Raw genomic sequence first — 72,089 nt, 5'->3', positions numbered from 1 at the left:
GATCGAATATCATATCACCCTCTCCGGTGTTGTTTAGAAATTCGGAGCCGTCAAAATCTTCTTCATTCTGATCATCATCTGGCCCGCGTATGATATCGAACATGGTCTGTTCTCTCTCTCTGTCGGTATTGTCCGCCATAGCTTTTATTTAACTATGCCAAAAGAAATATAAAACAATTTAGTATAATCTCGAATAATAGATATAATCTCGAATACATCGTCTCGAATAATAGATATAATCTCGAATACATCATCTCGAATAATAGATATAATATTGAATACATCACTAGCTAGCTAGCTAGCAAGCTAATAAAGATCGAATACTACAGAGTAATCTAGGCCACTCGCGGTTCCTGAGGTGCGGGCGGTGGACACCCAAAGAGAAGGAACCATCACTGGATCATAGCTCGGGTGATCTCCCCAAAGAACCTGCCAGGTATTGGAGAACCTGACGTCCATAGCAGCCATGTAGCGATGGACGTGCTCGTCCTCCTCCCTGACACGGCGACGTACCACCTCCGGCGGGGCCGGCTCCCTCCGCACCGAAAGTGGCCCACGCGAATGCCACCAAAGGAGATGAGGGTCGACGACGGGACCCGGGGCCGGGTTCCTCACCAAGCGTCGCGCCCCTGAAGGTAGCACCTCCCAGTGCCAGCCCGGCGGAGCCCAGTCCCGGACATGGGTCCTCTGAAGCAGGACGTCGTCGCGGACGTGTCGACGGCGAGGATGCGGGCCGGGCATCGTCGACAACAAAATACTATATGCCGCAAAAGTAAAGTAACATTTTTTAAATGATGGATTGTGATGATTTCATATATGCAAATTCTAAATTTTATAACTAAAAATATAAGAAACTAAAAAAACATCGATCATCGTCTAACAATTTGAAATAAATCTAATTCATCCAGCTAGCTAAAACTAACATTTCCAAAATTTCTAACATTTCTATATAACTAACATTTCTATAACATTTGACATTATATATATTATAACTAACATTTCTACATACTATTTGACATTAATCTAATCTAATTAATTAATTCATCTAAAACTTTGTATGAAAAACAGAAAAACAGAAAAAACTAAAAGCTAAAAACAGAAAAATTGTGTGTGTGCGCGTCTAGTGTGTGTGTGTAGTGTGTGTGTGTGTGTGTGCATGTAGTGTGTGTGTGTGTGCGCGCGCGTGTGTGTGCGCTACGGTCGGCGCCGACGCCGGCGCCGGTGTGAGCTACGATCGATTGGAGGGAGGAGGGGGGCCGGGGGAGGGGCTCACAGCGCGCGCGGGCAAGGTCGAGGCGACGGCGAGGGCGAGGGCGAGGGCGAGGTCGATCCAAAGGCGACGGCGACGGCGAAGCGAGGGGATCGGCGACCGGGACGGCGACGGGGGTGCCGCGGAGTCGACGGGGACACCGCGACGAGGACGGGGGCGTCGCGGAGTCGACGGGGACGGCGCGACGGGGGCGGCGACGGCGCGGGTTGGGGCGGCAGCAGAGAGAAGTGGGAGATGAGAAACTGAAAATTTTCGAAGTGTTTCTTATATAGGAGACACCTTTAGTACCGGTTGGAGCCACCAACCGGTACTAAAGGCCTGTTTTGGCCAGGCCAAGCGGGGGGAAGCACCCCCCTTTAGTACCGGTTCCTGGCTCCAACCGGTACTAAAGGCCCCCCCTTTAGTACCGGTTGGTGCCATGACCCGGTACTAAAGGGGGTGCGCTGCCAGGCGAGGGGCGCAGAAGTTTAGTCCCACCTCGCTAGCCGAAGGGCGCTCACACCTGCTTATAAGCCCCGCCGCCGCTGTTGTCTCGAGCTCCTCTCTAAAGCAGGCCTTCTGGGCCTACCTCTGCTACTCTGCCCTGTGGGGCCTATTGGGTTTGCGGGCCTGCATCCTGGCCCAACAACAGGTTGGGTTTCTAGTCGTATGTAGGCCGCTGAGGCCCGGTAGGTGGGCTTTTTTTTCATTTAGTTTTTTCTTTTCTGCTTTATTTATTTTTAGTTGTTTTTTGCTGTATTTAGAGTTTCTTTGTGAATATTTTTGATAGTTTTTAGAAACTTTCAGTTAGTGCTGGTAGTTTTTGAATTTGAATAGTTTAAATTTTGAATTATTTGAAATTTGTGTGAATCACTAGTTTGTGAATAACTTAACTTTAAAAATACATTTTCCAGTGATTCTTTTTTCTTATGTTTAATATTAGTGTGTTTTATCATTATATTCAATTTGGTAATGCTTAAGTTATTTAAAAATGAAATGCCTTTGTAACGGATGAGTTTTCGTCCGAAACCCTGATACTTCAAAACAGATTGTCCATTTTGTACACGAAGTGCATCCAGTTTTTGCGGTAACCCTCTCTACTTTTTTGCACATGCTATGTGGGTGAAATTATGATACCATGCCAACTTTCATCCTTTTCTGAGTTCATTTGAAATGCTTTTCAATTTCAGGGTCATTTAGCTGAAAAAAATCAATAAATGCATGAAAGAATTTGCTTGCACATAAAATTTCTTCGCATTTCAAATGCCAAAACACATACCTAGCTACCCTAACTATTACAGAGATTCCCTCCTGGGTGTGAAACATAGAAGAAAGTGATGATAGTTAAGCCGATCACATCCCAGATCTTTGGGTGTGAAACTTTTTCTTCGCGTGTGTCCCTTTGCGTCGTAGCCATCGAAAATCTTCATCATTTAACGGGATGCTCGGGTCAATATTCACTGTGAATGGAGCAATTTCATTAAACTTTTCATAATCTTCTGACTTGTCTGTCTTGTCATCCACTCCCACGATGTTTCTCTTCCCAGAAAGAACTATGTGCCGCTTTGACTCATCGTACGATGCATTCGCTTCCTTATCTTTTCTTTTTCTTGGCTTGGTAGACATGTCCTTCACATAGAAAACCTGTGCCACATCATTGGCTAGGACGAATGGTTCTTCTGCATACGCAAGATTGTTGAGATCCACTGTTGTCATTCCGTACTGCGGGTCTTCCGTTACCCCGCCTCGTGTCATATTGACCCATTTTCACCAAAACAAAGGGACCTTCAAACCACGTCGATAGTCAAGTTCCCATATGTCCTGTATATAACCATAATATGTTTCCTTTCCCGTCTTGGTTTCTGCATCAAAGCGGACACCACTGTTTTGGTTGGTGCTCTTCTTATCTTGGGCGATCGTGTAAAATGTATTACCATTTATCTCGTACCCTTTGAAAGTCATTATATTCGAAGATGGTAACTAGGACAGCAAGTACAGGTCATCTTCAATAGAGGTGTCATGCATGGTACGTGCTTGCAACCAGCTGGCGAAACTCCTGGTTTGTTCACGTGTAATCCAGTCATCAGACCGCTCCGGGTGTTTGGAGCGTAGCAAATTCTTGTGTTCATCCATATACGGAGCCACCAAGGCGGAATTCTGTAGAACTGTGTAGTGTGCTTCAGTGAGAGAATGTCTGTCCATACATATTATTTGTTCCCCTCCTAGCGTGCCTTTTCCATCCAGTCTGCCCTTATGCCGCGATTCAGGAACACCAATCGGCTTAAGGTCAGGAATAAAGTCAATACAAAACTCAATGACCTCCTCATTTTGACGGCCCTTGGAGATGCTTCCTTCTGGCCTAGCACGGTTATGAACATATTTCTTTAAGACTCCCATGAACCTCTCAAAGGGGAACATATTGTGTAGAAATACAGGACCCAAAACGTTAATCTCTTCGCATAGGTGAACTAGGACGTGCGCCATGATGTTGAAGAAGGATGGTGGGAACACCAACTCGAAACTGACAAGACATTGCACCAAATCATTCTGTAACCTTGGTATGATTTCTGGATCGATTACCTTCTGAGAGATTGCATTGAGAAATGCACATAGCTTCACAATGGCTAATCGAACGTTTTCCGGTAGAAGCCCCCTCAATGCAACCGGAAGCAGTTGCGTCATAATCACGTGGCAGTCATGAGACTTTAGGTTCTGGAACTTTTTCTCTGCCATGTTTATTATTCCCTTTATATTCGACGAGAAGCCAGACGGTACCTTAATACTGAGCAGGCATTCAAAGAAGATTTCCTTCTCTTCTTTGATAAGAGCGTAGCTTGCATGACCCTGATGTATGCCGTCTTTTCCGTGCATACGTTGCTGGTCCTCCCGTGCCTCAGGTGTATCTTTTGTCTTCCCATACACGCCCAAGAAGCCAAGCAGGGTCACACAAAGATTCTTCGTCACGTGCATCACGTCGATTGCGGAGCGGACCTCGAGGTCTTTCCAATAGGGCAGGTCCCAAAATATAGATTTCTTCTTCCACATGGGTGCGCGTCCGTCAGCGTCATTCGGAACAGGTTGTCCACCAGGACCCTTTCCAAAGACCACCTTCAAATCCTTGACCATATCATGTACATCAGCACCAGTACGGTGGCGAGGCTTCGTCCGGTGATCCGCCTCACCTTTGAAATGCTTGCCTTTCTTTCTTACAGGATGCCTGCTCGGAAGAAATCGACGATGTCCCAGGTACACATTCTTATTAGCCAAATATATACTATCGGTATCGTCCAAACAGTGCATGCATGCGCGGTATCCCTTGTTTGTCTGTCCTGAAAGGTTACTGAGAGCAGGCCAATCATTGATGGTCACGAACAGCAACGCCTTTAGGTCAAATTCTTCCCCCATGTGCTCATCCCACGCACGTACACCTGTTCCATTCCACAGTTGTAAGAGTTCTTCAACTAATGGCCTTAGGTACACATCAATGTCGTTGCCGGGTTGCTTAGGGCCTTGGATGAGCACTGGCATCATAATGAACTTCCGCTTCATGCACAACCAAGGAGGAAGGTTATACAAACATAGAGTCACAGGCCAGGTGCTATGGTTGCTGCTCTGCTCCCCAAAAGGATTAATGCCATCTGCGCTTAGACCAAACCATACGCTCCTTGGGTCATCTGCAAACTCCTTCCCGTACTTTCTTTCGATTTTTCTCCACTGCGACCCGTCAGCGGGTACTCTCAACTTTCCGTATTTCTTACGGTCTTCTCTGTGCCATCGCATCGCCTTGGCATGCTCTTTGTTTTGGAACAAACGTTTCAACCGTGGTATTATAGGAGCATACCACATCACCTTGGCAGGAATCTTCTTCCTGGGGCGCCGGCCCTCGACATCACCAGGGTCATCGCGGCTGATCTTATAGCGCAATGCACCACATACCGGGCAAGCGTTCAAATCCTCGTACTCACCGCGGTAGAGGATGCAATCATTAGGGCATGCATGTATCTTCTGCACCTCTAACCCTAGAGGGCAGACAGCCTTCTTTGCTTCGTACGTACTCTCAGGCAATTCGTTGTCCTTTGGAAGCATATCCTTTATCATTACCAGCAACTTTCCAAATCCCTTGTCAGATACACCATTCCCTGCCTTCCATTGCAGCAATTCCAGTGTGGTGCCCATCTTTTTCTTGTCACCTACGCAATTCGGGTACAACAATTTTTTGTGATCCTCTAACATGCGCTGCAACTTCTTCTTCTCCAAATCACTTGCGCAGTTTCTCTTTGCATCGGCAATGGCCCGACCTAGATCATCAACGGGCTCATCTGATGCCTCTTCTTCAGCTTCTTCCCGCATTGCCGGCTCAGCTTCTTCCCGCATTACCGGCTCAGCTTCTTCCCCCATTGTTGTATCATCGTATTCAGGGAACCCATGGCCAGGATAGCTGTCGTCATCCTCTTCTTCTTCATTGTCTTCCATCATAACCCCTCTTTCTCCGTGCTTGGTCCAAACATTATAATGGGGCATGAAACCGGTCTTAAACAGGTGGACGTGAATGGTTCTTGACGTAGAGTAATTGTGACCATTCTTACATCGAGCACATGGACAAGGCATAAAACCATACGCCCGCTTGTTTGCCTCAGCCGCAAGCAGAAAAGTACGCACGCCCTCAACGAACTGGGGAGAGCATCGGTCATCGTACATCCATTGCCGGCTCATCTTCATTACACAACACCGAATAGACAAAATTAATACAAGTTCATACATAAAGTTCATACAACACTTAAATGCAACAAACAAATAACTCTCTAGCTAAAGCATTTAAATGCAACAACAAATACGATCAAGATCGCAACTAAGGTAACAATGGATCCAACAGCATAATGATACCAAGCCTCAGTATCGATGGCATATTTTCTAATCTTTCTAATCTTCAAGCGCATTTTCTCCATCTTGATCTTGTGATCATCGACGGCATCGGCAACATGCAACTCCAATTCCATCTTCTCCCCCTCAATTCTTTTCATTTTTTCTTTCAAGTACTCGTTTTCTCTTTCAACTAAATTTAACCTCTCGGCAATAGGGTCGGTTGGAATTTCCGGTTCAGATACCTCCTAGAAAAAATTTCTATGTCAACTTGATGGGCATAATTTGTCATAAACACGAAATGCAACTAGTTTTAAAAGAGAATATACATACCACATCCGAATCATAACAAGGACTAGGGCCGACGGGGACGGATATCAAAACCATGGCACTATATGTATAACAAACAACGTACGGGTAAGATAATTATACGAGTAACTATATATCCAAATCACACAAACATGAATTTTTATATAAAATTTCATGAACAAGAGGCTCACCACAAGGTGGTGCCGGCGACGGGACGGTGCGGGCGATCGACGGTGGCTACGATGGAGATTTAGAAGGCACTAAGTAAACCACACCTACATATGCAAACTAAGTGTTATTTTTGACCTCAAATTGCATATAAATCAAATACTAGCACATATATATATATATATATATATCCTCCCAAATTACTAAACTCACAAATTAATCACTATATAAACCAATGCAAGAGCTAATCTAGCAATGAGAGATGAAAGGACAAAGTTGCTAACCTTTGTGATCATTTGAATGGATGAGGGCCTTCAAATCTTGACAAATTTTGGGCAAATTTTGTGATGAACTCGAGAGGAAGAAGGGAAGAACATAGGAGAGGGCCGGAGAGGGGAAAGGGGGAAGAACAGAGTGCTGGTGGACGAAGGGTTTATATAGGACGACCTTTAGTACCGGTTCATGGCACGAACCGGTACTAAAGGTGCTGGAGGGGCCCCACTCTGACAACATCCTGCCACCACTCTCATTAGTACCGGTTCGTGGCACGAACCGGTGCTAAAGGTTCGCCACGAACCGGTACTAATGAAAGCGGCCCGGCTAGCTGTTGGAACCGGCACTAATGTATACATTAGTGCCGGCTCAAATACAAATCGGCACTAATGTGCTTCACGTTTGACCCTTTTTCTACTAGTGAGTAGGCAACGACAACAAGCGACAAACCCATTCCTTCTCAATTCTTGTGCTCGTCTTTTCAACTACAGCATGCGGTTACTTTTGGTTTGCTCTGTCAAACTGTACTTGTTCATTCCCCTCAAAAAACACTATACCTATTCATATACTTACAAAATTGGGACAACCCAGCTCGCTGAAACCATTTCTTAAATGATGCAACCATAAGAATGTACAACCGAAATGTTCAACTATTCTTTTTTAGTAAGGTTAGAGCCCAAGATGATGTGTGGTCAAAATGTAAGAATCTTGCCAAAAATATCAACACAAAGTAGATCCAGACGATACATTGTTCACATGTCAAATATTCCTATTGCTATAATTCGGAATGTGTGGAGAACATATATGAATGTCATATTATCGTGAAATGTGTTGTCGATAGATTAGATGAAGTGGCAGATACGGAATTTTGATACCATGAAGGCCTAGGTTAGCAAGAAAATGTTTAAGTAGCACAGAAAATATGTTCATGACATTTATTAGAAATTGTTTATCAAATGTAAAATTTTATTCACATAACGATATCAAAAATATTTTATTCAAAATTTTTTGGTGAAATTTAGAAAATGTCCACACATTTGAAAAATGTTCCTCTCATTTATTAAAAAACAGGAAATGTAAAAAATTCTGAGCGTAATATTTGAATAAGTTCCTACCATTAAAAATCATTATATTTAAAAATAGTGAAAATTTAAATAAATATTTCATGAAGTTAGTATGATGGCCACCTTCTGATAGAGGTTGGTTTGTTTGTGGATTTAGTTCCTTTTTATGGACATATTTTCTCTAACAAGTTGACTGGGTATTCTTCTCCATGGGAGGCTTTGCAGTTGTAGACTTCTGTGTTTTTGTTATTTTTATTTCTTTAAGGACCTTAGGCCAATGATTTCCTCTTAGGTTTTTTTATCTGCTTTTCTTGTGAAGCCAGTGCCTTCATGATAACCATCATCATTATTAGTAGTATGTGGATTACCATATAGATTCTCAAATAGGATAGGGGTAACATCTCTTGTCCCCAACTCAATGGATGAATTCATCTTAGATGACATATAAAAACTTGAGAAACATAGATTGTTGTCATGATTTTCTTACTCGACCATCTTTGTAAAGCAACCTTTCCTTTATCCTGGTAGTAAATTCTATAATCCCTTTTTCCCTTCACTGAGTTTATGCGTGGAGGCTTCTCTGTTCTTTTTTCACAACTGCTGGATGTGGAAGATGCTTTTTTATTGGACCATCTTTGTAACGCAACTTTTCCTCTTATCCTGGCCGTAAATTATATGATCGAACAATTCAATTAATATTGATTATGTGGATTAATGAGACAATAGGAAAGGTGCCTCCAATTAGTAAATATATATAAAATATAAGATTGCAGTTTTAAGTGTGAACTTAGGCGGCCTATCCAAAATTATAAAAACAAGATGGGTGGTGCTGGGAAAAATGTATATTCACTTTATTGTACAAATGTAATGGACCAGCATTTCCATCGTTAGAGCAGAAAAAATATCACTTCGTGAAGAGGTACCAGTACATAAGACCACCTCATAAGCATATCTTTTATGTCACATAGCATATCTTGATTACCAATGTTGACCATACAAATGTATCATTGCTAAAGAGAGATTTCCCGAGTAGTCAAAGTCCAAGTATAGTATGTCGGTAATAGTAAGGATTTGTACTACTAATTGGATTGTACAGTAAGTGTCATATGGTGCCTGCTAAAAATGGATGGGTACACGTAGCAAAAAGGGTGTTTTGTACTAATGCCTTATCTAACATAGAGCTTACCAATATATATTTTTAAATTATTTCTTATTTTTTTCATGATATTTCAAAAATGTCCACAAGTTTACATTGTGTTCCATGCACTTTTTAACAAAACATGAAATGTAAAAAATTAGTTTGCATAATATTTCATGAAATTCCTACTATTAAAAAATGTTATTCGCATAATTATACAAAAACTATATAATTCAAAAAATATATAAAATATTTAAAATGTCCACACCTTCAAAAACATTCTTCCCATTTTTTAAGAAAACATGAATTAAATGTAAAAGTTTGTCAGCGTAAATATTCGATCTCACATATATTCAACCCTATCTGCACTCCGGATGAAACCCTATCGGACTCCACTCCACTCCACTCCCCTCCACTCTCCTCCACTTCCCTCCGCCCACAAGCTTACTTATTGAGATCTCTATCCGTCTGTGACATGGCGGTTAGCGCATCTGAGTCTTACACCTCCCAATCCGTTGACTATTGGGAACACGTCCCATGAGACCCCGAGGTGGAGATGCCGTTTGCGTTGCGCGCCACTCATGCGAGGAGTCCGCCCGACAATGGTCAGACTCGATCCAGCGCCTTTAAAAAACATTCTTCCCATTTTTTAAGAAAACATGAATTAAATGTTTGTCAGCGTAAATTTTCGATCACACATATATTCAACCCTATCTGTACTCCGGATGAAACCCTAGCCGCACTCCACTCCACTTCACTCCACTTCACTCCGCCCAGAAGCTTACTTCCTGAGATCTCTATCCGTGTGTGACATTGCGGTTACCGCATCTGAGTCTTACACCTCCCAATCCGTTGACTATTGGGAACACGTCCCACGAGACCCCGAGGAGGAGAAGGCCGTCTGCGTTGCGCTCCGCCACTCACGGGAGGAGTCTGCCCGACAACGGTCGGAGTCGATCCAGCGGGAATCCATTCCGTCTGCCCAAATGATGCATGGATCCGGCGCGAGGTGCTTCTCCATTGCCTCGTCGGCGGTGGTGCAGTCCGTCTGGCATCCGAACACCATGGTGGAGGTGCTTATCAATTTGGTACCAACTAAAAATTTCTCTAAGCAGAAGGTTAGGTGAAATGCGTGCCAGGTGTGATAGTTTCTTCTTCTTTAGAAACAATATGTGTTAGTGTAGGGGGTTAAAGATTGTGGGTTGCTTTAATTTTGTAGTAGTGAGACTCAATCGCATGTTGGAGGACCAAACCAGAACATGCGCACTTGCCTTGTCTGTGTGCACCGCACTTGGTCTCGCCTCAAAATAAAAATAAAGAAAATGTTAGCTAAGCGACCGAGATGGCAGTGGCGGCGGCCCGTTAGGTGGTGGAGAAGGCGCATCACGTCAGAGTATGGTCCAAGGAATGGGCGCACATCGACGTATGTCCGGGCATCGATACAGCAGCTGGGCCTAGGGATGCAGTAGGCAACGACAGCAACCGACGAACCCATTCCTTCTCAATTCTTGTGCTCGTCTTTTCAACTATAGCATGCGGTTATTTTTGGTTTGCTCTGTCAAACTGTACTTGTTCATTCCCCTCAAAAAACACTATACTAATTCATATACTTACAAAACTGGGACAACCCAGCTCGCTGAAACCATTTCTTAAATGATGCAACCATAAGAATGTACAACCGAAATGTTCAACTATTCTTTTTTAGTAACATCAGAGCCCAAGATGATGTGTTGTCAAAATGTAAGAATTTTGCCAAAAATATCAACACAAAGTAGATCCAGACGGTACATTGTTCAGATGTCAAATATTCCTTCTGCTATATTTCGGAATGTGTGGAGAACATATATGAATGTCATATTATCATGAAATGTGTTGTCGATAGATTAGATGAAATGGCAGATACGGAATTTCGATACCATGAAGGCCTAGGTTAGTAAGAAAATGTTTAAGTAGTTCAGAAAATATGTTCATGACATTTATTAGAAATTGTTTATCAAATGTAAAATTTTATTCACATAACAATATCAAAAACATTTGACAAATGTTCCTCTCATTTATTAAAAAATAGGAAATGTAAAAAAATTCTGAGCGTAATATTTGAATAAGTTCCTACCATTAAAAATCATTATATTTAAAAATAGTGAAAATTTAAATAAATATGTTCATGAAGTTAGTATGATGGCCTCCTTCTGATAGAGGTTGGTTTGTTTGTGCATTTAGTTCCTTTTTATGGACATATTTTCTCTAACAAGTTGACTAGGTATTCTTGTCCATGGGAGGCTTTGCAGTTGTAGACTTCTGTGTTTTGTTATTTTTCTTTCTTTAAGGACCGTATGCCTATGATTTCCTCTTAGGTTTTTTTATCTGCTTATCGAATGAAGCCAGTGCCTTCATGATAATGATCATCATTATTAGTTGTATGTGGATTACCATATAGATTCTCAAATAGCATAGGGGTAACATCTCTTGTCCCCAGCTCAATGGATGAATTCATCTTAAATGACATATAAAAACTTGAGAAACATAGATTGTTGTCATGATTTTCTTACTGGACCATCTTTGTAAAGCAACCTTTCCTTTATCCTGGTAGTAAATTCTATAATACCTTTTCCCTTTGCTGAATTTATGCATGGAGGCTTCTCTGTTCTTTTCTCACAACTGCTGGATGTGGAAGATGCTTTTTTATTGGACCATCTTTGTAATGCAACTATTCCTCTTATCCTGGCCGTAAATTATTCGATTGAGCAATTCAATTAATATTGATTATGTGGATTAATGAGACAATAAGAAAGGTGCCTCCAATTAGTAAATATATATAAGATATAAGATTGCAGTTCTAAGTGTGAACTTAGGCGGCCTATCCAAAATTATCAAAACAAGATGGGTGGTGCCGGGAAAAATGTATATTCACTTTGTTGTACAAATGTAATGGACCAACATTTGCATCATTAGAACAAAAAAAATCACTTCCTGAAGAGGTACCAGTACATAAGACCAGCTCATAAGCATATCTTTTATGTCACATAGCATATCTTGATTACCAATGTTGGCCATACAAATGTATCATTGCTAAAGAGAGATTTCCCGAGTAGTCAAAGTCCAAGTATAGTATGTCGGTAATAGTAAGGATTTGTACTACTAATTTGATTGTACAGTAAGTGTCATATGGTGCCTGCTAAAAAAAGGATGGGTACACCTAAGGGTGTTTTGTACTAATGCCTTAACTAACATAGAGCTTACCAATAGATTTTTTATAATTATTTCTTAAATTTTTTCATGATATTTCAAAAATTTCCACAAGTTTACATTGTGTTCCTTGCATTTTTTAACAAAACATGAAATGTAAAAATTTAGTTTGCATAATATTTCATGAAATTCCTACCATTAAAAAATGGTATTCGCATAATTGTACCAAAACTATATAATTCAAAAAAATGTTATGAAATATTTAATACGTCCACACCTTTAAAAAACATTCTTCTCATTTTTTAAGAAAACATGAACTAAATGTAATAGTTTGTCAGCGTAAATATCCGATCTCACATATATTCAACCCTATCTGCACTCCTGATGAAACCCTAGCCGCACTCCACTCCAATCCACTCCACTCCCTTCCACTTCCCTCCGCTCAGAAGCTTACTTCCCGTGATCTCTATACGTCTGTGACATGGCGGTTAGCGCATCTAAGTCTTACACCTCCCAATCCGTTTATTATTGGGTACTCGTCCCACGAGACCCAGAGGAGGAGATGGCTGTCTGCGTTGTGCTCCGCCACTCACAGGAGGAGTCCGCCCGACAACGGTCGGACTCGATCTAGCGGGAATCCATTCCATCCGCCCAAATGATGCATGGATCCGGCGCGAGGCGCTTCACCGTTGCCTCATCAGCGGTAGTGCAGTCCGTGCGGCATCTGAACACCATGGCGGAGGTGCTTATCAATTTGGTACCAACTTAAAATTTCTCTAAAAAATAGAAGGTTAGGTGGAATGCGTGCTAGGTGTGATAGTTTCTTCTTCTTTAGAAACAAGATGTGTTAGTTTAGGGGATTGAAGATTTTGGGTTGCCTTAATTTTGTAGTAGTGAGCCTCAATGCGCATGTTGGAGGCCCAAACCAGAACATGCGCTCTTGCCTTGTCTGTGCGCACCGCGCTTGGTCTCGCCTCAAAATAAAAATAAAGAAAATGTTAGCTAAGCGACGGAGATGGCAGTGGCGGCGGCCTGTTAGGTGGTGGAGAAGGCGCTGAGGGATTCCTGGATTAGGGGGTCCCCGGGCGTCCGGGCTATGTGACATGGGCCAGACTGACGGGCCGTGAAGATACAAGATTGAAGGCCTTCCCCCGTGTCCGGATGGGACACTCCTTTGCGTGGATGGCAAGCCTGGCGTTCGGATATTAAGTTTCCTTTCTCTGTAAACCGACTCTGTACAACCCTATGCCCCTCCGGTGTCTATATAAACCAGAGGGTTTAGTCCGTAGAGGCAATCACAATGATATAGGCTCGACATCTAGGGTTTTGCCACTACGATCTCGAGGTCGATCGACTCTTGTAACCCATATAATCATCATAGTCAGTCAAGCAGGAAGTAGGGTATTACCTCCGTTAAGAGGGCCTGAACCTGGTTAAACATCGTATCCCCCGTCTCCTATTACCCTCGATCCTCAGACGCACAGCTCGGGACCCCATACCCAAGATCTGCCGGTTTTGACACCGACAGGCGCATCACGTCGGAGGATGGTCCAAGGAATGGGCACACATCGACGTACGTCCGGGCGTCGATACAGCAGCCGGGCCTAGGGATACAGTAGGCAAAGATAGCAGGCGGCAAACCCATTCCTTCCCAGTTCTTGTGCTGGGAAAAATGTATATTCACTTTGTTGTACAAATGTAATGGGCCAGCATTTGCATCATTAGAACGAAAAAAATCACTTCCTGAAGAGGTACGAGTACATAAGACGAGGTCATAAGCATATCTTTTATGTCACAAAGCATATCTTGATTAGGGGTTGTCAATCCCTTCACGGTCACTTACGAGAGTGAGATCTGATAGAGATGATAGATAATATTTTTGGTATTTTTGATATAGAGATGCAAAGTGAAAAGTAAAAGGCAAAGTAAAAAGCAAAGCAATAATAAAGTGATGGAGATTGATATGATGAGAATAGACCCGGGGGCCATAGGTTTCACTAGTGGCTTCTCTCAAGAGCATAAATATTCTACGGTGGGTGAACAAATTACTGTTGAGCAATTGACAGAATTGAGCATAGTTATGAGAATATCTAGATATGATCATGTATATAGGCATCACGTCCATGAAAAGTAGATCGACTCCTGCCTGCATCTACTACTATTACTCCACTCATAGACCGCTATCCAGCATGCATCTAGAGTATTAAGTTAAAAACAGAGTAACGTCTTAAGCAAGATGACATGATTTAGAGGTATAAATTCATGCAATATGATATAAACCCCATCTTGTTATCCTCGATGGCAACAATACAATACGTGCCTTGTTGCCCCTTATGTCACTGGGAAAGGACACCACAAGATTGAACCCAAAGCTAAGCACTTCTCCCATGGCAAGAAAAACCAATCTAGTAGGCCAAACCAAACTGATAATTTGAAGAGACTTGCAAAGATAACCAATCATACATAAAAGAATTCAGAGAAGATTCAAATATTATTCATAGATAGACTTGATCATAAACCCACAATTCATCGATCTCAACAAACACACCGCAAAAAGAAGATTACATCGAATAGATCTCCACGAGAGAGGGGGAGAACATTGTATTGAGATCCAAAAAGAGAGAAGAAGCCATCTAGCTAATAACTATGGACCCGAAGGTCCGAGGTAAACTACTCACACTTCATCGGAGGGGCTATGATGATGTAGAAGCCCTCCGTGATGACGGCCCTCTCCGGCGGAGCTCCGGAACAGGCCCCAAGATGGGATCTCGTGGATACAGAAAGTTGCGGCGGTGGAATTAGGTTTTTGGCTCCTGTCTTGATCGTTTGGGTGTACGTAGGTATATATATAGGAGGAAGGATTGCGTCGGTGGAGCTCCGAGGGGCCCACGAGGCAGGGGGGCGTGCCCTAGGGGGGGCGCCCCCCACCCTCGTGACCGCCTCTTTGAATCCTTGGAGTAGGGTCCAAGTCTCATGAATCACGTTCGGTGAGAAAATCATGTTCCCGAAGGGTTTCATTCCGTTTGGACTCCGTTTGATATTCTGTTTCTCCGAAACACTGAAATAGGCAAAAAACAGCAATTCTGGGCTGGGCCTCCTGTTAATAGGTTAGTCCCAAAAATAATATAAAAGTGGAAAATAAAGCCCAATATAGTCCAAAACAGTAGATAATATAGCATGGAGCAATCAAAAATTATAGATACGTTGGAGACGTATCAGGCATCCCCAAGCTTAATTCCTACTCGTCCTCGAGTAGGTAAATGATAAAAAGAGAATTTTTGATGCGGAGTGCTATTTGGCATAATTTCAATGCAAATCTTCTTAATTGTGGTATGAATACTCAGATTAGAAAGATTCAAGACAAAAGTTTATATTGACATAGAAATAATAATACTTCAAGCATACTAACAAAGCAATTATGTCTTCTCAAAATAACATGGCCAATGAAAGTTTATCCCTACAAAATCATATAGTTTAGTCATGCTCCATTTTCGTCAAACAAGAATGTTCTCATCATGCACAACTCCGATGACAAGCCAAGCAATTGTTTCATACTTTAATAATCTCAAACTCATAAATCTTCACGCAATACAAGAGCGTGAGCCATGGATATAGCAATATGGGTGGAATAGAATATGATGATGGGGGTTATGTGGAGAAGACAAAAAATGATGAAGTCTCACATCAATGAGGCTAATCAATAGGCTATGGAGATGCCCATCTATTGATGTTAATGCAAGGAGTAGGGATTTCCATGCAACGGATGCACTAGAGCTATAAATGTATGAAAGCTCAACAAAAGAAACTAAGTGGGTGTGCATCCAACTTGCTTGCTCACGAAGACCTAGGGCACTTGAGGAGGCCCATTGTTGGAATATACAAGCCAAGTTCTATAATGAAAGATTCCCACTAGTATATGAAAATGACAAAACAAGAGACTCTCTATCATGAAGATTATGGTGCTACTTTGAAGCACAAGTGTGTAAAAAAGGATAGTAGCATTGCCCCTTTTTTATTTCTTTTTTTGGGCCTTCTTTTTTTGTTTGGCCTTTCTCTTTTTTTTGTGGGGGGGGGGCAATGCTCTATTGAATGATGATCATCACACTTCTATTTATTTACAACTCAATGATTACAACTCGATACTAAAACAAAATATGACTCTATATGAATGCCTCCGGCGGTGTACCGGGATATGCAATGAACCAAGAGTGACATGTATGAAAGAATTATGAACGGTGGCATTGCCACAAATACTATGTCAACTACATGATCATGCTAAAGCAATATGACAATGATGAATGTGTCATGAAGAGCGGTATGGTGGAAAGTTGCATGGCAATATATCTCGGAATGGCTATGGAAATGCCATAATAGGTAGGTATGGTGGCTATTTTGAGGAAGATATAAGGAGGTTTATGTGTGAAAGAGCATATCATATCACGGGGTTTGGATGCACCGGCGAAGTTTGCATGAACTCTCAATGTGAGAAAGGGCAATGCACGGTACCGAAGAGGCTAGCAATGATGGAAGGGTAAGAGTGCGTATAATCCATGGACTCAACATTAGTCATAAAGAACTCACATACTTATTGCAAAAATCTACAAGCCATCAAAAACCAAAATACTATGCGCATGCTCCTAGAGGGATCTATTGGTTGGAAAAGACCATCGCTCGTCCCCGACCGCCACTCATAAGGAGGACAATCAAATAACACCTCATGTTTCAAATTTGTTACATAACGCTTAGCATATGTGCATGCTACGGGACTTGCTAACTTCAATACAAGCATTTCTCAAATTCACTACTACTCAACTAGCACGACTTTGATATTATCACCTCCATATATCAAAACAATTATCAAGCATCAAACTTTTCTTAGCATTCAACGCACTCAAAAGAAAGTTTCACAAATCTTGAATATCAAGCATATTGTTATTATTAAGCAAATTACCATGCTATTAAAGACTCTCAAAATAATCTAAGTGAAGCATTAGAGATCAATAGTTTCTTTAAAACAAGTCCACCACCGTGCTCTAAAAGATCTAAGTGAAGCACATAGAGCAAAATTATAACGCTCAAAACATATAAGTGAAGCACATAGAGCAAAACTACATAGCTCAAAAGATATAAGTGAAGCATATAGAGTATTCTATCAAACTCCAATTCATATATGGCTCTCTCAAAAGGTGTGTACAGCAAGGATGATTGTGGCACACTAACAAACAAAGACACAAATAATACAAGACGCTCCAAGCAAAACACATATCATGTGGTGAATAAAAATATAGCTCCAAGTAAAATTACCGATGGAAGTAGACGAAAGAGGGGATGCCTTCCGGGGCATCCCCAAGCTTTGACTTTTTGGTGTCCTTGGATTATCTTGGGGTGCCATGGGAATCCCCAAGCTTTGGCTCTTGCCACTCCTTGTTCCATAATCCATCAAAAGATTTCACCCAAAACTTGAAAACTTCACAACACAAAACTCAATAGAAATCTCGTGAGCTCCGTTAGAGAAAGAAAACAAAAGACCACTTCAAGGTACTGTAATGAACTCATTCTTTATTTATATTGGTGTTAAACCTACTGTATTCCAACTTCTATATGGATTATAAACTATTTTACTAGCCATAGATTCATCAAAATAAGCAAACAACACATGAAAAACAGAATCTGTCAAAAACAGAACAGTCTGTAGTAATCTGTAACTAACGCAAACTTCTGGAACTCCAAAAAATCTACCAAAATAGGAAGGCCTAGACAATTTGTTTATTGATCAGAAGCAATTGGAATCAGTATTTTATAACGTTCTGGTGATTTTTAACAATTCGGGCACTGAGCACAAAGTTTCTGGAAATTAGAGCAAGATCAAATAACTATCATCCAAGAAGATCCTATAGGTCTAACTTGGCACAAACACAAATTAAAACACAAAACCACATCCAAATAGAAGGTAGATGGATTATTTATTCCTAAACAGAAACAAAAACTAAAAAGCTAAAAATAAAATTGGGTTGCCTCCCAACAAGCGCTATCGTTTAACGCCCCTAGCTAGGCATAAAACCGAGGATAGATCTAAGTATTGCCATCTTTGGTAGGCAATCCATAAGTAGCTCTCATGATAGTTTCATATGGCAATCTTATTTTATTTCTAGGAAAGTGTTCCATGCACTTTTTAATGGAAATTGAAATCTAATATTCCCTTCCTTCATATCAATAATCGCACCAATCGTTCTAAGGAAAGGTCTACCAAGAATAATAGGGCAAGAAGGATTGCAATCTATATCAAGAACGATAAAATCTACGGGCACATAATTCCTATTTGCAACAATAAGAACATCATTAATTCTTCCCATAGGTTTCTTAATAGTGGAATCCGCAAGATGTAAGTTTAGAGAGCAATCATCAAAATCACACAAATCTAGCAAATCACACAAAGTTTTGGGGATAGTGGAGACACTAGCACCCAAATCACACAAAGCATAAAACTCATGACCTTTAATTTGAATTTTAATAGTTGGTTCCCACTCATCATAGAGTTTTCTAGGGATAGAGACTTTCAACTCAAGTTTTTCTTCATAAGATTGCATCAAGGCATCAACAATATGTTCGGCAAAGGCTTTATTTTGACTATAAGCATGAGGAGAATTTAGCACGGATTGCAACAAGGAAATACAATAAATTAAAGAGAAACTTTCATAATTAAATTCCTTGAAATCCAATATAGTGGGTTTAGCAACATCTAGGGTTTTATTTCTTTCAATCCCACTTTCATCAATTTCATCATAAAGATCTAAATACTCCGAATTTTTGGAACGCCTTCTAGGTAAAGGAAGATCATATTCAGTTTCATCAAGATTCATATTGCAAAACAAAGATTTAGTAGGAGACACATCAATAACTTTTAGATCATCATCTTGATTTTCATAAGGATTCGAAGAACACACTTTAATAAAAGCATCTTTCGTAGCACGCATCCTAGCGGTTCTTTCCTTGCACTCATCAATGGAAATTCTCATGGCTTCGAGAGACTCATTGATATCATGCTTAGGAGGAATAGATCTAAGCTTTAAAGAATCAACCTCAAGAGAAATTCTATCAACGTTCCTTGCCAAATCATCAACTTTAAGCAGTTTCTCTTCAAGCAAAGCATTAAAATTCTTTTGTGAATTCATAAACTCTTTAACACTATTCTCAAATTCAGAGGGCATCTTATTAAAATTTCCAAAAGAGTTGTCATAGGAATTTCCATAATTATTAGAAGGATTACTAGGATAAGGCCTAGGATTAAAATCCCCTCTATACGCGTTGTTACCAAAATTATTCCTACCAACAAAATTCACATCCATAGATTCATTATTATTCTCAATCAAAGTAGACAAAGGCATATCATCAGGATCAGAAGAAACACTCTTAGTAGCAAATAATTTCATAAGTTCATCCATCTTTCCACTCAAAACATTGATTTCTTCTATCGCATGCACTTTTTTATTAGTAGATCTTTCGGTATGCCATTGAGAATAATTAACCATAATATTATCTAGGAGTTTAGTGGCATCTCCTAAAGTGATTTCCATAAAAGTGCCTCCCGCGACCGAACCTAAAAGATTTCTAGAAGCAAAATTTAATCCGGTATAAAATTTTGTATAATCATCCACAAATTTAAACCATGAGTAGGGCAATTATGTATCATTAATTTCATTCTCTCCCAAGCTTCTGCAACATGTTCATGATCAAGTTGCTTAAAATTCATAATGTCGTTTCTAAGAGTGATGATCTTAGCGGGAGGAAAATACTTAGAGATGAAAGCATCTTTGCACTTGTTCCAAGAATCAATGCTATTTTTAGGCAAAGACGAAAACCAAGCTTTAGCACAATCTCTAAGCGAAAAAGGAAATAGCTTCAATTTAACAACATCATTTTCGACATCTTTCTTCTTTTGCATATCACATAAATCAACGAGGCTATTTAGATGAGTAGCGGCATCTTCACTAGGAAGGTCGGCGAATTCGAATTGATCTTTCATAACAAGATTCAACAAAGCAGTATTGATTTCACAAGATTCAGTATTGGCAAGAGGAGCAATCGGAGTGCTAAGAAAATCATTATTTTTGGTATTGGTGAAGTCACACAATTTGGTAGTATCTTGAGCCATCGCGACAAACAAGCAATCCAACACACGAGCAAACAAAAGGCAAGCGAGAAAAAGGAAAACGGAAAAGGAGAAGGAGATTGGGAAAGAGAGGGCAAATAAAACGACAAGGGTGAAGTGGGGGAGAGGAAACGAGAGGCAAATGGCAACTAATGTCATGCGGGAGATAGGGATTGTGATGGGTACTTGGTATGTTGACTTTTGCACAGACTCCCCGGCAACGGTGCCAGAAATTCTTCTTGCTACCTCTTGAGCACTGTGTTGGATTTCCCTGAAGAGGAGAGGATGATGCAGCAAAGTAGCGTAAGTATTTCCCTCAGTTTTTGATAACCAAGGTATCAATCCAGTAGGAGGCTACACGCAAGTCCCTCGTACCTACACAAAAACAATAGCTCCTCGCAACCAACGTGATTAGGGGTTGTCAATCCCTTCACGGTCACTTACAAGAGTGAGATCTGATAGAGATGATAGATAACATTTTTGGTATTTTTGATATAGAGATGCAAAGTGAAAAGTAAAAGGCAAAGTAAAAAAGCAAAGCAATAATAAAGTGATGGAGATTGATATGATGAGAATAGACCCGGGGGCCATAGGTTTCACTAGTGGCTTCTCTAAGAGCATAAGTATTCTACGGTGGGTGAACAAATTACTGTTGAGCAATTGACAGAATTGAGCATAGTTATGAGAATATCTAGATATGATCATGTATATAGGCATCACGTCTGAGACAAGTAGACCGACTCCTGCCTGCATCTACTACTATTACTCCACTCATCGACCGCTATCCAGCATGCATCTAGAGTATTAAGCTAAATACAGAGTAACGCCTTAAGTAAGATGACATGATGTAGAGGGATAAATTCATGCAATATGATATAAACCCCATCTTGTTATCCTCGATGGCAACAATACAATACGTGCCTTGCTGCCCTTCTGTCACTGGGAAAGGACACCGCAAGATTGAACCCAAAGCTAAGCACTTCTCCCATGGCAAGAAAACCCAATCTAGTAGGCCAAACCAAACTGATAATTCAAAGAGACTTGCAAACATAACCAATCATACATAAAAGAATTCAGAGAAGATTCAAATATTATTCATAGATAGACTTGATCATAAACCCACAATTCATCGGTCTCAACAAACACACCGCAAAAAGAAGATTACATCGAATAGATCTCCATGAGAGAGGGGAGAACATTGTATTGAGATCCAAAAAGAGAGAAGAAGCCATCTAGCTAATAACTATGGACCCGAAGGTCTGAGGTAAACTACTCACACTTCATCGGAGGGGCTATGATGATGTAGAAGCCCTCCGTGATGACGGCCCTCTCCGGCGGAGCTCCGGAACAGGCCCCAAGATGGGATCTCGTGGATACAGAAAGTTGCGGCGGTGGAATTAGGTTTTGGGCTCCTGTCCTGATCGTTTGGGGGTACGTAGGTATATATAGAAGGAAGAAGTACATCGGTGGAGCTCCGAGGGGCCCACGAGGCAGGGGGCGCGCCCTAGGGGGGGCGCGCCCCCCACCCTTGTGACCATCTCTTTGACTCCTTGGAGTAGGGTCCAAGTTTCCTGGATCACGTTCGGTGAGAAAATCACGTTCCCGAAGGTTTCATTCCGTTTGGACTCCGTTTGATATTCTGTTTCTCTGAAACACTGAAATAGGCAAAAAAAACTTCAATTCTGGGATGGGCCTCCGGTTAATAGGTTAGTCCCAAAAATAATATAAAAGTGGAAAATAAAGCCCAATATAGTCCAAAAACAGTAGATAATATAGCATGGAGCAATCAAAAATTATAGATACGCTGGAGCCGTATCACTTCTTCTTTAGAAACAATATGTGTTAGTTTAGGGGGTTAAAGATTGTGGGTTGCCTTAATTTTGTAGTAGTGAGCCTCAATCGCATGTTGGAGGACCAAACCAGAACATGCGTGCTTGCCTTGCTGTGTGCACCGCGCTTGGTCTCGCCTCAAAATAAAACTAAAGAAAATGTTAGCTAAGCGATCGAGATGGCAGTGGCGGCGGCCCGTTAGGTGGTGGAGAAGGCGCATCACGTCGGAGTATGGTCCAAGGAATGGGCGCAAATTGACGTATGTCCGGGCATCGATACAGCAGCCGGGCCTAGGGATGCAGTGGGCGACGACAGCAATTGACAAACCCATTCCTTCTCAATTCTTGTCCTCGTCTTTTCAACTACAGCATGCGGTTATTTTTGGTTTGCTCTGTCAAACTGTACTTGTTCATTCCCCTCAAAAACACAATACTTATTCATATACTTACAAAACTGGGACAACCCAGCTCGCTAAAACCATTTCTTAAATGATGCAACCATAAGAATGTGAAACCAAAATGTTCAACTATTCTTTTTTAGTAAGGTCAGAGCCCAAGATGATGTGTGGTCAAAATGTAAGAATCTTGCCAAAAATATCAACACAAAGTAGATCCAGACGGTACATTGTTCACATGTCAAATATTCCTGCTGCTATATTTCGGAATGTGTGGAGAACATATATGAATGTCATATTATCGTGAAATGTGTTGTCGATAGATTAGATGAAGTGGCAGATACGGAATTTCGATACCATGAAGGCCTAGGTTAGTAAGAAAATGTTTAAGTAGTTCAGAAAATATGTTCATGACATTTATTAGACATTGTTTATCAAATGTAATATTTTATTCACATAACAATATCAAAAATATTTTATTCAAATTTTGTTGGTGAAATTTAGAAAATGTCCACACATTTGAAAAATGTTCCTCTCATTTATTAAAAAACAGGAAATGTAAAAAAATTCTGAGCGTAATATTTGAATAAGTTCCTACCATTAAAAATCATTATATTTAAAAATAGTGAAAATTTAAATAAATGTGTTCATGAAGTTAGTATGATGGCCTCCTTCTGATAGAGGTTGGTTTGTTTGTGCATTTAGTTCCTTTTTATGGACATATTTTCTCTAACAAGTTGACTGGGTATTCTTCTCCATGGGAGGCTTTGCAGTTGTAGACTTCTGTGTTTTTGTTATTTTTATTTCTTTATGGACCTTAGGCCTATGATTTCCTCTTTGGTTTTTTTATCTGCTTTTCTTGTGAAGCCAGTGCCTTCATGATAACCATCATCATTATTAGTAGTATGTGGATTACCATATAGATCCTCAAATAGCATAGAGGTAACATCTCTTGTCCCCAGCTCAATGGATGAATTCATCTTAGATGATATATAAAACCTTGAGAAACATAGATTGTTGTCATGATTTTCTTACTGGACCATCTTTGTAAAGTAACCTTTCCTTTTTCCTGGTAGTAAATTCTATAGTCCCTTTTTCCCTTCACTGAGTTTATGCGTGGAGGCTTCTCTGTTCTTTTTTCACAACTGCTGGATGTGGAAGATGCTTTTTTATTGGACCATCTTTGTAACGCAACTTTTCCTCTTATCCTGGCCGTAAATTATACGATCGAACAATTCAATTAATATTGATTATGTGGATTAATGAGATAATAAGAAAGGTGCCTCCAATTAGTAAATATATATTAGATATAAGATTGCAGTTTTAAGGCCTATCCAAAATTATCAAAACAAGATGGGTGGTGCCGGGAAAAATGTATATTCACTTTGTTGTACAAATGTAATGGACCAGCATTTCAATCATTAGAACAAAAAAAATCACTTCCTGAAGAGGTACCAGTACAAAAGACCAGCTCATAAGTATATCTTTTATGTCACATAGCATATCTTGATTACCAATTTTGGCCATACAAATGTATCATTGCTAAAGAGAGATTTCCCGAGTAGTCAAAGTCCAAGTATAGTATGTCGGTAATAATAAGGATTTCTACTACTAATTTGATTGTACAGTAAGTGTCATATGGTGCCTGCTAAAAAAAGGATGGGTACACCTAGCAAAAATGGTGTTTTGTACTAATGCCTTAACTAACATAGAGCTTACCAATAGATTTTTTTTAAAAAAATATTTCTTATTTTTTTCATTATATTTGAAAAATGTCCAGAAGTTTACATTGTGTTCCTCACATTTTTTTAACAAAAGATGAAATGTAAAAAATTAGTTTGCATAATATTCCATGAAATTCCTACCATTAAAGAAATGTTATTCGCATAATTGTACAAAAACTATATAATTCAAAAAACTGTTTATGAAATATTTAAAATGTCCACACCTTTAAAAAACATTCTTCGCATTTTTTAAGAAAACATGAATTAAATGTAAAAGTTTTTCAGCGTAAATATTCGATCTCACATATATTCAACCCTATCTGCACTCTGGATGAAACCCTAGCCGCACCCCACTCCACTCCACTCCCCTCCACTTCGCTCCGCCCACAAGCTTACTTCCTGCGATCTCTATCCATCTTTGACATGGCGGGTAGCGCATTTGAGTCTTACACCTCCCAATCCGTTGACTATTGGGAACTCGTCCCACAAGACCCCGAGGAGGAGATGGCCATCTGCATTGCGCTCCTCTGACATACCTTTGGAGGTGGCGGTATCTGCCGCTTCAGCGTCACTCGGACCAGGCTTGTTGGTATTCGGGTCTGCTGAGGTTGTCGAGGTGTCATTGCTGCAAGGACCAAAAAACACACAGTTAGCAACCGAATCAATTCAAAAATGAATGAAGAGTCGGCAAAAACACTCACTTCGAGGCCACGGGCACTGCCGCCTTGATCTTCGGTACCCCAACCTTCCAAGGCTTCAAGGAGATCTACTTGGGAAGTTTGGGCTGCTTCTCCGCCGAACTCTCAACTTCGGCGCGAGCACACTTGGAGCTCCGAGTCGCCCGACCTTAGGCAGTCGGATGTTGAGCTTCTCCTGCCTTGCCCTTCGGGTCGTGCAACGCCTTGGAGTGGGGTTTGGGGGCTTCATAAGACGGAGAAGATTCTGCCTCGTCCCCCTCCTCCGAACTCTCATCATCATCTTCATCGTCGTCGTCGTCACTCTCATCATCATCGGACCTCTCCGAGTACTTCTGCTCGGTGTCACTCGCCACATCTTGAGGCGAGCGGTCCACCACTGGGATCCTGGAAATCAGGTTCTGGAAGTCCTGAGAAACAAACACATGTGAATGTGAGGATTAGCTGTACAAAAGACAACATTCAGGCGAGCCGACTGAACTAAAAGCAAATACCTCGATGGGCGGCAGGTCCTTGTGAATGGCTGGCACCAACCGAGTCCCCCGCGGGTTGTCTCGGGCGCAGGTGATGGACTTAATCTTGGCGCCCTCCTCCTTCTCGGTGAGATCTTCAGGACGCACCCGAGTGGAGTCACCCAGCCCCTCGTACAGCCACATAGGGTGGGCCCTGGCCTGAAGTGGCTGGATGCGCTGACTGAAGAAAGCCTCCAGCAAGTCCATACGGTTCACCCCAGCGTTCACAACTCCAATCAACGCGCTAGACAAGATGTCCACTCCCACCTTCTCCTCCTTCGCCATGGTGTGGGTCGGCGGAGCCCGGACTCCTTCAGATGAGTACCGCGGGAGGCCTGACTGATTGTGTGGGCGCTGGGGATGTCCCTGCAATAGAACCAAGACCCCTGCCACCCCTTGACGGAGTCGGGAAAGCTCATTTTGGGGAAAGACCTCCCCCCGCGTACTTGGATACCCATACGTCCGCATAGCTGGGTGAGATGGGTTTTCTCCCCCCTCGACGAGTCTTTCTTCACGGCCATCGATCGACACATGAAGATTTATTGGAAGAAGACCCAGTGGGGGTGGCAACCCAAGAATTTCTCACAAAGAGAGATGAAGGCCGAGAGATAAATAATGGCATTGGGTGGGAAGGTGATGGAGTTGAGCACCGAAAAAGTCAAGGAAGGCCCGGAAGAAGGGGTGGGGCGGCATCGAGAAGCCTCGCTCGATGTAGGTGACGAGTAGGACGCGCTCGTCCTCCTGAGGCGCCGGCTCGACCTCCCTCGCACCCGGATGAAGCCATCCCTCGCGTGGGATCAGCCCTTCATCCGCCAGCTCCTCCAACCGCTGAGCGGGGACACGTGACGGGATCCAGTCCCTCGCCGTGCCGCCAGCCGCCGCGCCGGAGCCGGAGGAAGTGGCCTTCACAGCCTTCTTCGCCTTCTCCACCTTGGCTGTGGAGTCCCTCACCATCGCCGCACACTCGGATGGAGAGGAGAAACAGAGGATTCGGGAGGAAAGAAAGGGGATCTGAGGGCATCTCCAGCCGTGCCCCTAGGAAGGCCTTCCCAGGCGTTTTTTTTGCGTCGGCGCCGAAAAAACGACCCAGTCGCGTCCCCAGGAGCCCGATTTTCGCCGGCACGAAAACAACGCTGGCGGACCCAGGCCGAACCCGGCGCGCTAGGGGGCGCCCGGGGGCGCCGAGGCAAACTGTTTTGGCGCGAAAAAACCGGGGGCCAGCCGCGTCAGGGACACGACGGCTCGTCTTCCCCCAACTGCCTCGGTTCCCGTGGGGAATCAACGGCAAGGCTGCCGCCGGTCAACCTTGCCATTGATTCCTCACGGGCGGCGCGTCACGGGACGGCGCGCTGACGCCTCCCCTCCCTCGCACGCGTACACACGGGCGCAGAGCGGCTATAAAAGCCGGCGGTCTCTCAATCGCCTGTGCCCACACCAGACTCGCCCCTCGCCGCCGCCCAGCCCCTCTCTCTCCGTCTTCGTCTTCCTCTTGCGAGCGCCACCGGCAGCCCCTCTCTCTCCCTTTCTACCACCGCCGAGCACGTCGCCATGGCAGAGCGCTTCCCCGGAGACAAGGCGGCGGCGAACGGCTTCGGCGGCCATTCGCTCTGCGAACAGGAGTCCTGGCTCCTGTTACAGGCGAACATCCCGGCGCCGCCGGACATGCGCGCCGGGCCGACGGGGTGGCGGCTCAGCGACGGGGGAGTTCCCGTTCCCCCGTTACCCGACGCCGTGGCGAAGCCCAGGTACTTCGCCGAGGAGGTCGAGGTCGCGCGCGCCTCCCTGACCGACGACGAGCGCTCCCTCCCCCAGTACGCCGGCGGCAATCACGCGGGGGTTGGGCGGCGTATTTCCAGCGCCGCCAGCAGCAGCGCCTGGCCTCCACCAACGGCGCGCCGGTGGTCGGCGGCGTGAAGAACAGCGAGGGGCGCCACCTGTGGTGGGGCGTCCCCGGCCGCATGCTGGATGGTGTGCTGGCGTACCTCGACGGCGGCAACAACCGGCCGTTGACCTATCCTGCGACGGGGGCCGCCCCGTCGCAACACCGACGCGCATGGGCGCCAAGGAGGTTCGCCTCCTCGTCTTCCTCCTCTCGCTCATCTTCCCACTCCTCCGGTTCTCCGGCGCTTCTCGGCGTCAAGGCCGAGCCCGCGGCGGAGACGCCAATCGGTCGGTGCACTCGTAGCGTCGGCATCGTCATCAACGAGGGCGGCCGGCGCGCCTCCTCCTCGTCGGCTCCTCCGCGCTTCGTCAAGCCAAAGATGGAGCTGGGGCTGGCGCCGGTGAAGGCGGAGTTCGACGACAACGACGCGGCCCTAGAATGGGCGCGCCAGGACTCCATTGCGATGGAGAAGGCGCGCCGGGAGAAGGAGAAGGAGCGCCAGCGCACCGCCCTACGCCGCTTCGAGGAACGCCGACGTGGCCGCGATGAAGACGGGGTTGTCGTCTTATGCGACAGCAACGACGACGACGACGCGCCGCCGCCAGTCCGCCATGGCGACGCCGGGCAGGGGTCCAGTAGGGGCGCCCGCGTCAAGGAGGAGAAGGCCGACGACGATGGCAGCGACGACGGCGACGACTTCAGCCCCTTTCTTTTTTAGATTAGGTTAATGTAATGAAAATGCGCGAATTTCACCGAAATTTGCCATGTTTGGCCGAAATTTAACTAGTTTTTATCATAATTTCGCCGAATGATCCTTCTTTTTTATTTTAATACGCGCCTAGGGGCGGCCCTGGGGGCCGACGGCTGGGGACCGACTCGCCCCTAGGGCCATTTTTTGTGCCGGCTCACCCCTAGGCGGCGCTTTTAGAAGCCCCCTGGGGGGCCAATGGCTGGAGATGCTCTGAGACCCAAGGCTCTGTCCTCGAAACTATTATATCACCGGACAAAATCTCTGGCCGGATCTCTCACCGCCAATCCCTGGATCAACGACCCGCGTGGCAAGGCTTTGCATAGGACAGGCGCGACGCGTGGTGGGGATTGTGCTCGCAAATCGAGGAGCGACGCCCCCACTTTCCTACCAATGCACGACGCTACCGCTTCAGCGCACGAATTCAAATCCCGAGATTTCCGGGACAAATCAATCTGATTAATTATCAGCGATTCCTTTCCTAAAGGACGCGCGTCAGTCTCAATGACCACCCTCTGCGGGGACCCATGCACTCAGCCACGTTAAACACCCGATTGAAGTCCTCTTCAGGATCTTTATGTGACGAGCTTGACGCCCCTCTACGGGTTCACTTGGCCCTCTCGGTAGGCTCCAAGGCGCATGACTCATAAACCTGGATTTGTAGGAGGCCTGCGTTGGCGTTCCCCTAGGATAAGGAGTGGCGTCTCCCTGGAAAGTCAGACCACACGCCGGCGTCGCCACTCGGGTTGTACTGGCATGCCCTCACTCGGGCCCCTAGTCTATCTCTCTGAGAGACAAAACGAGTGCCCCTGCAGGACTCGGACTCAACCGAATGGTCGTTTTGTTTGTCCCACAAAATCCCAACCGATTTGGGGGCTAATGATGTGGTCACCTATTACAGGTCAAGGACCCATCATTTGGGACCCACATAGGGCCCATCACCATCATAGGTAGGTCCCTGGACCATGCTAGCATTCGGATGCATATATCAGGAGGATCACTCGAGCGGCTCTGCAGCACTCGGACAATCACACGTCACTCGGCGGACGGGCTACCACTCGGACGTACAAGACAAGAAGACGTCGTGGGAGCTGCAACGGTCGAAGAATCCTAAGTCTGCAGTGTAGAGGCTCATTACACTAGTAACTGTCTCATTCAATGACGTTAATTTCCCCGGTGGTGTGGTAGACATGGGGCTGTAGCACACTCTATATAAGCCGCTCCCCTCTCCATAGCCAGGCATGTTGAATCTTTGTAACCATATCCCTCAAATCAAAGCAAGCCTCAGGGCACGAGATGTAGGGCTTTCACCTCCACCGAGTAAGGGGCCTGAACTCGTTAAACACCGAGTGTTACACCTATGGCGTCGCTAGTCTCTGCCCCCCTTATTCGTACCCCTAGTAATCATTGTCAGGATCATAACCCCGACACCAAGGCCTCGTGCTAGGCGGCATCCCCAGGATGCCTCTTGAGGCCCTCACGCGAGCAGATACTCCAAGGTCGCCAAGTCCCGCCTCGCGGTGCACGTGGGTGATGCGAGACATGACGAGCGGCGCCAGGAGCCGTGCCAGCAGGCGCGTACGGTGGAGATTTCCTCTTTCGTGCTAAGGGAGCAGGGCAACTCGTCGGTTTGCAAAGCAATCTCTGGAGGTTTTCATTTCGGTGCTACAAGACCAGGACCGCGGGTTTACCAGGACAGAGGTCAGCACCCAGCCCACCGACGCGTCATGCCCAGAAGCTTTAGAAGGCGGAGACTGCTTTTGCTAGGATAAGTTGTACTGCTGCCCCGCTTCGAATTCGGCCATTGTGGCAACCCTTCCCGCCTAGAGTTATGGGGGAAGAGGACCAAGGCCAGTATAAGTATAGCCATGCCACCACCTTAGAGAGAGATCAGATCCGATCGAGATTGAGTCCATCCACCCCCTCAAGCCCGGAGCCGCTCCTAAAGCCTCCCGAGGCCACTTGTACTCAGATATTCATCCTCCCTCATGAGATAATCCACACAAAGCAGGAGTAGGGCTTACACCGCAAGGTGGCCCGAACCTGGGTAAACAGTCGTGTCTCTGATCCTTCTTCCCTCTCGCTCAAGCACGTTGGAGCATCGTCATGAGGCGGTGAGCAGCGAGGCCAAGCATAACGAAGTTCTCTGAGCACACCCCAGAATTCAAACCTTCCTTGGGTCCCCGAAGCCCCTGTTGTGACAAACTTATATTTATATTTAGCAATCCTTTTTACAATAAGTTGTTGTGTTCTAATTTGTAGTAGACCATTATTTATGTTTAACTTATTCATACAAGTTGGAAGGCAAAACAAATAATGCCAACATCGTTTAAGTATATGAAGCGCAGCTAGTGTTCCCATGAACAGTGTTAATATAGAAAATATTGTATAATAAGTATTTTGGTAACTTTTGGCTTTCATATTTTTTTTGTATTTTTCAAATATTATGTTAATAAATAGTTAAGTATATACTAAATTTATTTGTTCATATAAAATTGAAGGCAAAAGACAAATGGTTGTGCGTAAACACCTAAAATGTTAAAACAGCACCGGCAGCGTTTGGAAGGTAGCAAACGCCGCTAGTACACTCCTTACCATTTGGATGTCTTGAACGTTGCTAAGGTGTATTATGCAATACCCTTTCACAAATAGCATACAACCTTTTATAAATCCAAACGAAATGCATAAAAGAAATTATGTCACAAAATAAACAAAAACACCATGCCATTCTCAGACACATGTACACTCCCACACACCGCCTGTACGGAAAACATAAATTCCAGTAATTATCACCTGTCGTGTCATGAATGTTTAGATTTATGAATTATGTTCATGAAACAAAGGCAAAAAGGACAGGAAAATAATTTGGTAGCGTGGTATTTTGTAACACACAAAGAAAAATATATCAATGGTTTCCAGGGAAAAAACCTAAAACTGTATTAGTTGCATTTGCTAAATGCTATAAACGCTGCTAGAAAACATATTAGAAATGTTTGTGTATAACATAACATTGCTAAGTTAAATTATGCAAATTTCCTACAAATAGCATAGCAACCTTTTATAATTTCAAAAGTTTGATATATCACTAGGAATGGTATACATTACATGCATAAAAAATTATGCCACAAAGAAAACAACACCCACCCCCTGCACCCTTTCTGATTGATCCTCTTGATATAGATTCTACCAGGTCGGGTCGAAATAATTGATCAATGTATAGAAACTTATGCTTGACACTTATAATTTTTTACCACATTTTTAACTGTTTAGATATTGACAACATGGATGGTTTTATTTTCTTTCATTAGCGTATGAAAAAAATTTGAAAAAAGTCTAACCACTAATTTTATTAAATTAGTACTAGAAGCGTTTACAGCTACCAGAAGAATTGATGCAACTTGCATTAGCAACGTTTATATCTGTCGAACGTTGCCTTCCCTCCTCATAATCTTTCTTTGTCCTACATCCCATATTGTCTCAGGAGATGATGTGTTTACATATGCCTCTCATTCATATTCCACAGAGGATTGCATCAGTCCAACCAATCATTTATTGTCACGGCTCTCTCTCGCCCATCAACCTTGACCTTGTTCATGCTTGTTTGGCTTCTAGTACTATCATGATAGCATAGTTAGAGATATACAAGAGACCGCGCAGAGTAGTGCTTCCTTTATATTGGTCGGTTATGCTTTCGCATAGAAAGGTTGGTGAGATCATTAGCTACTCGCCCATTTATTCTCTAAACATCACTAGTAGAAAAAGGGTCAAACGTGAAGCACATTAGTGCCGGTTTGCATTAGAGCCGGCACTAATGTGTACATATTAGTGCCGGTTCGTGGCGGCGATCAATAGTACCGGTTCATGCCACGAACCGGTACTAAAGAGGCTGTGTCAGCCTGCGGTCAGGCTATGGCCCCACCATCACCATTTAGTGCCGGTTCGTACCATGAACCGGTACTAATGAGGTTACGGCAAGCTGTTTTTAGTCCCACCTCGCCAAGAGAGAGGTAGTATGAGCGGTTTATAAGCCGTGAGTGCACAGACAATGACGAAGAGTTGCAATGCTCACCTACATGTTGATTAGCTTCAAGCCTTGCGGAATAGCATAGATTGCATTGAGCTACTTGCAGTGGCTTAGTGCAATCTATACTATTCCGAAAGGCTTGAAGCAAATTAACCAGCATTGCACCTCTTTTTTATTTTTAATAACTTATTTAAACTCTGGACTTCTTTTGTGTTCAGTATGCAGCATTTAAAGCGACGTCATCAATTTCCAACATGTTCTGACATCATTTGTTGTTTTTCGGTCATTTACCTAATTGTTTAGAGAGCTAAATGACCATGAAATTGAAAATCACTACAAAATGAATCCTGAAAATGTTGAAACTTGGCATGGTATCATCATATCACCCGCATAGCATGCACGAAAGAGTAGAGAGGGTCACGGCAAAAACTGGACGCACTTCGTGTACAAACTGGACAAACTCTTTCCGAGTATGAGGGTTTCGGAGTCCGGAGTGGGTACTAATTAATGTGCATCCCACCAATCAGGAAGAATCACACGGATCGTGTGTTTCTTTCTAGCTCTTGCGAGTCGTTGGATCAAGAGTGTGTTTCTTCCTAGCTCATGTGAGTCGTTCGATCGAAACTACCACAATCACTTTGTGAGCCAGACGACCCTATATATAGCCCACCTCTCGCCTTCCCTGCATAAGTCTTTCAGTTCATCGACTACATACATCTACCAGTTCATCGACTGCATACATCTACCAGTTCATCGACTCAATACAAATCATTCGGATTCGCCATCATACGTCCAACCGTGCATTTGATATGCATATATATGCATCACGAGCCACGGTTGGGCTGTATGATGGCGACACCGATTGGTTTGTTCTAGATCCAACATAAAAGGTTTGATACAACTTCTTTTTTGTGACATAAGAGCTATCTCTCCTCCTACCTATTTTAGTTACACAACTACCTATTTGTGCCAAATTTTCACTTTTGCTGTTGCTCTTGCATCATAAGTATCCATGTTAACTGGACTTACAAGTAATGCAATTTAACCAAACTATCTTGTGATCTTCGCCAAGAAAGAGGCAGTATGAGCGGTTTATAAGCCGTGAGTGCACAAACAATGACGAAGAGTTGCAATGCTCATCTACATGTTGATTAGCTTCAAGCCTTGAAACGCGAAGAAATTTTATGTGCAAGCAAATTCTTTCATGCATTTACTGATTTTTTTTCAGCTAAATGACCCTGAAATTGAAAAGCATTTCAAATGAACTCAGAGAGAGGCAGTATGAGCAGTTTGATGAAATTGCTCCATTCACAGTGAATATTGACCCGAGCATCCCGTTAAATGATGAAGATTTTCCATGGCTACGACGCAAAGGGACACACGTGAAGAAAAAGTTTCACACCCAAAGATCTGGGATGTGATCGGCTTAACTATCATCACTTTCTTCTGTGTTTCACACCCAGGAGGGAATCTCTGTAATAGTTAGGGTAGCTAGTTATGTGTTTTGGCATTTGAAACGCGAAGAAATTTTATGTGCAAGCAAATTCTTTCATGCATTTATTGATTTTTTCAGCTAAATGACCCTGAAATTGAAAAGCATTTCAAATGAACTCAGAAAAGGATGAAAGTTGGCATGGTATCATAATTTCACCCACATAGCATGTGCAAAAAAGTAGAGAGGGTTACCGCAAAAACTGGATGCACTTCGTGTACAAAATGGACAATCTGTTTCGAAGTATCAGGGTTTCGGACGAAAACTCATCCGTTACAAAGGCATTTCATTTTTAAATAACTTAAGCATTACCAAATTGAATATAATGATAAAACACACTAATATTAAACATAAAAAAAAGAATCACTGAAAAATGTATTTTTAAAGTTAAGTTATTCACAAACTAGTGATTCACACAAATTTCAAATAATTCAAAATTTAAACTATTCAAATTTAAAAACTAACGGCACTAACTGAAAGTTTCTAAAAACTATCAAAAATATTCACAAAGAAACTCTAAATACAGCAAAAAACAACTAAAAATAAATAAAACAAAATAAATAAAGCAGAAAAGAAAAAACTAAATGAAAAAAGCCCACCTACCGGGCCACAGCGGCCTGCATACGACTAGAAACCCAACCTGTTGTTGGGCCAGGATGCAGGCCCACAAGCCCAATAGGCCCCACGGGGCAGAGTAGCAGAGGTAGGCCCAGAAGGCCTGCTTTAGAGAGGAGCTCGAGACAACAGTGGCGGCGGGGCTTATAAGCAGGTGTGAGCACCCTTCGGCTAGCGAGGTGGGACTAAACTTCTGCGCCCCTCGCCTGGCAGCGCACCCCCTTTAGTACCGGGTCATGGCACCAACCGGTACTAAAGGGGGGGCCTTTAGTACCGGTTGGAGCCAGGAACCGGTACTAAAGGGGGGTGCTTCCCGCTGCTTGGCCTGGCCAAAACAGGCCTTTAGTACCGGTTGGTGGCTCCAACCGGTACTAAAGGTGTCCCCTATATAAGAAACACTTCGAAATTTTTCAGTTTCTCATCTCCCATTTCTCTCTGCCGCCGCCCCATCGACCCGCGCCGTCGCCGCCCCCGTCGCGCCGTCCCCGTCGACTCCGCGACGCCCCCGTCCTCGTCGCGTCGTCCCCGTCGACTCCGCGGCACCCCCGTCGCCGTCCCGGTCGCCGATCCCCTCGCTTCGCCGTCACCGTCGCCTTTGGATCGACCTCGCCTCGCCATCGCCGTCGCCTCGACCTTGCCCGCGCGCGCTGTGAGCCCCTCCCCCGGCCCCACTCCTCCCTCCAATCGATCGTAGCGCACACCGGCGCCGGCGCCGACCGTAGTGCACACACACACTACATGCACACACACACACACTACACACACACACTAGACGCGCGCACACACACAATTTTTCTGTTTTTAGCTTTTAGTTTTTTCTGTTTTTCTGTTTTTCATACAAAGTTTTAGATGAATTAATTAATTAGATTAGATTAATGTCAAATAGTATGTAGAAATGTTAGTTATAATATATATAATGTCAAATGTTATAGAAATGTTAGTTATATAGAAATGTTAGAAATTTTGGAAATGTTAGTTTTAGCTAGCTAGATGAATTAGATTAATTTCAAATTGTTAGACGATGATCGATGTTTTTTTAGTTTCTTATATTTTTAGTTATAAAATTTAGAATTTGCATATATGAAATCATCACAATCCATCATTTAAAAAATGTTACTTTACTTTTGCGGCATATAGTATTTTGTTGTCGACGATGCCCGGCCCGCATCCTCGCCGTCGACACGTCCGCGACGACGTCCTGCTTCAGAGGACCCATGTCCGGGACTGGGCTCCGCCGGGCTGGCACTGGGAGGTGCTACCTTCAGGGGCGCGACGCTTGGTGAGGAACCCGGCCCCGGGTCCCGTCGTCGACCCTCATCTCCTTTGGTGGCATTCGCGTGGGCCACTTTCGGTGCGGAGGGAGCCGGCCCCGCCGGAGGTGGTACGTCGCCGTGTCAGGGAGGAGGACGAGCACGTCCATCGCTACATGGCTGCTATGGACGTCAGGTTCTCCAATACCTGGCAGGTTCTTTGGGGAGATCACCCGAGCTATGATCCAGTGATGGTTCCTTCTCTTTGGGTGTCCACCGCCCGCACCTCAGGAACCGCGAGTGGCCTAGATTACTCTGTAGTATTCGATCTTTATTAGCTTGCTAGCTAGCTAGCTAGTGATGTATTCAATATTATATCTATTATTCGAGATGATGTATTCGAGATTATATCTATTATTCGAGACGATGTATTCGAGATTATATCTATTATTCGAGACGATGTATTCGAGATTATACTAAATTGTTTTATATTTCTTTTGGCATAGTTAAATAAAAGCTATGGCGGACAATACCGACAGAGAGAGAGAACAGACCATGTTCGATATCATACGCGGGCCAGATGATGATCAGAATGAAGAAGATTTTGACGGCTCCGAATTTCTAAACAACACCGGAGAGGGTGATATGATATTCGATCGCGACGACCGAGAAGATGAAGTCATGAACTACGACGAAGAACATGTTGATCCTGAAACAACAAACACCGGCGAGGTATATATATTTATATAAGCAAGAATCTGGTGATCATCGCATGTTTTAAATGAGTTGAAGATATATTAACGAATCGATCTTTCTTCTTTCAGCCATCCGGATCGAGCAAATCTTCAGGCAAAAGGACGAAACGAGGCCCGAACAAAAAGTTGAAGGAGGGCGTAAAGTACAATATCGAGGCATTCAAACCTAATGGCGAACCATTAGCGCCTAAGAAGATTGCGGACAAGTTCGTTCGTCAGTGCGGAGTTCTTGTGAAGGACCAACTCCCGATCTCCCTTCAAGAATGGCGAAAGCCAGCAAATCCACGTCCAGATGTTACTTTTGTCGACGAGAATCAAAAAAATCTGCTTTGCGATACTCTCATGGAACATTTCACCCTACAAGATAATTTCACAGAAGCAGATGTGTGGAAAGTCAAGGACGCTGCTTTTAGGAAGATGGCGGTTGCATTCAAGAACCACAAGAGAATGACATGGGAGAAGTACGTCAAGGGAGGAAGGAAGACTCCAGTATTCGAGGGGATACTAGAGAATCAAAGTGCTCATTGGGACGATTTCGTGAAATTCAAGGATTCAGAATTAGCTAAGGAACGGTCGAGAATAAACAAGAAGAATGCCGAAAAAAAGGATAAGTTCCATAAGCTGGGGCCAGGTGGCTACGCGGTGGCAATGCCTAAGTGGGATAAGTCTGAAAAAGAGATGGAGGATGCAGGTGTCACTCCGGTTACTAAGAGCTGGCCCCCCAGGTGCAGGACTTGGTTCTATGCGCATGGGGGGGAGTTGGACCCGAAGACAGGCAATGTTTCGACGAAGGCATGTCTAAACAGAGCCAACGATGCGCTACTTGTTGCAATAGAAGAGGCTCGATCGGGGGTGTTCCAGCCCAACATAGAGAACGACGAGCTTATGCGTGCCTTGGGAAATCCTGAATACCCGGGAAGAACACGAGGCAAGGGCGCTCTTCCGTGGTATGAGGGGTTTTCGGACTGGAACGCCGACTACAGAACCCGTGCGAGAAAGAAGATTGCGGAGGAGAAGAAGAGGAAGATGGAGGAGGAGCAGAGGAAGCGGGACTATGAACGCCTTCAAGGCCTAGAAGCAAGTCAAGCGGAATTGGCAGCTAAATTCCAGCGGCAGCAGGAGCAGATCGACTCACTTAGCCAGCAAAGGGGGTCTCGGCATCTGCAGTAGCTAGCGGATGATCCAGCATTGGATACCACCGCCCCATCCATGCCGAGAAGCAGCGTGGGTTCCACCCCGGGCGACGCAGTAGTGCTGGATAGATACCCCGTGGATGACATCACGGAGAACACTAACTGTGAGCTACACTTCAAAATGAAGAACATATCCATGAAGGTGGCGGACGCCGTTGCTTTTTCAAATTCCCCCGAGGCAACCTTCCATTGCAACCCGATTCCAGCGGGCTATGCTCGTGTCTTGGTTGATGAGGTGGTGGACCCATATTCGGAGCTACAGCTTGACATTCCTGGAGGTGACGACGAGCACACATTGGGAGAGGTCATACATCGTGTCATCCTATGGAGAAAGGATTGCATCATCTTTCGAAGGCCACCGACACCGCGTCACTCGACTCCTCGTCGAAGTCCGCCACCCCGAGTCAGCAGACTCCCGCTCCTCCAAGTCCACCAACGCGTGAGGCCACTCCTCCTCCTCCAAGTCCGGCAAAGTGTCAGGCCACTCCTCCTCCAAGTCCGACACAGCGTCAGACGTCCACTCCTCCTCCAAGTCCGGCACAACCTCAGGCCACTGCAAGTCCGGCACAGCTTCAGGCCACTCCTCCTCGTCCAACTCAGCCCCGTCAGCCGTCTCCGCCGCCTCAGCAATCGCAGAAGAGACACCCCGCAGCTATGGTGCGTAGCGGTACGAGTCGAGGTCATAGTACAGGAAGTACAGGCGGAGGCAAGCGATATAAATATGGTCCAAACCTCACTACTCCTCTTCCTGTGAGGGCTTACGACAGGACCGAGGAGCAAACCAATGCCATAGTGCAGGCAGAAGTCGACGCCCATTTTGGACCGAAACCGCCACCGCCGCCAAGGGAGAAAGTGCCTGTGGAAGTAGTTGACCACTTCATTCGTATGGCTCAACCACCAGCTCCTAAGCCTGTTGACACAGACTATGAGCGCCACATCAGGAAGTTACATCGACGACGTCTACAGAAGGAGGCGAGCTCGAGCTCGAGCAAACAACAAGCAGCTGTCAAAAAATGGGAAAACCGTTGCCCAGCTGGGAAAACAGGCGGCGCAATCGACCCCCCCGCTTGTTGTGCCGCCAACAACACGTGACAGTACGCGCGCCCAATATTATTGTGTGGCCAAACAGTTTACGTTCCCGAGGTGGGCGATGTGGTAATAACCCAGGAGCATATAATGCAGGCTGAAGAACTCAAGATCACTGTTGGACAACTCCTCGAGATCGAGGACATGCCTGGGATTACAGAGGAGGAAATAAAACGGAAATATGTCCGGGGCCAACCTTTGGTCGAGCCAGAAGATGTCAACAAGCTCCCAACGAGAATGTATGAATTGCACCAATGGTACATGGACATTACCAAGAGATCCAATCGAGAGTCCCTCATGGTGAATGTCAAGAAGGATGATTACTACCATGAGAAAGCTGTGGCCGTTGAGTATCCTGAACTGTTTCAGTTATACAATCAAGACGCACTCGACAAATCTATCGTCAGTTGCTATTGTCTGTAAGTGATTTCTTTCTGTAATTTAAGTCTCAATCTAGCTGTAGTGATCCTTTTGATCAATCATTACCTGTAATTATCCTCACTATATTCTTTTCTATGGTATTATGCAGGATGAAGATGTATGAAATGAGAAAAGGTGGACGCTATGGCATTGGGTTCATTGACCCAAACACCGTTAATGAATACACATGGAAAATGAACAAGCATCAAGAAAAAGAGGTAGAGGATAGCATGCTAGAGTTCTTGAAGCACCTCAAATACAATGAAGATATACTACTTCCTTACAACTTTCAGTGAGTCACACTTTCTTGTACTACAAATTCTCTGTTTTTGCCTACTAGCTAGCTACATGTTTTTGCTTACATATGCCCGCTTAATTAAGACATGCAAACGTGTGTGCATGCAGATTTCACTGGATCTTGTGTATCATTAAAGTTGACGCTGGAACAGTTGAAATACTGGACTCGCTACTCAAAGCAGATAGTGACTATAACATCTTGTTTGGGATAGTCAACAGGTAATTTCAATCATTATTAACTATATATCTCGGCCTATTTAGTTCGTCATTAATTTCATGATATGAACTATCTAATAACCCCTTTATTCATTTTCTTTGTCGGCGGGCAAGGCTTGGGCAAGGTTCATCAACGTCACGGAAGGCGAATGGAAACCAAAGCTGAAATGGTTTCGATCCAAGGTAAGTAATTAAGTAGTACTAGCTAGCTAGCTGCCATCTCTTTAATTATCATGCTTGATTAATTATTATCTGATCAAATTAAATTCCATTCTCGTAATAAAGGCCCTGAAGCAGGCGCAGGGGACTGAGCTGTGTGCATTCTGCGTTTGCGAGAACATTCGCATGATGGCGTCCGAAAGGAGCAAATCTTAAAGACAGGAATGGGTACGCTTGTTAGAACACTATTCACAATTTTTACACCATTATCGATATCTAGTCACACAACTAATACACATGCATATTGATCTCCTTCTTAACAGTTCAAAGAGGTGCGGGACAAGCTCCTACCAACGGAGCGCGTAGAAGCACTTCAAGAGGAAATAGCGGGATTTTTGCTCGACCAGGTCATAAATCCGAAGGGAGAATACTATTACCCGCTACCGCCCCCATGAACCACTTCCAATTGTCATCGTGCTCCGAAGGCACCAATTAGGCTAATGCCACTGGCTCCGAAGGCAACATGCATATGTAGGAGAAATTGTATATAGCTATACATGTGTGTATGTGTAAATTAATATGGTGGTTTGTGAGACATTGATGATATATATATATGATTGGTTCTACTAGAAATTCTATATATATATATATATATATATATGCATAACGTGTACAATGTGTAGTACCGTAAAATACCAGCAAACGAAAAAGAATTAAAATGGAAAACACAAAATTAAATGAAAAAGAAATCATAAAACCAAAAACCCCACAACCATTTAGTACCGGTTGGTGTTACCAACCGGTACTAAAGGGCTCCCGGCCCCCGGAGCTGGCTCGTGCCACGTGGATCCCCTTTAGCACCGGTTCGTGCTGAACCGGTACTAAAGGGGGAGGGGGGCCTTTAGTGCCGAAACGTTAGTGCCAGTTCCTAAACCGGCACTAAAGGGCCTTACGAACCGGTGCTATTGCCCGGTTCTGCACTAGTGCATGTCTTGGAGCATGCGTCGTACCTGATCCTTAGTTGCAGTTTCTTCAAAGAGGGTTGGCTACATATGTAATATTTTGCTCCACTGCCCCTAGCTCAATTGGCCTCTACACTAAGCGGAGCTTGAACTGAAAACTAAGGCTGTGTTTGGCAACAAGGTATTGTAAAAACGGGCGAAGTATCCAGTGAAAACAGCAATTCGATGAAAAGTGGGATTGCTAACAGGTCACTTAACCCCCTTTTACACATAACCCCTCATTAAGTCCTACGATTAGAGAAATCCTAATGCCCCTTTGTCTGTTCGTTTTCGAACGACTCATCTTCGATCTAGGTAAGGGCATGGCGCCATCACCGGCCAGGGCCCATCCTTCACCGCCGGAGACCATGGCACCCCATCCTTCGCCGCCGGAGATCATGGCACCCCACCCTTCAGACCATGTGGTGCCGCCACCCCTCCTCTCTGCTGCTCTTATCGCTCCTCTGTACCCTCCCATGCCCCCGCAGGTCATGCCACGATCGCCTCCGAGGCCACAACCTTCTCTGTCGGAGTTCATGCATGTGTATGGGGTTCTGAAAGCCCAGCTGAATTTGAGGCAAAGTGGTCTTCCATGATTTCTGAATTTGGTCTTGAAGAAAAACACATGGTTTGCTAGGAGATATGAAATTCGTGAGTCATGGATACCAGCCTACTTTAGAGGTGTATTCTTGGGTGAAACTCTAAGAACCACTTCGAGGTCAGAGAGTGCTAACTCATTCTTTAATCACTTTGTTGGTTACAAGCATGCTTTGGTGGAGTTTTGGATTAGGATTGGTACAGCCCTGGAAGAACAACGTCAGAATGAACTCAAGGCTGATCATGATTGCCTCAACTCCATGTCTCCACTGATTACATCATGGGAGATCGAGAAGCATGCAAGCCTATACTTCACCCATGAGGTTTTCAAAGCTTTTCAGAAGGAGGTGCGTGCGGCTAGAGATCACTGCTTAATTGAAAGCATATTGCAGGAGGGTGATGTGAAAACCACGGTTCTAGGAGGTGATCGCTCTTACAAGTCTAGAGAAGTTAAGTTCAGCACAACATCCATGAGTGCTCACTGCTCTTGCATGTTATTTGAGACACGTGGAATTCCATGCCGACATATCATCGTGGTTTTGAGAGGTGCAAAAATTAATGAGCTACCAAGCCATTTCATTCTAGATAGGTGGAAGAAAACAGTTAACAGGAGGTCACTATACGATAGTGGTGGCAACTTGCTTGAAGAGAACGAGAGTAGTTCTTTAGATTTGGCAAAGAGAAAACTGGTTTCAGAGATACACCAAACATTAGATGACACTATCAGGTTGGCTGAACATTCTTCTGAAGAATTGGAAGCATTGAGAAACGGTCTCCTTGACACGAAAAGAAAGTTATCTGAAAGGGTTACTGCCAATAATCCTAGTAGACAAGATGAATTTGAGGCATACATTGGTTGTAGTATGCCTAATGAAGTTGAAATTTATCCACCAACTGATGTGCATAGAAAGGGGAGGTGCAAAAGAATTAAGGGACACATAGACAAGGGTGGAGAAGGGAAACAAAAAAAGGATGGAGAAGGGAAGCAAAATAAAAAAGGAGAGCGGAAGAAAAATGCCGGAGGACCGAAAAAGCCTCGCACGTGTGGGACTTGTAAGCAGGTTGGCTTCCATGATAGTGGTAGTTGCCCCAACAAGAACTAAGAACCGAATAGGTATTTTCCATACAGTAGTTCTTATCTATGTATATTCGCTTTCAAAAAGTGACTATATATTCCATTATAACTGATCAGATCATTTCTACTTGCAGGTTCTTTTATTCTGATTTGAGTCAACATAAGACTTTCTTTTTGGTGTTGTGCAAGATGGAAATCAAAGCTTAAGCGTTATGTACTGGGTGTTACCACTTTGTTTTAATGTTAGACTGTAGTAGAAGAAGTTTATGTGTATCTCTAAATCTTGTGTTGGTCTGAAAATCCTACGAATCAGTGATATGTACTGAATGTTACCACTTGTTTTAATGCACTGGATTGTCTTATTTATCTGAAATGCTCTAGTGGTTATTTGGCATTATATTGGTGGTACCTGTCGCTGATTATTGAGAGCTCTAGAATCCTTATACATCATGTATACTTATTCCAAGAGGATTCCAAAGCTGTACATATTTAGTTTCTCTGCTTGCTGTGGTATGCGCCAATTTTTTCCTACCACAAACAGATTGATAGAAGGCTTGCACTTTCTAACTGAATGTATGTACTGATGTATGCACTAACAGGATACAATGCTATCTTAGTCAGTGAGTATTTCTCATCTCAACTTGGAATTTCTCATCTCACTTAGTGAGTATGCATTGAAGCACACCATCCAGTCAATATATTCACACACCAAATGTTTACATAGACTTGCTTGATAAATATTTCACATCTCTGTACCTGCAAATATTCAGTACAGTTGTATACATTGTGTTCAGAAACACTATTTTCTAAATTACATGAGAAGCTCATACTACTACTGGATTCTCCTCCCCTATTCTTAGTAAACAACAAACATGCCTTTGCTCAGCTCGATAAACCATCGAGTAAAGCTATTTCAGATACAATAAAGTTGCAAAATTCAGATACTTCATATACAGTAGGAAGCAGTCTTCATAAAGCAGTTCTCCACACCATGGAACCAGCACCCTGCCACAGCAGCCGAGCCTGTCGCGGGGGGACCCTAGCTGCTGTAGGGAGCGTCTCCATGAACTCCGACAGAGAAGGTTGTGGCCTCGGAGGCGATCGTGGCATGACCTGCGGGGGCATGGGAGGGTACAGAGGAGCGACAAGAGCAGCAGAGAGGAGGGGTGGCGGCACCACATGGTCTGAAGGGCGGGGTGCCATGGTCTCCGGCGGCGAAGGATGGGGTGCCATGGTCTCCGGCGGCGAAGGATGGGGTGCCATGGTCTCCGGCGGCGAAGGATGGGGTGCCATGGTCTCCGGCGGTGAAGGATGGGCCCTGGCCGGTGATGGCGCCATGCCCTTACCTAGATCGAAGATGAGTCGATCGAAGACGAACAGACAAAGGGGCACTAGGATTTCTCTAATCGTAGGACTTAATGAGGGGTTATGTGTAAAATGGGGTTGAGTGACCTGTTGGCAATCCCACTTTTCATCTCCACCCTTCACTCTTGATCCAACGACCCATGCCATTAGTTTCCAGATTTTCATCGAATTGCTGTTTTCACTGGATACTTCGCCTTGTAAATAACTGAAGTATTGAAAACTACAATATATTAGGCCATAGATATAAGATACAACGGTTTTTACATAGCAAAACCCCACACTACACGAGCCAAGCGCGTCTTCCTCGCTTCCCCTCCGTCGCAGCCTCTTCCCTCTTCGCCCTCCGGCTCCCAAATCCCTCCTAGCCTAGCTAGGGTTTTACTTTCCCTTCCGACAAGGTTTCACCACCATGACGGTCGCCGAGCTGCTCCTCGCCCAGCTCGAGGAGCACAACATCGAGGTGACCCTCCCTCCATTCCGACCCCTCCCCCTCTCCGATTTGGTGCCGTGTCAGACTGAAACAAAATATATGACAATTTCGCCTCTCCATGCTTGTTTGGGCCCTACGTCGGCTGATTTTGTCGCGGCGGCGGTGTTAGGACGGCAGATCTCGTCTGTTTATGTCGCCTAGTTTGCAGGGCTTTGGTTGGAGGAACTGTGGTCTGTGGGTGGTCAGCATAATGGCAGTTCCCTGTTTGCTCTTGTTTCTCCGCTTATTATCCTGCAATTTTTCATGGTGGGAGGGCAGCGGCCCAGCCCAGGCCTTGTGATGCCTGCTGCTTGTCCAGCTAGGAGTTCAATTTCAGAGTTTGCTCATACTATCCTTGGTCTTTCTGGAGCTAGCCTTGTTGTAATAGGGCTTGTGATTTGTGATTTGTCTGTTAGTTGTTTCTTATTCTATAAACTTTATGGTTCCCTTTCTGAGAAATCTATAGTGTTGCAAAGTAAAATGCTACTGCTTTGTCTTATGGCTGCACAATCTGAAAGGAATTTTAAGTGGGCATCGATAAAGCAGTCACCTTTGGTGATTGCTACAGTAGAAATGCCACTTTATTTATTAATTATATTTGGAAGTCATTTATAACCTAAGTATCATGTGTGCATTTGTGTATGCTTACATGATGTATGGCATATTTCCTGTACCAACAATATAAAATTTTGAGCATAGCTTCTGTAGTCAATGCAGGCAACAGTTCCTTGTAATGTACATACTCTTTCTTTTTTTGTTGCTTTTTGAGTGCCATTTCTGTTTCTCTTGTGCTGATGCTACTTAGTATGTACTCTCATATTCATGCTGGGAAGATAGTACTGTCGGTAGACTGTTTACCGTTGTTCCATTTCTGCATATGGCTAACTCTGCTTTCCCCCCTCTGCATGTCCCCTGTGTATAATACTTATGACGTTCAAGTAATATGATATTTGTGATGCATACTCTCAGGGTGATGAGCCTATCCTTGAGGATGATGATGATGAGGATGAGGATGAAAAAGATGACGATGAAGTTGAGGGTATGATGAAATTCTGCAGTTCCTTCTATTCAGTTCAAGTAGCCACTTAGTAACAGATAAGCCTATTTCTATTTGTAATGCTGCCTTCTAAGTTCTAACATAAATTTAAACATCCGAAGTTATTGCCCATACCAAAATTTTAGATTAAATGTTGCTTTTTCAACCCCTGAATCAATTTGATTATTTTGTTTCTGTTGGACTAAATTTTGGCATTATCATTATTAAGAAATTGTTGTCTGATGTGTTCCCCAATATGATACAAACTCTGTATTTACCTATTTTGGTTCACTTTCACCTGTTTTTGTTTGAAGATTAGGCACTGACCAGTTTGTACTCTCTAATATTCTGTTCTTTCCGTACACTGCTATGCCTTTGTAGTTTATGTTCTTATATTTTTGGAATCATACCCACTTATTCCTGAATTATTCAGCACTGCTTGTCTATATGCTTTATAGTTTCCTTGAGTGCTGCCTGCCATTTATATATAATATTCACCTCTGTACTGAGGTGGCACCTTGTATCAATGTTAATCTGCATTAACATATACTCCCTCCATCCCATATTAATTGAGGCTGAAATAGATGTATCTACTATCTAGCACTGAAATGCGTCTAGATACATCCATTTCAGTGTCAAACTGTTAATTAATATGGGACGGAGGGAGTACATGAATGTTCAGCTATAGCATTTAGTTTGATAGGTGCAAATCCTGAATGTGAAATCTTGCTTTTGCTATTATAATCCTGGTAGGTGAACCATTTCAATGTATTTAGTATGAAGTGATGCTGGAATTTCCATTATACAAGTAGCTAATCCTTTGAACCTTACCCTAACTATGTCTTGAAAATCTGACAATATACATCTGTGCTTTCTGGGACTAGAGGGTGAGAAGAAGAGCAGGAAAGCCATGGAGAAGCTTGGCATGAAGGCCATGACTGGTGTGAGCCGTGTAACTATCAAGAAGAGCAAGACCGTGAGCATCTTGACCACTTCAGGGCGTTGTTCCCTGTGGCATAATTAAATGCTGGTGGTTGTTGCATTTTCTTAACGTCTCCACATAATTGCAGGTTGTGTATGTCCTCTGCAAGCCAGACGTCTTCAAGAGCTCGCAGTCAGACACCTACGTCATGTTCGGGGAGGTCAAGCTTGAGGACCCGAGCACTCAGCTGCAGACACAAGCGGCGGAACAGTTCAAGGTGCCAGGCCCGAGCAGTGTGATCTCAAAGGGCGAGCCGTCCGTGGCAGCAGCCCAGGACGATGAGGAGGTCAACGACACTGATGTTGACAAGAAGGACGTCGAGCTCGTGATGAGGCAGGCCTCCGTGTCGAGATCCAGGGCTGTGAAGGCGCTCAAGGCTGCGGATGGCGACATTGTCAGTGCTATCATGTAGTTGACTAACTAGGTGCTAGAAGGTGGAATTGTGTCTTGATAACAGGGTGTGGGATCGCAGAGCAGTTTTTGGTCATGTCATCTTGAAACTTGAATGTTGCAGTTGGGGGATTGGTAGCTCTGTTTCTCTGTTCACCAAACTAGTACCCTCATGTAGGTTTCCTAGGAGTTTTAACATCTGAGGATCAGCAAACTGCATGCTCTTTTGGGAAAATTGGAATCTTCTGTGCGCCAGATTTTGTTTTCAAATGCACGTAATCATGTTTTAGCTAATATATGTCATTCGAGTTAGCTTTTACTAGATTCGGCTTAACAGTTTGTCTTAGGGTATGTTTGGATTGTGACGAAGGTGTACCACAACAAATTTGTTGCTTTGACAAAAAAAAATTCTGTTTTAGTTTGGATGGTTGTCAACTTCTTGGCATATATGAATACTGTTTGTAGAACTATCGTTTCTTTTCCTTGACAATGTTCCAACTTACAACCAACCAAAACCTACCATTTCTTTTTTTAATTTAGACTAGCTATGTTTTGGTCTGAGGCATAAACCAAACACGCCCTGGGTCGCTTGGTGCCGACAAGGCCATCCCGCGGCTCGTGCAAATTCCTGCAGATACCTTGTTTTTTCCGAGTCAGTTTTGAACTTTGATGCATATATGTAATGCTAAGCTGTAAATTGTGCACCCGTAGGAAAGTAAGTTTGTCAATCGTACTAACGGAGAAAACGAGATATGTAGACTGATGAACTTAATGTGACGTGTACTATGGGGGATTCTCAGCTTCCTGCACACGAAACTGCACGAGCACCTTTCTCTGTCTTGGCCCGTTTGTCTCCCGTCCGTTTCGTCTCTCCTCTAGTGGCCCTCTGAATCTCAACTACCTCCACCTGGCGATCGCGCCCACCCACCTCGCTTCCTCTCTCCTACCACCACCGTTACTCTGGAGCGGCACAGCGATTTCGACAACCAATGATGCGGCAAGGTACACTCCTGATACTGAATATGCACAACGCTACGTTCTCATGAGTTAGTTGAGGGGACTGAGGAGGAGGAGAAGCATGTCGCCATAGAGTTGTATGTCACCTCCGGCAGATCTGCATTGCCGTCTTCTTATGTTGGCTCCTCCGCAACTTAGTCAGCGCTGCAATTGCTTTCTTTCCGAAATAACACTTGCCTTTCTCTTCAATCGACACCTCATACGATGATGTGTTTCTTTTTTTTCACGAATACGCAAAGCTTGCGTATCTTTCATTGATAGATAGAAGGAGAATGAGTACAATCGAGGATACAACATATGACATAAACGCAAGGAGGCATGCACATGGTACCCGGAGCAGAGAGAAGGGGTGCTCAGCCTGAAGAGGGAGAAACACACAGCTAAACCCACCGAGCCTAAAACTAGATTAGCATACCAAAAGAGCACAACATCGAACATCTTCAATTCCAACACTGGGGACTCCACGAGCGAGCAAGATAGCGCCTTCAAGAAGGGGAACGACGTCGTGACGCCGTCGCCATCCGATCCGAAAAGCCGGACCTAGGGTTTCCCCTGATGCTCGAAGAGGGGCTCGGATAAAGGTCATGACAGCGCCTCCAGGAAGGGAAACGACATCCACGGGTGTCGCCGCTGCCAGCATCGAGCATGGCTTTCGCCTGGCCTTGAGTCCGAGCAATCCCATATCCACCAGATCAGGACCCGAAGATGCAAGAGTAAACATGCCTGTCGACCGCTACCTCAGAAGGAGGGTGGGGCTGCACCTGCCATCGGCAAAAATGCGAGCTTTGCAGCTGGTGGCGTGTAGGTGGACGGGGTTGAAGAGGCAGCAGGGCAGAGAGTCGACACAGATGGTAGGATGGCGACCAGCGCCACCGGCAAACTGGAACCGGAAGGAAACACAGCTCCATGTTGCTGGAGGCGTAGCCACCAGGACGCCGGCGAACCGAAGATGCTGGAAGGGGCGCAGCAACCGGTCAGCCGGGGCCGAGACTGCGCCAGTGGGGACGCCAGCAGACCATGGACACTGGAGAACGTAGGTCCGTGGATGCCAGGACTGGAGCAGTGCCGACAAAGAACCACCATGAAACTTCAACCGCCTGCCAAAGGACGCCGCGACCACACAGACACAAGTCGTTGCCGCAGCTCGGAGGAGGCGCCGTCAGGGACGGAGGGTGACCTGCACCGAGGTAGGACCGAGCCCCGGCCTGCCCGGCCACCACACCCAAGGGCCACATCCGCCCCAATCAGCAGCAGCAAGAAGAGCTGCGCCCATGGGAAACAGGAGACGGACGGGGGAGGGTCACCGCAAGCAGGCCGCGCCACCGCGCCGGAGCGGCAGGAGGGGGCCGCAGCAGCTGGACGGGAGGGGGAGCCCATGGCACGCCAGATCCGATCTGGGGACGTGGGAGGAAGGGGGGGGGGGGGGGGTCCAGCGCGAGGTGGTGGTGGTGGTGGGGAGCTCCAGCGCGAGGTGGTGGGGGGGCGGGCTACCATCCTCAGGCCCGGCGCGGCCACGCCGGCCGGCCATCCGGCGGCGGCGTTGCGGAAAGGCGGCGGCGATGCGGGGGTCCGGCGCACGAAAGGGGTGGGGGGAAACGAATCGCCCCGCCGCCGCCATCCCTGGGCGCAGCCAGGCTTCGCCGGCCGGCCCTCCGGCAGCGGCGATGCGGTTGTGGCTGAGACGGGAGAGCCCCTGGCGGCGGCAAGGGTTTTCCCCGTGTCGGCAGACGCGGGCGACGCGGGGTTGGTCACATTCACGATGATGTGTTTCCATATGCCTCACATTCATATTTCATATCGGATAGCCTCCCCCAACCCATCCTTTATTGTCACATCTCTCTCTCTCTCTCTCTCTCTCTCTCTCTCTCTCTCTCTCTCTCTCTCTCTCTCTCTCCCTCCCTCGGGACTCGGGACCATGTTCCGTTTGTTTACTCTCTCTCTCTCTCTGAGCCTCGACCATGTTCATGTTTGTTTGGCCGCTAGCACTATCCAGATAACATAGATAGAGGCTACAAGAGACTGCAAAGAGCAATGCTTCCTTTATAAGTGTCGGTCTGCCTTTGGCTGAGAAAGGTTGGTGAGAACATTAGCTACTCATCCATTCATTTTCTGACCAAATCTGGGAGTCTATATTGTACCTTTGGCCTTAATTGCCGTTTCTCCGAAATGATTTGGTTACATATGTGCGCCTTTGCTCCACCACCCCTAGCTCACCCTGGTCTCTACACTAAACATGGATTTGCCAAGCTAGTGAGAGATGGTGCGTTCGAGCCTGAACTGAAAACCAAAGTAGTGCTCAACATTACAGCCTCGTACACTATATGAAATTTGTGCAACTAGCAAACTGCACATGGTCTTAGATGATACCACCTCCCTCCCTCTCGCGGTCGCATGTGTCCTTCAAGATTACAAATGACATGTCATCCTTATTTACATTGATAGAACAGCGCCTACTGCAATCTTTCTTCTTTAGAGCCTCTATTTTACTTTTTGATCTGCGTTTGGCTGTAAATCATATCCGTTCATGAATCAACTCCAAACTGAATATACATACCATATAGCACAGTAGAAAATCTCAATATCATGGTGTATAAATTCAATGGTTTCTACATCTAAGGACAATCTCAGAGTTTGTTCAGCATGAAGCCTCAGTGGTGCAATTGGCAGTGGTTCCATGCAAGCTAGATCAAACTTTTAGTTAGCACTTGCTGTAGGATGGAAGGGCTGGATAGGAGCCTTCAGTCATGTCATCATGAACCGGAGTTTCATTTGTCCAACATTTCAAACTATTGAAATGTAGGTTTTGCAGTCTTTTAACGTCCGACCATGCGCTCTAGTGGAAGCTGGCTATTTCATAGCCTTCCTGTTCTGCGATATACTTCGGGTAAACTATTATTGTGGGAGTAACTATACAAGTGCTTTCACTTTAAGGATCACATGTGATTATCTTGCACCAGTTCCTAAGTCTAATACATCTTCACCAATAATGTACGTCGTTGAAGAAGTCAGGACATTGATGTCAGTATGCAGATCATCACATTTGCTGCCTCTCCTCACGACCACGTCGAGCTCCGCCTGATCTGGCACTTCCCCAGCCAGACATGGCGTGGTCGTCTACAAGAGCTTGCACATCTGCGCCTCATACCGAAATCATGAAGATAATTCCTTGCCTAGCTCCAAACTGCATTGCAAGTGTACTCGCTGGTGTTTTCTGAGACGTACTGATTCTTTGCATGCATTTTCCAGGCAAGATTCACTCTCTTGTCCGCACTATGAACGACCACCCTCTGGCAACCAGCATTGTCCCTTTGCTTCCCGTGGATACCCTAGCTCTACACGACGTGGCCCAACCAGAAGGAAACCCTCCATGGAGAGTGTCCTTCCCAACAACTGTTCTGCCAAGCACAGTAATACTGCAGCAAGTGAGACAATTGGAAGGAAAGCCTCGTCCAAGAATGCCTTTCCTCACACCTCCCATTCCCAACCCACATTTATCCGATATACCAAATTAGTATCGCTAGTAGGTAAAAGAGGCTAAGGTAGAGAGGAGGGTACACAAGTAGACTGCATGCAAGGATAGGAGGCTACCATGCATGCTTTCAGCTTTATATGTGTTGTGAAACCCATAGGTTGGTGACCGTGGTAATTAGTTCCCATCCATATGAAAAGGCAATGTTTTAGAAAATACCATGTCTCCAAAATGTGAAATATATGGTCATACAATAAATATGACAATTCTTAAATATACACTTAGCGTGGGGATTAAGATGAATAATGACACGGGTCATTATTTTCAGACTCATAAGGGCTTCAGACGGGGGGACCCGATGTCCCCTATTGTGTTCAACATAGTGACAGATATGTTGGCAGAACTTATCGGTAGGGCCAAGGAGAATAGCCAAGTAGGAGGACTTGTCCCCCATACTACAATACGCTGATGACACTATAATATTCATTGAACATGATCTCGCAAAGGCTAGAAATATGAAGTTAGTACTTTGCCTTTTCGAACAATTGTCGGGGTTAAAAATTAATTTTAACAAGAGCAAATTGTTTTGCTTTGGAAGAGCCAAAGAGGAACAAGAGGCGTATAGACAATTGTTCGGTTGTGAAATGGGATCCTTGCCTTTCAACTACGTTGGTATCCCAATTCATCATCGCAAACTGTCAAATAAAGAATGGAAATGTATTGAGGATCAATTTGAAAAAAAAAACTAAGCTCCTGGAAGGGAAAGCTTATGTTTTGTGGAGGTCGGCTTGTGTTAATAAATTCAACATAACCTAGTATGTTGATGTTCCTGTTATCTTTCTTTGAAGTACCTATGGGGTGCTGAAAAGGTCAGATTTTTATCGATCTCGTTTCTTCTGGCACTGTGATGAAGTAAATACGAAATACAGATTGACCAGGTGGGAAAATACAGATTGACCAGGTGGGATATTATTTGCAGACCCAAAGACCAAGGGGGTCTTTGGATTGAGAACCTGAAGATCAAAAACAAATGCTTGTTCAGCAAATGGCTATTTAGGTTATCGGTTGTGACCGAAGGTATGTGGGCACAGATCCTATGTAACAAATACCTACAATCAAAGTCTGTGTCCAATGTTACCGCCAGACCTAATGACTCACCGTTTTGGAAGGGGCTAATGCGGACCAAGGATTTTTTTTTTTTTGCAGAGCGAAGTTTGTTGTTGAAAATGGTACAACAACCAGATTTTGGGAAGATACATGCATGGTTAGGGGAGACGCCTTTGGCCAATCAATATCCACTCTGTATAATATTGTACAACGTAATGAGATTTACATTGCTGCAGTATTACAACCGTCCCCATTGAACATCCAGTTCAACATCCAGTTCAGGAGGTCCCTTGTGGAAGAGTGGTGGAGCTCATGGTTGCATCTTGTGCGAAGATTGATTGATGTTCAACTTTCTGATCTGCCTGACTCGTTTCACTAGAAGTTAACTAGGAATGATGTTTTCATGGTAAAATCTATGTACTTGGATCTAATTAATTCTGGTCCAATCCCGAGATATATTCATATTTGGAAAATTAAAGTTCCGTTGAAAATCAAGATATTCATGTGGTTCGTTCACAAGCAAGTGATACTCACCAAAGATAACCTTCTTAAGTATAGTTGGGTAGGTAGTTCACGTTGTTGTTTTTGTGATAATGATTAAACAATACAACATCTCTTCATCGATTGCCCTCTATCTAAGCTTCTTTGGCTTACGATTCATATAGCCTTTAACATCAGCCCCTCTAGTTAGTATCAACATGTTATTTGGGACGTGGCTTATTGGAGTGGAGCCAGTTACTGTGGGACGTATTCGGATAGGAATATGTGCACTTCTTTGGGCTATATGAAATTGCAGGAATGATATGATCTTTAACAGACAGAATCTTATGAATTTCTTGTAGGTTATCTACAGAGCTTCCGCTCGGACCCATACGTGGCCATTAATCACGCATACGAACTCTAGGGAGCTTTTGGTTACTGGGTACAACCGATAGGAGACGCTCACACCGGCTATCTACAACCGGTTTGGATGGTGGTTCAATAATAGGATATATGTTTAGTCGTCTTGTCCTGTTCTTTGCCAGTTGTGGCTTTGTTTATTTTATTTGCTTTTTGTGCTCCTTTTGCGAGCTGTACTATACTACGGACCTTGGTTTTTTTTTGGATTTTAATAAAGTGGCCGCATACATCATTCTCATGCAAAGGTTAGAGGTCTTACTCCTTTAAAAAACACTTTCTAGACGCCTTCATATCACCCGTGTGGGTGACGCGAGGCCTGAAATGTTTCGTTCTAGTTTAAGATTGAGAAAGTAACCACAAGAGCCTTTCCATTGACGGGAAACATCACCTCCCATTGAAAAGATTATCCACATTACAGAGACATTAAAGTGTATCCCTAGTGGGTTTAGGGTACCACCACCCTCCTAATCATTTGACCACTAGTTAGTTCTCACTAATCACGCCCGCAAAAAAAAAGTTCTCACTAATCCACCTGCTTATTTAACCTTTTTTAGTGTACCTTCTTTGTTTACAGAAAGATAATTTTATCTCTGCCCAAACGCCCACTACTAGGGAAACCCTAGTAGTAGCGCGGGTTTTGAGGCTAGCAGCAGCGCGGGCAACTGCGCTACTACTACGGCGCTACACGAACTGTTAGTAGTAGCGCGGTACGCACCCGCGCTACTACTGTTGACTATATCAGCAGCGCTTTTGTGGAATGTGCTACTATTAGTTAGCTATAGCGATTTCCTAGCCCCTCACTACTATTAGATCTTTCATCATTTTCCCCAGCTTCCTACCCCGTTTCAGTTTCAATAAACTGCAATTTCCAGATACTACTACTAGATATCAATTTCATAAAGCATTATAGGTACTAGGTAGTACTCCCTCCGTTCCAAATCGCTTGTCGTGGTTTTAGTTCAAACCATGACGAGTAATTTGAAACGGAGGGAGTACTACACTATTGGAATCTGGCACTTTGCCATCTGCCATGGCAGATGGCAAAGGCATGGTCGGCGGATGGCAAAGCAGTTTGTCTGAAACCCTGCGGTAAAGGCTTCTTTGCATCCATGGCTGAGGGCAAGAGCCTGTGCCTTTGCCATCCAGCTGGCAGATGGCAAAGCCTCTAACGGGGTTAGCCCCGTTAGAAGGCTACGGCATACTTTGCCGTCTGCCAGCAAATGGCAAAGACTGGCATTGCTCTTTGCCATCTGCCAGCAGATGGCAAAGGCTGCATGCTTTGCCATCTACCAGCAGATGACAAAGTGCCTATATTGCCCCATTTAATTTTGTTTTTTCTTATATCAATTCATTTTCACAGAAAATCAAACACAAATATATTTATATGACCAATATAGCATATTCAACATATATTACCAATAGTCATGAACACATATATATCCAACACATGTTACCAATAGTAGCAAGTTTCATCCATTCATATTCATAGTTTCATCAATATTACACAGTTTCATCCATAGGTAGCAAGTTTCACAAGGTCAAAACAAAAACTAAATACAAGCACTCCATCAACCCAAGCTTCCGTGATCTTTAGCAAATCTGTAAAATGGGAAAGAAGAAAGTTAGAAGAAGAAGACTAGAAGAAGAAGATTATTATGATGCAACTAAAATGTGAAGATTATTATCATGCAACTTATATCTGTAAAATATGTCATTTTGGATCTAAGTATGGTTATTATGTCATTTTCGAGCTAGCTAAGCATACTAAGTCATTTTGGTGTAAAACATGCTAAGGTCATTTTAGAGCTAAGTAAGGTTATTATGTCATTTTGGAGCTAGCTAAGCATGTGAAGTCATTTAGGAGCTAAAATATGTCATTTCTTAAGCATATTATGTCATTTTAGAGTTAGCTAAGCATATTAAGTCATTTTGGAGGAAAAGATGCTAAGTATAGGTCATTTTCGAGCTATCCTAGGTTAAATAGGTCATTTTTAAGCTAGCTAAGCATATTAAGTCATTTTGGAGGAAAAAATGTTAGGTATAGGTCATTTTAGAGCTATCCTAGGTTAAACTAGCACATGTGCCCATGCGTTGCAACGGGAGATAAACATTTAGTGTCTCCAGAGCACCTGATATACGTCACATAAACTATCTCAACTGAAAGTGCAATTCTTTTACAAAATAATGAAATGTGATCTATCTTACTCTCTTGAATCATCATTCACTTTGAGTTGAACTCTGTATAAGTGTAGGTAAACTGTTTGAAACAATGAAAATGTTGTCTGATGCTGAATTGTTCTTGCTGAAGTAAAGTCAATGCTTTTTGAACAAACAATAGCTGATGATTTCTGCTATACGTTGGGCACAAGCAACAATTGTCCCATCTCTCTCCTGCGAGCCGTCTCCCACTTTTGGCACCAGTTTTTGGTTGAAAAAAAAACTAACACAAAGACCATTACATCCGAATATCCATTTCTGAGCCCGGACTCGTCGGCACCCGATGAAAAGTAAACTAAAAAATACTAAAGAATTAAAAGAACCAAGTTTTCTTTCCATGGAAGATGCTTTAGTGCATGAGATCCTTGCCAATTTTCAGTGCGGTCGGACATCTAATTAGCTCTCAGAAAAAAAATCGGTCCGAGCAGTACATGAACAATACACGGTTTCACAGACCTCAAATTTTTCTTTTTTTCCTGAGAGCTACTCTGATGTACAAACGCGTTGAAAATTGGCATGGACCTCATGCACTGAAACATCTTCTATGAAAAAGAATCAGTTTTTTTTGGGAATTTTTCAACATTTTTTAGTGTTCATGGTGGGAGCAGATGAGCTCGGTTACTGTTTTGAGACAATACTCCATATTGTTCATCCATATGCTGACTTACACAATATAATCATATAAAAAAGAAAGCTTGATGATGAATTATACCAACAAAACCTGGAGATAAAGTAAGCGCAATCTTGACCAAACATATACTGGAAATGAAAACCCAAATCAGTTACGACTGAGGTTACTTTTCTGTTACCATGAGAACAAAAATAATTTGTATTATTCAGTAATCAAAACAATTTTCTATTATTTATTATTCAAAAAGGTCATCAACACAATTCTCTGCCTGTGGATGAAGAAGTTTTTTATCATCAGTCTACAAACTAAACCAAACATAATTCTTTTCTAGTGGGGCAACCAGAAAAGTATAATACATTACTTGTGGTAGTTTTGTCTTTTTTTCCTGAGAGCTACTGAGATGTACAAACGCGTTGAAAGTTGGTATGGACCTCATGCACTGAAACATCTTCTATGAAAAAAAATCAGTTTTTTCTGAATTTTTCTAATATTTTTTTTAGTGTTCATGACGGGAGCAGATGAGCTCGGTTACTGTTCTGAGACAATACTCCATATTCTTCATCCATATGCTGACTTAAAAAATACAATCATATAAAAAAGAAAGCTTGATGATGCATTATGCCAACAAAACCTGGAGATAAAGTAGGCGCAATCTTGACAATACATATACTAAAAATGAAAACTCAAATCAGTTACGACTGAGGTTACTTTTCTGTTACCATGAGAACAAAGATAATTTGTATTATTCAGTAATCAAAACTATTTTCTATTATTTATTATTCAAAAAATTCATCAAAACAATTCTCTGCCTGTGGATGAAGAAGTTTTTTATGATATCAGTCTACAAACTAAACCAAACATAATTCTTTTCTAGTGGGGCAACCAGAGAAGTATAATACATTACTTGTGGTAGTGGTAGCCGCAGAAGGATGCCATGAACAGATGGATCTCCATTCAATCTTGATGTTGAATCCACCACCTCGTCTTTTGTGCAGTTCTGAGGCAACTCCGACAACAAAGATTTTATCCCGACTTCCTCACAACCCTTCACTATAAATCGCACATGGGATTGAGAGTCCCCTCTATCGCCTACCAACACAATAGCTAATCCAGGAACATGTGCAACTTCCTTTTTCATTCGACGAAATTCTTCAGCAATCTGTAACTTTATGTCCTCTGCAATTGACTTGCCATCAATAATGGTGCCCTGGATGCGCAATCAACTATTTAAGGAATAATACAAACAACGACTGGGCAGGCAACTACATGCTGATTGATAATTCAAATTGTTATAAGCTAGAAAATCATCTATTCAGTAGCAGTAGGGAACATACTGATAGTTCGGACCACCATATGTTTAAAATGTGCATTATTCGCCCTCACTTCAGGTCGTCTAAACCTTGTAGCAAGTCCAGATACATTGGTTCATCATTGTGGCACTGCCCTGACCTTGTAAAATAATTTTCTACTTTCATGACTCATAACTCATGACTGTGAAAGGTAAAACCAGTATATGGCACTCCTTTCAATGCATTCAGAGAGAAAGGGGGCGAGAGTACCTATCCCCCAGTATTAACCAAATAAATCTGCAGTAAGATATCCTCTAATAACATACTAACTTGACAACTAACTAATGTACATGGACACAAAACACACTCTTCACACAAAAATCTTTTTCCTGGACCATTCAAAGTGTATATGAAAGACATACATATCAGTGGACTCCCACGTCCTTATGTATCTTAAATTTTTGAAGCATAAGATGTGGTTGTACCTGCTTTTGTTAGACAGCTCCAGTTTCATCTGTATTTTGGATCTGATTGCAAACTCCATATGCATCAGCCTAGTAAAGGCATATGGGTGATTGGTTCATATCTCCAGACCTGATAAACACAAGTGGTGAAAGGATGAGAAAATTGTGAATCAACCAAACATTTGCGCAGTTGGCTTATAAATAAATTGGACGACATATATTTGAACAATTTGGCTAACCCATAAAACTGACAAATCTAAGCTGGAACTGCAAGCTAAGCTGAGACAATCAAAAGTTTGAAGATGAACTGATGAAGGTATAGTAACCACTTGAGTAAGAAAAGAATAAAGCAACAGGGACAACAACGATGCCGCTCTACAATCGTATCTCTAGTTCCATTCCCCTAGCTTGCCCTCTCATCTCCTCGCACATCAACCAGAACATCTGACCAAGATCAGAAAGAAGCAGTGGTGGGAGGGCGATGCAAGGTGATGAGCTGCGGCACGATCGATCAGGTGTCGCTGTACTGACGGCGAGGGAGCTCCACGGTGAAACCACCAGCCGTACCTTGATAAGGACCTGAAGAAGCCTTTGGTTCGGGGTCCGGAGAAGAATACATGTGCATGGAAGGCGGAGCACAGGGTGGTGTTTGCTCTTTTGCGATTTATTGCCTTGTGGCAAGGGATCGAGAAGGATGCGAAACCACTGACCACAACAAAGGATAACAAAGAAATCAGCCATCAACTTGCCGCCGCCGATCATGTCCCATGTTGGGTGTCCCATGGTGCCCAGCGCAGCTGCCGTCCCCCTTATCCTCTCCAACAACTGAACCCCGCGATGGCCAGCCGCTATCCCACTCCTGCTTCCGAACAGCCGCTGTCACGCTCCTGCTCCCGAACGACCGTTGTTGCTGGACTGTGCTCCAAGTCACCGCCGCCGCCGCCTGACTGCTCTCTCCTCGTCAACCCCCTCCCACTCAATCTCGATCTAGAAGCCCCCCTGAACTCAATCCACCAATGGGAGAACATCTCTCACAGATTTTGCCACCGATCCTTGAGAAAAGGACAGCATAATGATTTGGCGGAGATCCTCAATGTGGTGGGGTGGTAGGCAGTGGCGGAGCTAGCATTTTATAACAGGGTGGTCCATCCTAATTTTTTTTAAACAAAAGGACATGTGAATGTTCTAACTAATTATCAATATCACATAGAAATAGATCGATATGATCTTACAAACACACTAAAATTGTCAATATGATCTTACAAACACACTAAAATTCTCAATATGATCTTACAAACACACTAAAATTCTCAATAAGATCTTACGAACACACTAAAATAACATCAAAGCTAATTGAGGCAGAAATGATGTGCAAAATTATATGTGTTGATGTACTGGATACCAAAGTGCAAAAAAAAAACTAACACTAAATCAGAAATTGGGGTATTTTAGTTCCTTAAATCGGGTTGCTCTTGCTCACTTGCCCGCTTGCTGCCGCCGGGGACTGGTCACTGGTGACTGAGAGGGAGGGCAGCGACTGCCGCCGGCTTTGCAGGGAGGCAGGGCGGGGTAGGGCAGGGGCGCCAGGACGTCGGGGAAGGGGCGCAGCCAAGCCCGCGCAGGGCAGGAGCAGGGGCGCACGCAGGGGAGCGCATCCGCGCGGCTGGATCCAGGAGGGCGGGAAGGAGGGGCGGGGCGGCTGGGCTCCGGTCGGTGAGAAACGGCGAGGGTGGTGGGGTGGTGGGGCGGCGGGGTGCTTGGGCGGCGACGAGTGAGATGCGTGGGAGAGAGGGAGAGGAGGGGAGAGAGGGAGGGGATAGAGAGAACATTTTTTTACCTGAAAAAAATAACCCCATCTCTTTGCCATCTGCCAGCAGATGGCAAAGAATCTACGAGAGAGACCGCGGCCCCTCTACGGAGAAGATCTCCTTGGATTCAAGACCCTCTCTTGGGTGGCCCCATCAAGACCTCCTCATAGAGAAGAACCGGCTACCATGTATCGTCCGTTGTTGACTTTGGATCTTGTATCTTACCTTTGTGTTCATCGATCTAGCGCATGTGTGACTATTTCTTGTTGGTTGAGTGATTCTCTTGTGTTTCCCCTAGTTTTCCCCCTAGTGTTCTTCGTGTTCATCATTGGGATCCGCTCCTTTCGTGAAAGATCGGGCGATTAGGGTTCTACCCTACATCATCTTGGATCAAAGCAAGGTTGATCACGAATTTGGAGCCCCCACCCCTCTTTTTCTAGCCTTCTTTTGCTTGGTTTCGCCCTAATTTCGAAAATTCCCACCAAAAATAGGCCCCAATTTTTTTTGTGATTTGTTGGTTTGATGATGTTTTGTTGATTTTGATCCATGGATTTGCTTGGTTTCGAGTGGATCTAGCATATCCCCAAGTTTCCCCACTTTCCATCCACGAAATACCATCTATTTCCGCCCCCAAATCGAGTTTTGATGTCCCAAACGAGATTTTAGAATCGTCGGGCCGGACATCCGCGACTCAGCCCGGACATCCGGGCCACCTGGCCGGACATCTGGGCCCCAAGCCGGACATCCGACTCCTGTAGCATAAAATCTGCACGGTTCTGGACATCAGGTCCCGGATTTCCGGCCCCGAGCCCGGATGTCCGGCCCCTGACATCTCAGCCATCCCCGTTTCACCGTTTTGTCCATAACTAATTCATCCGGAGTCCGATTTTCGCGTTCTTTAGCTCGTTGAAAAGCTCTTGACATCCCCCTTCCAACAAAAATACTACCATAACCATTTGACTCCATCAATTTTTTGGAACTTTGGCATCTTTGCCTAGGGCTTCCACCACAACCTCCGCATAACCACCACCGACTTCCGCAACCTAACCAATTTTGTTCCCCATTGCCTTAGTGGTTGTTTGAGTTGTGATTCGAGTCTCCTAAGGTGTTTCGGCTACTTAGGGACGGTTGCTTCTTCATCAACCACCACCATAACTTCCGCATAGGCTTACCCACAATACACTTCCACCACCCCAACTTAACCCAATTTTGTTTGTGTTGTGAGTTGTGTCTCCTAAGGTGTTTCGGCTACTTAGGGACCGTGCTTCCAACTCCGACACCGTGTATAGTACACCACCTTACCCTCCATTTCCGCATTGCGTACTCCACATCCCATCATTGCGTTTCCGCAACCACCATCGCATCCCGCTACCACCATTTGACATTTGACACTTGAGATTTTGAGTTCGCGGTTTTTCCGTTTCCTAAGGTGTTTCGGCTACTTAGGGACGAGTCTCCATCATCTTGGTATCTCCATCAAGATCACCGCCACTCATCATCACCACGGACGGTAACCTCCATATCATCTCGGTATCGTGGTATCCCTCCATTGTATATTCCCTTGCCATTGCATTGATAACCCCTAGCCCATTTTTGTGTCACTTGCCTAGCGAGACAAGCCATTTGAGTATTGCCGGCAATGTTACTTGTGCACATTAGTGATCTACACCATACATTGCATACATACCATATCATATCGGTATCATATCATCCCTTGTGCCTCAAGTTTGTTCCCGCATATACACAATTGCTATCTTGGTTTGTGCATTGTGCAAAAGTGGCCATACAAAAAAAGAGAATAAATCTTTTAAGCAAAAGAGAAAAAGCAAAGAAGCTTGTAAGCAATAGCCATAGCATCATACCACATTGCATATAAGATCATCTTGGATCATACCATCGGAACATCATACACATAGCATACTTGGGATAGAATGTTATCCATTTTGCATCTTATAGGTTGTGCACAAGTGTCGTATCCGCCTATTGAGCAATCGTGCTAGCGTCTCTCTTGAGTTGTGCAACACGAGCGTTTTCCGTGGATTCCACATTTTGAGCTCATTCTTAGTTGCATGACCCCATTTATCTATCCGTGTGTGTGTTTCCGTGTGCCACATATTGCTATTGGTCTACTTGTTTCACTTGCGAATTTGTGAATCTCTTTCAACATTATTGACTCTTGCTAACATTTTGCATTAAATTTTTGTGCCACTATCCTCACCGAGCTCCACCATAAGCCTTACTTGTGTAGGTGTGAGAAACCGACAAGAATTGGTACCAATTGTGCTATTTCCTTGTCCACATTGGAGTGATCATTGATCCACTTTCAACTTCGGTCAAGGTACATTTGGTATTCGTTCTTCTCTTTCTACCACTCACATTTTTCTCTTGGAGTGATGGATAGGCAAGGCATTTCATCTTCGGTCTACAACAACAACGACAAGTTCGATGCCACGCACAACTCCAAAGACGCCAAGATGCAAGCTCAAATGGAGGAGATCAAAGCCCTCATCAAGTCCTACAAGCGGTCTTCCTCATCTTCGAGAAGACGCTCAAGAGCACATGCCTCCGAGTTACCATCTCCGGTAAGGTCACATCGGCATCGACACCATCACCACCAAGTACGTGAAGGTCAAGAGCTCTCCACCGACAACTGCTCAACGACTTCACCATCTCCCTTGGCATCTTCGCCAAGTGACTTCAAGGCATCTTCGCCTATGGACATACGGCATCTTCGCCCACAAGCACCTCAAGAGAAGATCCCCAAGCTCAAGTCCGCGACTTCCACGAGCTACTACGACCTCGACACCGACCATGAGAGTCCTTTCTATGGGACTCTAGAACCCGAGGAGTATCTCGAGTGGGAGCATTTGATGGACTACTACCTCAAGCTACATCAAGTTCCTCCCGAAGATCAAGTGAAGTGCGCCACAAGGAACTTCCACGACTACGCGTCCACATGGTGGCTTCATGCACCTTCGGAGACCTACAACATGAGTTGGCCTAAGACGAAGAGAGCTTTGTGGCGAGAGTTCGTGCCCCCATCCTACACGGAACAACTTCAACGCCAATTGGAGAACACCATCCAAGGATCCAAGTCCATCGACGAGTACTTCAAGGAGATGAAGAAAGCCTTGCGACAAGCCGGCGTGGACGACCCCATTTCGATGAAGTTCCACTTCACGATGGGATTACACAATGACATCTCCAAGACGATCTTCCTCGAGAACTACAAGTCCCTCGACGACAACTACATTGGTGCTCTCAAGGCGGAACAAGAACTCATGAAGGCCAAGGCTTCTCGACCCCAAGCACACTTCTCGAAGACCAAGCTCCAAGAAGACGAGCATGAGGCTAGTACCACCAAGATGTCCAAGCCCTACGAGCTCCAAGACGATGCTCCCAAGTTTGACTTCACCGCCATCCCTCTTTATGGCATTGATGATGCCAAGTCCTCCATGACTCTTTTTCAAGACGGTGCGGCGACGACTACGACTATGGAGCCAATCAAGGAACATGCTTGGGAGGCATGCGACATGGTGACGAGCACGGAGGATGCTTCCATCTTAGGAGGCGAGAGTGATGATGTGCCATCTTCGGCCTTCATCCACGGTGACAACAACGAGATGGTTGAGCATGGGATTTTCCCTTCGAGCACGGCGATGTATGATGACTTGAGTGACTTGTGCCACCATATTGAGAGTGAGAGTGACTTCACCACTAGCCACATATATGTGTTGCCACAATTCCCATGTGAGGAGAGCCACAACCCCCACCACTTGATTGAGATGAGTGACTCCACCATATGTGAGTTTGAGTGCACCTATTTTGAGGGAGTGAGTGAACCACCACATAGAGAGAGTGATATAGTTGATAGGTCATGTGAGGCCACTTTCAACACTAACGACTTGACCTCTATCTCTATTGTGCCTTCTCATTTGGTGCTAGGTCCCTTATATGATGATGCGCCGATTCGTGATGAATTCGTCCTCCCCTTGGACAAGACGATGGCCATGGTGGAATATGATGCAACCCCCGCATGGTTCCATCAAGATGAAGATGACCACCATTTGGTCTTTCCCACCTCACCTACACCACTTGAGTGGGATGACAACGGTAACATAGGTGACGGTGATGCTTTAGTCCCACTAGTGGACATTCGTGATACTGATTGCTTTCTTGATGTTGATCCACCTATTGACATGCTTCATGCTAGTATGATTTCCCCATGCGATGATTTACCCATTTATGATGAGTATGATGATTGCCATGTGGAGTCTCTTAGTTGTGATGCCATGTTACATAGGATTTCTTGTGACAATTCTCTCGGTCACATCATGTTTGCCAATCCGCTTGACTTGTCATATGCTATGCATGAGATCGACCACATGTCATATTTGCAATCTCTTCATAGTGACTATGCATATGCCATTAAGATTAACCCAATTTGCACTTATGGCATAGATGACAAGCCCATGGTTATCGACATTTGTTTTTCTTGTGACGATATTGATATGCTCCCTTTGCATCCTTTATCTCATATGCCATGCCATGACCACCTAGCTTCGGATATTCATTGTTTTGGATGTTGTCCATTTTCTCCATGTGATGTTTACAATATTGCTCATGAGGAGACCCCCATAGTTTCCTCATACATTTTAGGAGATTTTGATCCATCCCATCCATTGCATGATCCTTATACTTGTATGCACAATTTGAGTCTCCATTATGCTATACATAATAACAAACCTCTCATGATGGATGACATATTTCTATATCACGCATCTCATTTATTTGAGCATTGGATATTTTGTGCTAACCAACACAAGCACGTATGCATCATGATGGATGATGTGTACATCTACCACGCACACACAATTTTCCCTTTGTCTTTGTTTTGTGTAGGTACTCACGTATACTCGTCAACCTCTCAATCCCACGAGTTGACGAAACGAGCTCTTGAGAGCAACGACGATTTGGGATCCCGTGGACTATCCTTACCACCGTTCTCTTCACGCAACGACTACGCGCATCTTTTCTACTTGTCTCTCACACGGCTATGGGCTATATACCGCTTGTCGCTTCATGCTCATTTTACCGTGTTCATTTTGCATGCTATGCTTGCTTCTATACCTTTGCCATGCAATTGTGACCCTTGCTTGCATCTACCCCTGATTCACAATTATGTTACTCCTATGTGTATTTGCATGCTTGGTGGAGATCCTTGTTGCTATTGCCATGTTTATCATGTGCCTCATGCTATTGATGCTATTTTGCTCATATCCTCCTTTCATGCTTGTGCTATGTCATGTGAATTATTCATGCTAGTACGTTGCATCTTTGCACTACTAGCTCACACCACTTGATTGCTATGATTGCTTGCTTTGTTGCATCACCCATGTTCCTTTCTTACTCGCTTAATTGGGTTGATGACATATATGCTCGTGCCTCTCACTTGATACATCTTGTTCATTGTCGCTTGCCTCCAATTGTTGCATCTATTGATCGTGGAGACTTGGACACTTTACTTGTGATGCATGCTTGCTTGATTGAGCCTATTGTATTTGGTTGTTCTCGCATCATCATATGCCTCCATACTATGAAGTGCTCCCTTGTCCTTTTTTATGATGAGCATGATGCATACACTTGTTCGGTATTTTACCACATGAATGATAGGTTTTGCATCTCCGCTAACCTCATTTATTTTTCCGAGTGTTTGTCATGTTCTTTCATGTTGAAGGATTCACAAGGCGATACCGTCATGACACAATTTGGTCATGTGAAGGCATACACGATGTGCAACACCAACATTTGCGAGAATCTCCTAAAGGTGAACTCTTTCCCTTTGAGCCATCTTCAAATATGCATATTGGATGGGTCACTCTTTCATTGTTGTTTCCTTCTTCTTGTCTACATGTTACATCTATTGGATGGAGGACCGACATTGGAGATGGAACCCATGAACCTTCAAGTTGAGGAGCGCTCGGACTTATTGGATGCACCTTCGAACCTCCACTCATGCCACGACATCGAGCATTGCGGCAACTTCGAGTACTTGGATTGCGCCATGTCTTCCTCTTCGTCCAACTACAAGTCCGTCCACGACAACTGTTTCCATGGTGATGAGGTTTTCGATCCGAGGCCGGATCTTCCCCAAGGGAGGGGAGATGATGCGGAGCATCCGACGATCATCCCCGTGTACACTCGAGCCTACGCCATTGGACCTAAGGTGAACTCGCTCCTTTCAGAATCCTCCCTTTCCGCATGTAAGACATGGATGCTACTTCAAGCGCGGACCTTGTGCATACTCAGGTACACCCGAGGAGACCATGGAGAGCCCAAGGACCAAGGCCAAGCATGCGCGGAAGCAAAGGAAGGAGAAGGAAGAAGAGACAGCTGCTACAGGCCCCGGACATCCGGCCCCAGCCCGGACATCCGGCCCCATGCCCCGGACGTCCGGCTCCTCCCGAAGCCCCGGAAATCCGGCCTCTTCGCCCGGAAATCCGGACCCCCCCGAACCCAAGAGCAACATGGCCAGCTTCACCAGCCCGGACATCCGGCCTCCACAGCCCGGACATCCGGCCCTCCGTGAACGCCCGGACATCCGGCCCGACGCCCGGACATCCGGCCTCCCTGTCTGCGAACAGTAAAGGGCCGAGGCCCGTGTACCCCTTCTACCCCCCTAGACTATATATACTCTATCCCGTACAACTTTCTAGGGTTAGCAGAGGATTAGCTCATATGTGAGATAGAGCTTTGCTCATCCATTACGGATCTACTCCACGAGAGAGACCGCGGCCCCTCTACGGAGAAGATCCCCTTGGATTCAAGACCCCCTCTTGGGTGGCCCCATCAAGACCTCCTCACGGAGAAGAACCGGTTACCGTGTATCGTCCGTTGTTGACTTTGGATCTTGTATCTTACCTTTGTGTTCATTGATCTAGCGCATGTGTGACTATTTCTTGTTGGTTGAGTGATTCTCTTGTGTTTCCCCTAGTTTCCCCCCTAGTGTTCTTCGTGTTCATCATTGGGATCCGCTCCTTTCGTGAAAGATCGGGTGATTAGGGTTCTACCCTACATCAACTAAGGATATCTTTCTCGTTTATGGAGGTGACAAAGAGCTCATCGTAAATGGTTACGTTGATGCAAGCTTTGACACGGATCCGGACGATTCTAAATCGCAAACCGGATACGTGTTTACATTGAACGGTGGTGTTGTCAGTTGGTGCAGTTCTAAACAAAGCGTCATGGCAGGATCTACGTGTGAAGTAGAGTACATAGCTGCTTCGGAAGCAGCAAATGAAGGAGTCTGGATGAAGGAGTTCATATCCGATCTAGGTGTCATACCTAGTGCATCGGGTCCAATGAAAATATTTTGTGACAATACTGGTGCAATTGCCTTGGCAAAGGAATTCAGATTTCACAAGAGAACCAAGCACATCAAGAGATGCTTCAACTCCATCCGGGATCTAGTCCAGGTGGGAGACATAGAGATTTGCAAAAAACATACGGATCTTAATGTTGCAGACCCGTTGACTAAGCCTCTTCCACGAGCAAAACATGATCAACACCAAGGCTCCATGGGTGTTAGAATCATTACTGTGTAATCTAGATTATTGACTCTAGTGCAAGTGGGAGACTGAAGGAAATATGCCCTAGAGGCAATAATAAAGTTATTATTTATTTCCTTATATCATGATAAATGTTTATTATTCATGCTAGAATTGTATTAACTGGAAACATAATACATGTGTGAATACATAGACAAATAGAGTGTCACTAGTATGGCTCTACTTGACTAGCTTGTTGATCAAAGATGGTTATGTTTCCTAGCCATAGACATCAGTTGTCATTTGATTAACGGGATCACATCATTAGGAGAATGATGTGATTGACATGACCCATTCCGTTAGCTTAGCACACATTCGTTTAGTATGTTGCTATTGCTTTCTTCATGACTTATACATGTTCCTATGACTATGAGATTATGCAACTCCCGTTTACCGGAGCAACACTTTGTGTGCTACCAAACGTCACAACGTAACTGGGTGATTATAAAGGAGCTCTACAGGTGTCTCCAAAGGTACATGTTGGGTTGGCGTATTTCGAGATTAGGATTTGTCACTCCGATTGTCGGAGAGGTATCTCTGGGCCCTCTCGGTAATGCACATCACTTAAGCCTTGCAAGCATTGCAACTAATGAGTTAGTTGCGGGATGATGTATTACAGAACGAGTAAAGAGACTTGCCGATAACGAGATTGAACTAGGTATTGAGATACCGACAATCGAATCTTGGGCAAGTAACATACCGATGACAAAGGGAACAACGTATGTTGTTATGCGGTCTGACCGATAAAGATCTTCGTAGAATATGTGGGAGTCAATATGAGAATCCAGGTTCCGCTATTGGTTATTGACCGGAGACGTATCTCGGTCATGTGTACATAGTTCTCGAACCCGTAGGGTCCGCACGCTTAACGTTTCGATGACAGTTATATTATGAGTTTATGTGTTTTGATGTAACGAAGGTTGTTCCGAGTCCCGGATGTGATCACGGACATGAGGAGGAGTCTCGAAATGGTCGAGACATGAAGATTGATATATTGGAAGCCTATGTTTGGATATCGGAAGTGTTCCGGGTGAAATTGAGATTTTACCGGAGTATCGGGAGGTTACCGGAACCCCCCGGGAACTTAATGGGCCTTAGTGGGCCTAGGTGGAAGAGAGGATAGGAGGCAAGGGCTGGGCCGCGCGCCCCTCCCCCCTAGTCCGAATAGGACAAGGAGAGGGGGGCGGCGCCCCCCTTCCTTCCTTCTCCTCCACTCCTTTCCCCTCCCAAGTCCTAATCCAACTAGGAAAGGGGGGAGTCCTACTCCCAGTGAGAGTAGGACTCCTCCGGCGCGCTTCCTCCCTTGGCAGGCCTCACCCCCTTGCTCCTTTATATACGGGGGCAGGGGGCACCCCATAGACACAACAATTGATCATTGATCTCTTAGCCGTGTGCGGTGCCCCCCTCCACCATAGTCCACCTCGATAATACTGTAGCGGTGCTTAGGCGAAGCCCTGCATCGGTAGAACATCAAAATCGCCACCACGCCGTCGTGCTGACGGAACTCTCCCTCAACACTCAGCTGGATAGGAGTTCGAGAGACGTCATCGGGCTGAACGTGTGCTGAATTCGGAGGTGCCGTACGTTCGGTCGGATCGTGAAGACGTACGACTACATCAACCGCGTTGTGCTAACGCTTCCGCTTTCGGTCTACGAGGGTACATGGACAACACTCTCCCCACTCGTTTCTATGCATCACCATGATCTTGCGTGTGCGTAGGAATTTTTTTGAAATTACTACGTTCCCCAACATGTAGTTCTAGATGATATCGACGACGATCATCATATGTAGTTCTAGATGATATAGCCACACGCAGATATGTAGTTCTAGATGATATCAAAGACGATCATCATCCTCAAGCCTGGGAGGTGGGTGTTCTTGATAGTAATTAGGATGGCCTGTCCAACACGAAGATTCTTGCTATCGAGGAATCTCTTCCACCCAACCGAGTTTAAGTGTGTGCGACCGTCCGTGTCCACGCGGTAAGTACATGTTGTGATGGAGCCCCTTGCAGTAAGGCGTAGTCCAGCTGAGCCTTCTTCATCATGCTTAATACCATAACTCACAGATAGGCTCTTTGCCAATTTTTGAATAAGAAAAACATATCAATTAATAAATAGCCTTGCACATACTCTTGCAAATAGGTATATATGGATTATCTACACTATTAATAGTTCCATAGATTCTACACTAATAAGCATGTGATCGAACTCTACACTAAAGCATATCATCGACTAGATTCCAGACAACATATCATTGGACTCTACACTAAGCATATCATCGGATAATTTGCATTTGTAAGTATAACATACCATATCATGTCGATCAACCATGGTACTTGTCAGGCGGGTCACGAATGGCACCTCGACAAAGTCAGCATGTGGCAGAATTATGTCCCATAGGTTGCACACCTCCTCCTCGCTCAACCTCATTCTTTGAGCTACGATGGCTTCATGAAGTGGGTCCTCATTATCTTCATCATCTTCGTCATCTTCCACCAGGTTGATATAAATGACAGCCAGCTTGGGTCTTTCTGCTCTGAAGGAGAAGCTGATCAACTCACCACTAGTAAGACGCATGCGGGCGAGGAAACGGGCCCATCCATCTCCTTCAATCTGTGACATATTGCGTCCTTTCTCGACCTCCATAGTGTACGGGCCCCTAGGAGCCTCAAATGTCACAGTGTCTCCTGTCAGCTTATTGAATTTCAACCTCACATTGCATGGGACGATCTGCGTAAAAAAAGCAAAATGACACAATGCAGTAATGCCAACACTAAAAATAAAATAGTTGTTACATTTCATATAGTTTCTTACCGCCGCATGACGAAAACTCGGCTGGAAGTAGATGTCGAACAGCTTGCAGGTTGCAAGGCTGCTGGCGCACCTTGACTTGCACAATCGACATGGTGGTGGTCATGGTGGCGCCATTTTCCTAAAGCAATATGAGCAAGGATTTACGATCCACTTCACAGGAAAGAAAAATAATTGTTAAATCAAAATGTTCTATAAATCAACTAAATCAACTAGCCTATTAAATCAACTTGCCTACTAAATCAACTAAATCAAAATGTTCTATAAATCAACTAGCCTATTAAATCAACTTGCCTACTAAATCAACTAAATCAAAATGTTCTATAAATCAACTAAATCAACTAAATCAAAATGTTCTAAATCAACTAAATCAACTAGCCTACTAAATCAACTAAATCATATGAACTAAATCAAAATGTTGCATATGAACTAGTCTACTAAATCAAAATGTAGCAGGGAGGAGGGGCTGTGGATGGAGGAGGGAGGAGGGAGAAGGAGGGGCGACTGGAGGAGGGAGGAGAGAGTAGGATGGAGGAGGAAGGGCGAAGCGAGGAGGGGCCAGCCGGCGGCGAGTCGAGAGAGGACGGAGGAGGAGGGCGGTACCGAGTCTAGTGAGGAGGAGGAGTTGACGGCGGCACAGAGGGAAGAGGGGTAGGCGACGGTGGCTGGCGGGGGCGACGGTGGCCGGCGGGGGAGGACCGGCTCGTGGGGGGGGGGGGGGGGGGGGGGGGGGGGGGGGGGGGGGGGGGGGGGGGGGGGGGGGGGGGGGGGGGGGGGGGGGGGGGGGGGGGGGGGGGGGGGGGGGGGTTGAGCGGGAGATGGAGTGAGTGGTGAGTGTGAGTATGAGAATGGATCGGATAGAGGAGAGCGTGGGGGTGGGAGATAGCTAGTTTTAGCAGTAGCGCTCTCGATGTAATCTTGATGATCAAGTATCGTCCAGTATATATTCATGGCAAGGCCCAAGGGGCAAATCACGGCAAACAATCATGTTTAACTCTGCTTTCTCTTGCTGTCGGCGGCCCAACGTGTGTCGTGCTCGTGGACGGCTCTTGCGTGCGTCCTGATCGTGGCCGGCTCTTGCTGCTATTTTTGCTGTGTGTCGTGTTGCTACTGCTGTTGATTGCCGGCTGTTGCGCACGTCTTGCTTGTGGCCAGCCCTTGCTGCTCATGTCCTACAATTTCTGCTATTGTTAGTTTTTGCCTTGCTTCAGTTTTTCTTTCTGGGAAATTATGTATAGAATATGTCATCTGTTGTATACAACTTTATTCTTTCAAAGAAATTAACTAAACAGTATGTGTTTCTACCCTCACCTTTTTTATCTGTTAAAATCCTATTTTACTTGGAGTTTATTTGAAATTCCAGGTCACTTTATCTGTTGGTGTAGCAGCTTGCATCTACAAGAATACGTTATCAAAGAAACTGAATCTGGAAGGTTAAGACATTAGACATCTATTGACAGGTACCAACATGTCATCTTTGTCTGTGTGTACCAGACGTTGATCTGATTTGAAGTTGGTTTATTCAATTCTTTAGTAGTAATGCATACAGATATAATGGAAATACTCAAAAGTAGCACTTGTTTATCTGAGGTTTAGTGTTAGGTATACTTTGATATATATTTAATTTTAGTTGTTATCATTTTTTGCTGCTCTAGGATTTCTTTTATATGGCAGCAATGATTCATGTACAGATTACATAGGATGATCAATTGTCGCCAAAATGAACACGAGTAAAAGGGGAAACATGAACGAACCAGTAATTAGTTTGAGAATGAACCAGTAATACAAGGGTAACATGTATTTGTAATTGTCAGGTATTTCTTTGTCTAATTAGATTGAGTTATAGCTGGCGATTAAGTCATAAATAAATTGGTGCTCCGGCTGTATTTCTTCACGTGTTCTATAGTTGAGCTTGGGAAATTTGGTGGCTTCTGATAGTTTTTCTAATTTTATCAGTGGTGTTTCCTGACCTTTGCTGTTACTCTTATATCCTCATGCTCCTTAACGTCAGAAAATATTTTCTTATTTTTTAGTTTATAGTCTATGCACCTTTTCCAGATGGAGCACCACTTTGTCTAGGTATTTATTTGTTTTAAATTCACCATTAGTTATAAATCAGTACTCAACTTATCCCTATTTTTATTTCCCACATGAGAAGGTAGT

The 72,089-nt window shown here is 44.5% G+C and overlaps 1 protein-coding gene and 1 long non-coding RNA gene across 2 annotated transcripts; one reads left to right on the top strand and one right to left on the bottom strand.

The window, feature by feature from the left end:
- Nucleotides 1–44,135: 44,135 nt before the first annotated feature.
- Nucleotides 44,136–46,893, top strand: LOC125547198 (nascent polypeptide-associated complex subunit alpha-like protein 1). The gene is made up of 4 exons (XM_048711176.1): nucleotides 44,136–44,186; nucleotides 45,165–45,234; nucleotides 46,116–46,207; nucleotides 46,302–46,893. The coding sequence occupies exons 1-4, from the start codon at nucleotides 44,136–44,138 to the stop codon at nucleotides 46,623–46,625; spliced, it is 537 nt and encodes a 178-aa protein (XP_048567133.1). The 3' UTR covers nucleotides 46,626–46,893.
- Nucleotides 46,894–54,515: 7,622 nt separating this feature from the next.
- LOC125545960 lies at nucleotides 54,516–59,458 on the bottom strand. The gene is made up of 4 exons (XR_007300374.1): nucleotides 59,178–59,458; nucleotides 57,719–57,827; nucleotides 56,849–57,151; nucleotides 54,516–54,695 (listed from the first exon to the last, which is right to left on the bottom strand). It is a non-coding gene; the product is annotated as an uncharacterized LOC125545960 (long non-coding RNA).
- Nucleotides 59,459–72,089: the final 12,631 nt, after the last annotated feature.

This window comes from Triticum urartu, chromosome 3, assembly GCF_003073215.2.
Source record: "Triticum urartu cultivar G1812 chromosome 3, Tu2.1, whole genome shotgun sequence".
In the NCBI taxonomy this organism is placed as follows: domain Eukaryota; kingdom Viridiplantae; phylum Streptophyta; class Magnoliopsida; order Poales; family Poaceae; genus Triticum; species Triticum urartu.
Note: the sequence above shows the minus strand (reverse complement) of the source record. Positions and strands in the feature narration are given on the sequence as shown.

Bases quoted from the DNA above. Each gene is read 5' to 3' on its own strand.
- LOC125547198 (XM_048711176.1), top strand. From the start codon at position 44,136: ATGACGGTCGCCGAGCTGCTCCTCGCCCAGCTCGAGGAGCACAACATC. The intron at 44,187-45,164 runs GTGACCCTCCCT...GCATACTCTCAG, and splicing joins TCGAGGAGCACAACATCGAG to GGTGATGAGCCTATCCTTGA. The intron at 45,235-46,115 runs GTATGATGAAAT...TTCTGGGACTAG, and splicing joins AGATGACGATGAAGTTGAGG to AGGGTGAGAAGAAGAGCAGG.